The sequence below is a fragment of the Erythrolamprus reginae genome, chromosome 1 (genome assembly GCF_031021105.1).
Source record: "Erythrolamprus reginae isolate rEryReg1 chromosome 1, rEryReg1.hap1, whole genome shotgun sequence".
NCBI classification, from domain to species: Eukaryota; Metazoa; Chordata; class Lepidosauria; order Squamata; family Dipsadidae; genus Erythrolamprus; species Erythrolamprus reginae.
In genome coordinates, this window is record NC_091950.1 from 240252782 (window position 1) to 240324809 (window position 72028).

General features: G+C 39.5%; 1 protein-coding gene across 2 annotated transcripts; it reads right to left on the minus strand.

The window, feature by feature from the left end:
- Nucleotides 1-11683: 11683 nt before the first annotated feature.
- On the minus strand, nucleotides 11684-38136 carry BTBD3 (BTB domain containing 3). Of its 2 annotated transcripts, XM_070732633.1 has the most exons (5): nucleotides 37873-38136; nucleotides 21477-21798; nucleotides 20902-20992; nucleotides 20108-20226; nucleotides 11684-13919 (listed from the first exon to the last, which is right to left on the minus strand). In XM_070732633.1, exons 2-5 carry the CDS (start codon nucleotides 21617-21619, stop codon nucleotides 12887-12889), a joined length of 1386 nt encoding a protein of 461 aa, XP_070588734.1. In that variant the 5' UTR covers nucleotides 21620-21798; nucleotides 37873-38136; the 3' UTR covers nucleotides 11684-12886. The 2 variants fall into 2 exon arrangements, with proteins under 2 accessions (XP_070588734.1, XP_070588733.1); XM_070732632.1 differs by lacking the exon at nucleotides 37873-38136 and having other exon boundaries at nucleotides 21477-21856.
- Between the last annotated feature and the right edge of the window lie 33892 nt (nucleotides 38137-72028).

Below are 72028 nucleotides of genomic sequence, written 5' to 3' on the forward strand. Positions count from 1 at the left end.
AATTTGATTCCAAAAGGTATGCTGGAAACAAGGCTGAAGCTGGTTAGCAATTTCGTTTTGTTACTCTATATAATTCCTTTTCCACCTCACTGACATGCAATGCTCGATGGAAGAGATTGTTCCTAGCAGGAAGCATTACTCTCTTCCTTCTCTGGCACGATCGCCCTTGCTTTCCGACACCAAGGTGCCTTTGTACAAAGGTGAAATTTGTTTCCCTTAGCAAGTACTCCCCTACCTGAGCCCAGGCTGAAATAAATCAAAACAGGGGGCCTGATTGGCATAGCAACTTTCTCCTGCCTGTCAAATAAAGCATGATATACAGCCTCTCTGTTATCCTCTTCTTCTTTGGCCTCTTCCTCAACAGTAGTGATATCATTTGTCCAAGGGCTGAGGTGTCTGCAATTTATGTCAACATAAATGGCTCTGTTCTGGCATCAGATCTCCAGTCAGTGATAAGACTGGGGATGATCTCTAGGCAGTGATGAAGTGTCAGTGATAAGGCGGGTGACTAGTCCAGTCCTTTCACTTTTAATCTGGGATACTGTAAGGGCAATGATGTGCGTAGATTCCCTTGGCTGTGTTTCCCTCCCCATCAAGCATCACCCCTGATATGGGAACAAAATAGGCTTTCTTGGTGAAATGGGTTGGAATCACTATGGTAGCATGCTTAGCTGATGTGGTCTGGATTCTGGAGTCTGCTTTCCAGAGGGCAAAGAGATATTAGGATGTCTGGCTGCATAGCTAGAGGTATAACAAGCAGGAAGAGGGAGATTGTGATCCCGTTATATAGAGTGCTGGTGAGACCACATTCGGAATACTGTGTTCAGTTCTGGAGACCTCCCCTACAAAAAGATATTGACAAAATTGAACGGGTCCAAAGACGGGCTACAAGAATGGTGGAAGGTCTTAAGCATAAAACGTATCAGGAAAGACTTCATGAACTCAATCTGTATAGTCTGGAGGACAGAAGGAAAAGGGGGGACATGATCGAAACATTTAAATATGTTAAAGGGTTAAATAAGGTCCAGGAGGGAAGTGTTTTTAATAGGAAACTGAACACAAGAACAAGGGGACACAATTTGAAGTTAGTTGGGGGAAAGATCAAAAACAACATGAGAAAATATTATTTTACTGAAAGAGTAGTAGATCCTTGGAACAAAATTCCAGCAGACGTGGTTGGTAAATCCACAGTAACTGAATTTAAACATGCCTGGGATAAACATATATCCATCCTAAGATAAAATACAGGAAATAGTATAAGGGCAGACTAGATGGATCATGAGGTCTTTTTCTGCCGTCAGTCTTCTTTGTTTCTATGTTTCTATAGTGGAGTTTGGAAAGTTTGGCCCACAGAAAGAGGGTAAAATGGATTCTCCCTAGCCTTTTCAAAGTGTATCTGCAGTTATTCAAACAGTTGCTTTAGTCAGGCAAGATTCTGTCTATAGTGAAAAAACAAAGAGGAAAATACTCTTAAGTACCGTAATTCCATTAGCCTTCTTAGTCCTGACATCTGGAAGTTTAAACCATCTTTCAAATTTCCTGAGTAGCTGGTATCAGCATGGATTCTGCTTCCCGCTGCACACTTTCTCTGCTCCATTAACCTGTCAGGTGGACTATTTTTGGACATAATGTTTCAAATGATCACCACACCTTCTCCCCTCACCCCAAATCACTAGCATGGTGGAAAGGCTGTGTGGAACAGCAGGTGAGCTGACTTTTGCTTCATCCAGTGTCTTTCCACTAGGATGTTCCAATATCCTTGCCTACCAAGAATTCTCCTCTTGGGGCAGTGTCTTGTAATGAGAAATTTGATTATTAAAAAAATTGCTTTGGACAGGTGTGCAGACTTTATGGCAGCAGCCTGTTTGTCTGGTACAAAGGCTATGGACATCATAAGTCATCTAGATAGGTTTGCAGGGTAGAGTAGTGGGGAAGAACAACTGTGGTGCACATTGGCACCACTGATACTAAGTCCAGGATTTCTCAAAAAATGCTTTTCTGTTTATCAGAAAAGTCAGGTATGGGAGAAACAGGCTTGTCAATTCTTGGATGAGATGGTGGTATGAGGATGAGGATTCAAATTTATTAGAAACATTCCAGGACATGACAGCTCTGTAGACCTCCGGTGCTTAACAATAAAAAGGTTATAAAGCAGCTTTTATATTGAACTTGGTGTGACACTTGATCAGAAGTTTCAACTAGTACTTCCTATATGAATATTCCTCTGGTTTGGGAACACTCATCCCTTAAGGATAAACGGAAAAGAATTGGGACAGTGGGAAATGAATATATGCATAATGACCAGTGCAGGGCAGGAAAGTAATACTGGACCAGGGGAATAACAGGTGGGCTAGCAGAAGAAACTGTAGGAAAGGAATTATGTACTAGTGCCTGTTATGTTAATGCTGTGTATCTGAGCAAAAATGGGAATATTTATTAAGAATAGTGAAATTTTTCTAGTTACAAGCTACAGAAAGGATAGGGACAAGTCCACGGGGTCGCATTCTGTGTCACAGGAGGGATAGATCCAATCAAATAGTACGGCGAAACAAGGCAACTGATAAGATTGGAAGACAGAATGCAACAGTTGAGTATATTTAGCTTAGATGAAAGATCTTTAGGAAGCAACTTGAATTAATTAGTAAAGAAAATAGTAGTTTTCTCCATCTCCCCTAATAATAGAACACCCCAGGATTAATAATTGGCCACCCAGTGAAATTAACTAGTAGAAGATTTAGTACCAATAAGAGGAAATATTTTTTCATATGGCAAATAATCAGCCTGCGGGATATAATGCCCAAAAAGCAAATTCCTAGAGGAGAATTTTATTAATGACTGAGCTTGATGACTCAGAGCTTGGGGCTCTTTATAGTAGGAATGCTGATGCCACAAGGTAACAGCTGTTTTGATGTCCTATTTATGGGCTTCCTAAATGCAACTGGTAAGCCACTGTGGCCTCAGCCTCTTTGAATGGGGCTGTTGTTTTCGTCACTGGTGCTGTGCGTCATTCATATGATAAATGTTGTGTCAAGAATATTATTTTAATACAACCCATAGGAAGGTAAACTTAAATTGGCCTCAGAGCAGGTTGGTGATGGGAGAAAGGAAACATCACCAGGACATGTCTGTTAAAAAGGTTTAGTATGAATCTTTTGTGTTGCCAGATATCAGAATGTCAGGATGAGCCCCTTTCCCTTTTGGGGACATTTTTTCATAATGCAACTTTATGTTATTTGTCCTAGTGCCTCAATAAAACTTCCTCTGAAGAGATCTTAATGCATTCTGTTATTCCCTTGAGCATCTTACAAAAGCACTTCTAATCCCAGATGTTGACAATTTTGTAAATCATATTCTCCATTGCTTTGATTAGAAGAGCTATTTTCTGTACCATTGTTGGAAACAAGCAAATAGAGTAGCAATAAACCATGTTGTGTCTTAACATCCCCAAATCATTGAAATTTTATCAGAAAGTAGCAGAATTTTGATAACATAATTTTTGGATCAAAAGAGAAAAATGGAAATGCAAAGTATCTGGACTGTGAAATCCTTCAGCCTCCATCCTTAAATCCTATGATTTATTTTATTTATTTGTTTTATTATTAGAGTGGTAAGAGACCTTTCAGGTCATCTAGTCCAACCCTCTGCTGGTGCAGGAGACCCCACACCACACTAGTCCAATAGCAATCCAGTCTTTTCTTGAAAGTCTCTAGGGTTGGAGCGTTCACCACCTCTGCAGGCAAGCCATTCCACTGGTTGACCGCTCTCACCATCAGAAAGTTCCTCCTTATTTCCAGGTAGAATCTCTCCTTGGACAGCTTCCAACCATTGCTCCTTGTCTGACTCCCAGGTGCTTTGGAAAATAATGTGACCCACTCCTCCCTGTGGCAGCCTATCAAGTATTTGAAGACTGCTATCATGTCCCCCCTGGACCTCCTCGTTGCTAGACTATCCATGCAATCTTTCCTCGTATGTTTTAGTTTCTAGTCCCTTTATCATTCTGGTTGCTCTCTTCTGCACTTTTTCTAGAGTATCAATGTCTCTTTTGTAGTGTGGTGACCAAAATTGAATGCAGTCTAACTAGGGTATTATAGAGTGGTATTAGCACCTCCCTTGTCTTGGAGTGTAGTCCTGTGTTTATGCAGCTCAAGATTGTGTTGTCTTTAGCCGTCGCTGCACATTGTTGGCTCATGTTTAGTTTGTTATCCACTAAAACTCCATCATCTCTCTCACATTTACTGCTGTTGAGAGTTCATGTTTCATGTTCATCAAGAGTCCAAAATGTGGCAGTGGTAGTTTCCAGAGACGCTACCAAATAACTAGAAGTTCTTCAATGATCTGCTAATAATCAGGAGACTAAGTCACAAATCCCAACTTTTATAATAAAGGGTAAACAGTAAGGGGTAGACCTATTAGGCTTGTAAAAGGCAAACATAGTAAATTATTTTGGGAGGAGAGCAAGGACTGCAGTCGGTTTTGTGATGATGCAAAAGGGATTTGAAATTCTGCTTCTGGGCAGCACTTGGAATTTCTGGGGCTTGGTAAGGATTTCTTTTTAAAAAATACAATTCCTGCCCCAATCCCCATATTATCACCAGTTTTAAGTTTCATGCTTGCTTCCTGCCTCAAGAAACTGATATTCTGTGGAGGAGTTATAAACCGTCCAGGGTTTGCAGATTCCTCATTCTTAGTGTGATATGTTGAATTTAAATTTTCCCCAAGCATTTGCTCAGAAAGGGATTACAGTGATCCCTCGAGTTTCGCAATCTCGAGTATTGCGAAACGCTATATCGCGAGTTTTCAACCCGGAAGTAAACAACACCATCTGCGCATGCGTGCCTTTTTTTCTATGGCCACGCATGTGTAGATGGTGGAGTTTCCCGCCGGGCAGATAAGCTGCTGGGCGGCTTCGCTGGGTCTTCCCCCTCTTGCCCCAGTAAGACCCCAGCGGCAGCGCGAGCAACGGCGTGGGCGGGCGGGCGGCACGCGCGGGGACACCCCAGCTCCGCTTCCCAGCTGGGAAGCGGCCCCAGCAACGGCGTGGGCGGGCGGGTGGTGCGCGCGCACTTGGGGAAACCCCAGCTCCGCTTCCCAGCTGGGAAGCCGCCCCAGCAACGCGCGCGCGCTTGGGGACATCCCAGCTCTGCTTCCCAGCTGGGAAGCGGCCCCAGCAATGGGGTGGGCGGGTGGGCAGTGCGCACGCGCTTGGGGAAACCCCAGCTCCGCTTCCCAGCTGGGAAGCGGCCCCAGCAACGGGGTGGGCGGGCGGGCAGTGCGCGCGCGCTTGGGGAAACCCCAGCTCCGCTTCCCAGCTGGGAAGCGGCCCCAGCAACGGCGTGGGCGGGCGGGCAGCACGTGCGCGGGGAAAACCCAGGCGCGAGCAACGGGGTGGGCGGGCGAAGGGCGGGCGGCGGTGGAAGTAAAAACACCATCTGCGCATGCGCAGATGGTGTTTTTACTTCCGCACCGCTACTTCGCGAAAAATCGATCATCGCGAGGGGTCCTGGAACGGAACCCTCGCGATGATCGAGGGACCACTGTACATGCAAACCTGAAAATAAAAAAAACACCTTAATATCTGTTGCTCATTCAATGTCAAATATACCATGAATGAAATACTGTATCTTGAAAAAGATTAAAGATGTTGAAGCTTGTTTCTATGATACAAATATTGAAAGTGAACATTGCAAATTAAGAGTACATTTTAAAATGTTTCTTCCTTTCTCATGAGGTCAAACAATCTACACTTTGCTACTGTACTAAGAGGTGGACCAAACCATAGTTAGCAGATACAACCAGTTTGTCAGAAGCAAAATGCCACTGACTTTAAATTGTTGCTCTACTTAAAACAATCCAAGGATGTACCCCAAAGATATGCAAGTGAGAGCTATTTAGGTGTGTGTGTGTTGAAGGTTGACTCAGCCTTCCATCCTTTTGAGGTGGGTAAAATGATGACCCAGATTGTTGGGGGCAATATGCTGACTCTATAGAGGGTGTAAAGCACTGTGAAGCAGTATATAAGCTTAAATATTATCACTATTATCTTCCTCTGTTCCTACATATACTTTCTCTCCTTGGGCTGTTCATGATCTTGTTTAGAAAATTTGTAATGTACCACATAAGTAAACATTTTAGTATTTAGTATTTCTGAAATGTCCCATTGTGCACTGTGTGTGTATGTATGTATGTGTGTATATTAGCATCAATGATGATGTTCATCCACCATATTCAAAGAAGACCTTGACACCTAATAGGTTGTAGGCTGTACACGATGTGTCCGCAGGTGGTTGGTAAGGCCTATACGGGCACAAAATGTTCTGCCACATGTTGGGCAGACATATGTGGGCACCATTGCCACAGCATTTGCAGCTCTGGCTTTGCAGAGTGCTTGCTTCTCTTCTGCCATGATTGTTCTTCTGGTCTCAGATGTCTGGCAGCCTTGGTGGATCAGCATGCGCCATGTTGGTGAATCTTCTGCCAGGGTTTCCCAGGAGGTGGTGTTGATATTAAGGGACTTGAAGGAGGCTTTCAACGTGTCTTTGTATCACTTCCTTTGTCCCCCATGACAGGTCCCCCCCCCCCCGGTGTTGGGATCACACTCAAAGTGTTGTGATCACCCATCAAAAAGAAGGAATTCAAAACCAAACCATACGAAAAACTGGAGGGGGGGAGGAGTTTTCCCTATCCAAAATTCAATTTATTCATTTATAAATAGTCCTTATTTTACATAGCAAAGGGGAAATTTGCTAAGACAAGAACCAAAACCTTGATGGTAACATTTGAATTCTTTTTTAAAAAAGTTTCAGACGCATGCCAAAAACAATGTAAGAACCAGTTTCATTTTTTATTTTTCTCTCAAATGTGATTATACACATTCATGTGTCTACTAAAATTCTGCACTGTTACATTAAAAGATACAGTACGGTAACATTCGATTTGAGGTACTTTATAAACGTCCTTCATAAATAATGCCATCAGTTTCTATAAGACAAGCACTGTTCCAAACGCAACTGGATCCAATCGTGCCTGAAATAACGGAGTTTAAATTTTTCATTTTTAGAAAATAAAAACAACAGTGTGATAGATACTGTAGAAATTAGAATTATTAGTTTAAATTATATGTAGATCACCTCAAAATATATTACACTAGAAATCCAGTAATAACTTTCTTTCCCTGTTTAGTTCAGCTCTGCAAGATGACGTTCAAAATAATTTCAATGTTGTCTATATTTTTTTCTCCATCTCTGGCTCTTTATTGATAAATATATTGGATGGCTCCAGAAGACTAAAGCAATATACAGGTAGTCCATGATTTACAACCATTTGATTAATAATTATTTTAAAGTTACAACAGCACTGAAAAAAGTGACTTTTAATCGGTCCTGGTCCTTGTGACTGTGGTAGCATCCCTGCAGTCACATGACCAGAATTCAGGCACTTGGCAACCAGCATCTTTTTAAGTGTGTCCCAAGATCATGTGAACCCCAATTGTGGCCTTACCGGGGACTTCCCACAAGCAAAATCAATGGGGCGGGGGAGCCAAATTCATTTAATGGTTTTGCAATTCACTTAATAATCATGATTCGCTTAACCATCATGGCAAATGAGATCATATATTTGGCATGGCTCACCTAAGAACTACATTGCTTAAGGACAGAAATCCCAGCCCCAATAGTAATTGTAAGTTGAAGACTACCTGTATTATAAACACATTTATTTAGGATATGAACTTTCTATTAAGGGGCAAAGCCCTAAATTGGGGAAATTCTGTAAACCTGCTGAGTACAGTCTGATGCTGCAAATCTTCTCACTCTGTCCACTATCTACATTAAGGTAACATAGTTTGAGTTTACTGAATCCAAATGAGCTTAGATACTAAGAGTAGAGGGTCAAAATTAATATCCCTGGTCCACTGCTGCCAGCAAAACATCAGATGATGAAAACATAAAAAGGACCATCCAGTTCAATATAAATAAATTTTAAAAAACCCTTCTCTAGTTCAGAAATGTATTCTGCATTCAGAAGAATACTAAATTGAGTGAAGTACAGGTAACTATATTTGTTTTGTTTTATTTGGCAAGGAAAATAAGCTGTTTCCAAGTTGCTCCTTGGGAGGGAACAACAGACCAAAGGCTAGATAAATACAGCTAAAGGTCATATATCACCTTCATAATAACATTGCTATTTAAATAATTGAATCGTCTTTTAAATTTCACTGTATAGCTACGGAACTAAATTTGAAAGCTTCTTCATTTGTAACATGCAAAAAAATGTTCGCTTCCATCTGCTTTTTGAGAGTTCAAGAGCTAATACACACACACACATTCTGAGCTCATTCCAAGTAGCTTTTTCCTGATCAATATATTAGTACTCAGACTTTTCGTTCTAATTTGACACATACTTCAAGTAGTCATTCATCTTAACAGCCTCCCAAAGGAGATCTGCTTGGCCCTATTATGCCTTGCTATTAGACTAGTAGTGAAGTCAATTTTTATTCCAAGCTTTTACAAAATACTCTTTAAAGCTGTCATCAGCTGCATCTACTACCTTTTGATTTTTTTAATTCTGACTTTCTCAATATGCTCCTTTAGAATTTAGAAAGGCAGGTTATGTACACTGAAAATAACGAGCTAACATTAGGAGTCATTCCAGATTCAACTAAAAGGTGATATAACTGCAAAAAAAACAAAAAACCCACCACCACCTCATACAATACACACTCTATAGCTGACTGTTTAAAGTTGCAACTCAGCACACTTACCAAGAAATTATTCCTAATAAAATATCTGCCTGAACAGACATATGTAGGATTGCATACAGGGGCACTGAACAGCAGAAAAAGTATATACTGTATAAATATTTGGTGGTACAGACATGATCACATAGTACTGCAGTGATTTCTTATCCTATTCAAAGATCCTGTGGAATTCATTAATGTTTTTAGTTTTCATAGTTGCAGAGGAAAAAGTATAAATACCTTTCCAGTATTAATCCTTGAAAATAAGTCATTTCAAAACAAAAAGCAACATGAGAATTGGAAATCAAATTCAATACATTTAAAACTCTGAACCCATCTTGTTTCTCCCCCCTTCCCAATTTGGGCTACCACAACTTAACTATCTTACTAGGAGATCTCAGGCGTAATTATTTGATTTCATTGTGAAGTGGGACATGCATGTGGCTACCATTTTTGACAGGTGGTGAGACCAGCTGGTTTCACTGGCATTGCGTTTGTGGAAAAGAGGAAACAATACATTGAAATGCAGGGAAGAACTTAAAGATAATTTAGGATCACACTATTATATGAGAACTATTTATAAAGGTAAGTTAGGTATTTGCCCATATTTATTCTGGCAAACTGCCTACTTGTAACCCATTATGGAAAAAAATAAAGTAGGAAAAATTCAGTACATGGGTCCATGGCCCGAAAAAAGGAAGCTGAGCAATCTGGTGTCAGAGACAATTCATTTTTCTCTTCAGAAATGATTGTGATTGTATTAATTTGTTTCATTGTTCACAGTCCACAAATATTTACCATAAATACATATTTTCCAGAATAAAACTGAGACCTTTCAAACACCATGTGCTTCAGTGGGGTAAAGCTAAAAGTAGCAGTGTACATCTGCCATCTAGAGGCCGAAAGGGCACAGGGCAACTGATGTGACCTATGTCTGGAAACTGGATTCATTTCACCTTAAGCCTGCAGTGCTTCCCAACCTTGGCAACTTGAAGATATTTGGGCTTCAATTCCCAGAATTTCCCAGCCAGCAAATGCTGGCTGGGGAATTCTGTGAGTTGAAGTCCAGATATCTCCAAGTTGCCAAGGTTGGGAAACACTGCTTTAAGGTAATGCCATGCAGTCTTCCTTAAATCATGTCATTCATGGTGTTTTTACTTGGCATATCTGAAACATGTAAAATTAAATCAGGTTGGGGGGGGGGGGATAAACTAAGAGAAGAGCATTTTCTCCCAAACAAATTATCCAGATGCTTTTATCTAACACTTCCTACAAGGACCTTGGTCTACCCAATTATAGCCTCAAGTTGATGTTATGATGGAAGTTAGATTGAGAGTAGCTTTTTTCATTAAAAATTGGGAATATGGAGCAAATTTTATGACTGGAAAGAGCTTTTACCTCTGCTTAGTCTAGTCTAAATCCAGTGCTTGAATCATACTTAAAGTTGTAAGTATGTAATCCTTTACATTTCTTTGAAAAGCAACTCCATACCTCTGAGAAATGTGAATAAGTGGGAGACCCCGGAGTAGCATTTACTCTTAAGTACAGGTTCTGTGTTGTGGGTATATTTTTAATAGGGTACTCTGCTGAGAAACTATTACTGCTAAAAGTTCTCGTGTTCCAAGTATTATTTGGGGCACCACAGATATTTAGCAAAAACAGAAATCTGGATTTCAAGTTCCAAAATGTTTTAGGACTCCCAATGGTTATGCTTGCCAAAGAATTTTGGACATTGTGATTTGAATTCAATAAGAAACCACAAATTGGGAAAAGCTGATATAGGTTGGAGCCTGGAGGCATCCGCCAGGATATTTACTGGCATGGGACAGAGGAGCACAATGATGAGAGCAGTGTTGAATCATCATGCTGAAAGCCCCACATGTTGTTACCTATACAAAAGTAGGAGGAATTGTATGCCTCAGAATTAAAGCCGCTATTCTAACAGCTAGGACAATGTTGTGCTAAGGAGCAACTATAGTGAGATGCAGTTGTACTTCATTTTTAAAAATTGCATTGAAAACAGAAAACTGGGACAAATCTATTTCAGACTAATACTTAAGTTATGTTCTTGACTAAAATACATAGGGGTTGCTTTTTTGAAGCACATGATATTCACCTATACTTTTATCTCTCTCTCTCTCTTTTTTTTTAAAGCTACCTACCATCCTGAACCTTTTCTTGTTAGAAATGCAGATATTCCAACCAATTTAAAAAGAATCCAGAAAAGGAAAGCCTGACTGACAATTAAATAAATCTCCAAAAGCTAGATAAGAACTATTTGTCACAAATATTCCAGATTCTGCAGGGTTCCCAGTTTCGGGTTGCAAAAATCCCACTTGGCATTTTTTGTTTGCTACCGCATGGCATTTTGCAGCCCAAATTTGATAGCCTTATTGTAATCCGCACAAAACAAAGCAGTAATTTGGTAGTCAAAGAAAAAAAACCCAAGTAGATTCACAAGCAATCTTAATGGTCACATTTACACTTTAAATTAAACTAAAAAAATTAAGTATAGTTTGTTAAATAGTATCTGATAAGTTAAACAAATATTATTTTGTATGAGCCTGGCAAATTTCAAATCCTTTCAATAATTCTGCTTGCAACCTGTGTTAAATTAGAAATACCATGATTCCCTTTGTCACACTGGCTGGAGGTAGTGAAAACTATAGGATTATGGAGGGAATCAGATGGGGGGAAAAACCATCTAAACATTTGGGAGATGTTTCAAAATGTATAATTGATGTAAATGTATAATATTCATATTCTAACCAAACTGCATAATGTCCAGCCTACTTGTAATTCAAAAACAAAGCTTTCATATCTACTTGCTTCTACTGTTTAAATGTCCCTCTAGTTAATTTAATATGTGAAGCATTAAAATATTCAGCTTTGAGCTCTATGAGAAAAATGTCATTGTATGGTACACTGAACAAATAAATTCCATGGCAATTTCTAACAATTAAAATTCTTCAAACATCCATATTTTTACTAGTTGCAAAAAAACCCATGTATCTTTAAAATAGTACTTGGACAAATAAAACTCACAAAACTCCATCATTTGCTTTTTGCTACACCTTTTCTGACACTGGAAAAAATACAGATGAAGCATGAAAGGCAGCCAGAATAATGGCTATTAAACTTGATTAAATGAAATGTATTTAATCCCTTGAAAAGAAAAATAACTATCAAGAGAGATTTTGTAATAGCATAAATGCCATTATGTAATACTTCAGAATAGGCTCTCCTTGTATGAAAGGCTTTCCTTTCCCGTCCTGCATGTACTCTGGCAATAGCAGGAACTGCACTTATACATCTGGAAGGCTACCAACTAGGGAAGGCTTCCCAGAAGTAATCCTGGGCAAGCAAAAATGCATGAATGTATTTAAAACATCGACAGTTTCCTTGAAAAAGAGCTTTCTTTCTTTTAAAAAAGAAAAGGTTAAGGTTAATTAAAAAGCAACTGTCCCCAAAGACCTTGAATTTTTGCTGTTGTCTTCCATAACCTGAACTAAATACGAAATGCCAGTGTTTGCAAAGCAATTCAGGGCAAATCAAACTTTACATATTTTCCAATCAGTTGCTATGGCCTTCAAACGATTGGCATTTGAAGACCCCCTACAGTTCCCTGCAGAAAACCTCATGGTGATGCTGCAGCTAAACCAGGCTCGATTCTAAGTTTGTCTTGCATCCAAATGGCAAAAAACTAAAGACACTTTTAATTCTGAGGTGTTCAAGAAGCCTACAGCATGAAGGAGGAAAAATAAATAAATCATAAATCAAAATGACAGGAAATAGCAGCAAAGTAGAGACCAGACAAGTTATGTCCCTTGACACACACTGCATGGGGGGGGGGGGGGGGGGGATGACAACTTTCTTCACTAATAAGGCATTCCATCTGTGCTAAAGCTGAAAATCTTTAACACTTAATTTGCTAGCATTATCTTGGGGGCACGTAGTAGAAGAAATACATGTAGACAATAAAAAGTACAGCAAGAGTTAAAACTGTTCACTGCATTTAGGAGTGTCCTACTTGAACCGACCATATATATATATACTGTATACCTGCAGACAAGAAGCTAAGCATGAAATTGGCCTAAACCAGACACAATACATCATGGAATCACAGAGTGTTCTGTGAACCCACCTTTTCCTTCAAGCATAAAAAATAAGTTCTGGAATTTGCCCTCCCTGAACCCCAGTGCCATTGGTGCTGTCTGAAGAACACTGGAATTGCACAGTCACTTTGCCACATTGGACTTCTGTCATTCCTTCTTGCCCAAAATAGCTGAGTTCATTACCATCCAAAATCACACTGGCCGTATAAAAGGTATCTGGTTCGATTTGCACTGGATATTCAAACCACACAGGGAAAGTATTGCTAGATCCATCTGAGAAATACTTGCTTAAGTTTTGCCCAAGGATAACGCCTTGCCGCTTGAGTTCAATCTTAGCACTGTATTCTGCTGATCCGCAGCTGGAACCATAGAGTCCAAAGCCAGCAATGAAAACTCTCTTGTCAACAGCAAACTGGATGCTGTCGCACCGCCCCCTGTAGCGCCATTGGTTGCTGCGGTAGGCACATGACTGGAAGCGATGACAGCGCTGAGGGACCAGGCCTTTGCGGGCATTGCTCACAAACTGCAGCTCTGGTTTCTTGGCAGCTGTGTACCAAAGGAAGATATCGTTTGTTTCGCTGAGAGTCAGAAGACCAGACTGAGCAGCCCCATTGGCGAAGTCATCCAGGGCCATGGTGGGTATGCGAATGAGATAGAGCGCCTTCCCAAGCACTTTGCGCTTATTTTCAATGCTAGGAGGCAGCTCTTGCCGTTGACACTCCATTTCAGCCCAACTGAGGGCAGCTTCAAAAACCACAATCTCTTTGGCGTTCAGGGTCTCCCTTTCGAGAATGCTTTCAAGGGTTTGGAAGTCAATGTCACAGAAGCCTTCCGATTTCAGAGCCAGCTCGGCCTGTGCATCGATTACCTCCCAGCAACGCTCAGTCAGGTCCGGTTCCTCAAATAAGCAGCTCTGGGAAAGCAACACACAAGCGTTTTTTGCACTCAGGCTCGTCTCTAGGAAATTCACACAGGCCCGGGCGAGATGAGGAACAATGTACTTTTTGGCAGCATAAAGAGTTGCCAGAACCGTATCAGCAGCCAGGTCAATTTCATCACAATAAATGTATCTGTAATAAATAAATACACACGTCATTCTAATATTTTAGCAGATGGGAGGGGTGATAACATAAACTAAAAATAGAAAGAACATGTCTGTGTATTCCCTCAATTGCAATATTCAATAACAGTTTAGATTACTGATCAAATAACACCCTCCCAAAATTATCTCAGGGATCGCCTTCTGCTGCACGAATCCCAGCGACCAGTTAGGTCCCACAGAGTGGGTCTTCTCCGGGTCCCGTCAACTAAACAATGTCGCTTGGCGGGACCCAGGGGAAGAGCCTTCTTTGTGGCAGCCTCGGCCCTCTGGAACCAACTCCCCCCAGAGATTAGAATTGCCCCCACCCTCCTTGCCTTTCGTAAGCTGCTTAAAACCCACCTCTGCCGCCGGGCATGGGGGAATTGAGATACTCTTTCCCCTAGGCCTTTACAATTCTATGCATGGTATGTACGTATGGATGTTTGGTTTTTATATTAATGGGTTTTTAATCGTTTTTAGCATTGGACTATTATTATATGCTGTTTTATTACTGTTGTTAGCCGCCCCGAGTCTGTGGAGAGGGGCAGCATATAAATCCAATAAATAAATAAAAATTAATTAATAAATTAAAGAATGTCAAAACTTGTGTAGGATAATTTACAATCTATGCCGCAAATCACCAGAAGAAGGCAAACTTTAATGTTTTTTTTTTTTAATTCCACAATACTGTAATATATTGTTGGCTTGCATACATTTGAGTGATGATTCTTTTATATGGCTAAATTCATTTAGGCAGCAGCCATGACTTGTTTAAGCCATGACAAAATGAATTTAAATTAGTCTGACATTGTTTTCACAAATCCAAGTGTGAGTTAACAGGAGCTTCTCATTACATTCTTAGCCACAATCCCATCCTGCTTTCTTTGTACCTCACCCTCACATCGAGCTTAGGCAGAGAGGAATAAAACAAATACAATTAGAAAACGAAACTAATCTCCTGTACAATTCTGACTGAGCTAACCTAGTTTACTTGACAAGCCTACCTCCCTAGCTTTGAATGGTGGAAAATTTAAAGGGAATACCTAAAAATTTAAAGGGAAGCCACCATAGCAGCTATTATTTCTGGCAAAATAGTTTGACAGTGACCACAATGTTAAAATGTTAGAGTGTTGCATGCTTACATGGATGCACTAGCTAATAGGGGGGAAAAGAGAGGATTTATGGTGATTTGTGTGGGATGGTTCTTTTTAATAATATGTAAGATTTATACATTCTGATAGGAACAACATGTTTTAAGATGTTGTTCACAAATCTCCCCATGCACGGCTTCTTTTGTATGTCAGCCAATAAAGGTGGTTGTGAGCCAACCATTTGAAGACCATAGCAACTGACTGGAAAAAAGGATTCTCCCATTTAATATCACAAATCTTTTGCATCGATTTGGTGAACAATGCCATGATTCTATAACTTGCTCTGTGTAAATCTCCATATAATAGTCCATGGTCATAATAATATGCTATTTGACAACCCCTCCCCAAAAATGACAATATGGGTTTAAGAAAATTCCCTACTTATGTAACAATAAACAACTATTTAGATGGTTAAAAAAAAAGAACTTTTGCAGTGCTGAATTTCTTCCTTTGTTAAACTTAGTTACCAATTCCAATTGAAACCAATCCCTCTGCCATAAGTCTGGGCATGTGATACTCTTATATACACATATGTATGTATGGAAATATACCTGCTCAAATCTACATAACCTAAATAAAATAAAAAATAAAATTGTATTAAATGAACTATAGGTGGAATTGCCATCACTAAGAAATGTGGATGTAAAGTATATCAAGTGATTGTATCACTTAGTGACAATCCCAGTAGCCCCATTTGGTATTGCAACCCCAAGATGCGTGGGGGTTCATTAAGTGGGAAGCAGTGCTACAGGGAGTGGGAAAGCCCAGTAGAGGGAGAATATTGTGGCATCATGCAAGTGCAGGAAGAAAATGGGGTAGATGGTGTAGCAAAGTGCAGAAAGGTCATGGGATGGAAGGCTTAGTGCAGCAGAGTGCAGGAGGTAGGATGTGCAAGTATAAAAAGGCCATGGGGTGGAGGCCATGAGGTGCTGTAGCATGAATGCAGGAAAACCCAGGGAAATTACCAGAATGACTTTTCCTGCCAGCTTCCCCATTGACTTTGCTTGTGGGGAAGCCAGCAGGGAAGGTTGCAAATGGCGATAACCACGATTCCTGCAACGTTGTTATTGTGAGCTAGGCAGCCAAGTGACCAGATTGTAATCATGCGACTGCAGGAGTGCAGAAAATCGTTGAACTAATGGAAGTTAGCCAAGGACTACTTGTAAAAACTACTAATTAAGCTCAATCGCCCCTTAGTCTCAGACCATTACCCAATTGCTCCGAGACGAATACCATGTCGGGTGTGTGTCCATCCTCGTGAATCGGACCCTGAACTACTTGAGTCAGGTCCATGGCTGTCATGGTGGTACAAAGTCCATCAGAGAAACATTCCATTGCCGTTTGGTTTCTTAATTAATTTACCGCTGGACATCCCAAGGAGGGGAAGAAGAAAAAGGTTTGCTTTTATTTGAAAAAAAACCCTATTGAGGATAGCACACCGATGCACAGACCCCCTCTTTGCAACTTGCTAATAGTAAAAAAGCTGAACATACAGTTATGTCCAGTCCAAGTTACAAATCAAGACTTGATTTTTGCTCATGGGAGAGACTGATTTGGCATATTCGGCGGATCATGGTTAATAGAAACACAGAGTTAACTTTCTTATGAATGCAGCCATCATGACAGAAACAATCTAATAAAAACTGCAGCTTTAATTCCCTGCACAACCAATTAATAAACTAAAGCTCTGGCAGCTCCATAAATTTTCCACTATGGTAAATTACTGTGAAAGTTACACTGGGGGAGGGTGGTGGTGAGGAAGGGAATTAATAACAATGTTCAACCCCCAACAAGAGATACTTCAGCTACTCAGTCATATGGATTGTTCTGCCACAAGACAATACAAAGACTCCTGGGCTTAGGTGGCTTTAAAAAGAGTAAATAGGCATTCAATGCCTTTCTGCATTCTTAGTTGATTTAGTGGAAGCTTACTCTATTAATACTTCTGAACTCCAGGAGGAGTGGGAAGACAACAATAATTTCCCGAGTGACTGTCGAATTTGGCAAGACATTCAATTAATTTCTTCTTCTCCCCCATTAGGTGTTTAATCTAATAGAGTTCTTATAGCCGTTATCATAGTTTCAGAACACTCAAGGAACAGTGTTAGGTTGTTTCTATCCTAACCAGTTTTTCTTCCTTGTGAATTCAAGTGGTTCAGAGACCTTGTTCTATCACTGTCTACATTCACATTTATGAGAAATGCTCCAATTTGCCCTCTCAGGGGAAATAACTAAACTTGAAGTGAGGGAGGAGGGAGGGGGTATTCCCTAGTGAGCTGTGCTTCAAAATGTTTGCTGTAAAGTACACTTTTTTTCTGGTGCTTGTCATTTTCTGACTTCTAAATCTAGCCATGAGGCTAACAGGAACATGGCAATTTGTTTGGAAGATGTGAACAGAGAAAATATTCTTCCCTTGCAAAAGTTTTCATCTTAGCTTTGCACAATCTTATGTAATCCATGGCCATGTTGCACAGATTTAAATTGTATACAAGTTCTGCAGATTAGAATAGGAAATATGATTTAAAGAAAGCACTGAAGACAAATTTCTTGTGTCTCCAATCACACTTGGCCTATTCTATTCTATTCCATTCCATTCCATTCTTAATAGTTACAGAAAAAGATGGGAGAATCTGGTGTTGAAATTTGCTTGAGCGCTACTGGATTTCCTAATGGGAAAAAATGAAGACAACCATACAACCTTTTAAACATTATGTTGCTATCTGGAAGTGGGAAAAGCATCAAAGAAGAAATGCCAATTTCAGGTAAATTCTTATTAAAAAGAATTCCACTTGTATGCCTTGTTTTCCTGCTACCGGGCACTATTTATTTATTTCTAGGGCACTCCTAACCTCTACATTGAACACTGACGCTCTTGCAACCTATACCACCAACCTAAGGCTTTCCCAGAATACAAAGTCAATGAAGTAAAAGCCTGGTAAGAGGAAACATTCACTTGAGTAGAAAGTGGGGCTTTCAATTGAACATTCCTAAGCATGGATTATTATCTGCTAATCCACCAAATTAGAATTTGGTGAAGATGCCTCTTTGATAGCTTTTGCTGATGGAGAGAGCTCTGCTACTGGGAAATCTCCCACTACATCTGCAGAAGCAATCTACTATAGCAAGCATAAGACCATGAAATGAGGCATTCAGCATCTGTTTCTCCAAGACAGGCTTGATTCAGGCCCCTCATTTATGCCTGCAGAAAATGGAGAGTCCCTCTCTGATTTTTATTTATTTATTTATTCAATTTTTATGCCGCCCTTCTCCTTAGACTCAGGGCGGCTTACAACATGTTAGCAATAGCACTTTTTAACAGAGCTAGGCTATTGCCCCCACAATCCGGGTCCTCATTTTACCCACCTCGGAAGGATGGAAGGCTGAGTCAACCTTGAGCCGGTGATGAGATTTGAACCGCTGACCTTCAGATCTACAGTCAGCTTCAGTGGCCTGCAGTACAGCACTCTACCTGCTGCGCCACCCCGGCTCCTATATTACCTCCAATGTTGGAAAATAGCAATTAAAAAAAAAAAAGTTTGCCAAGCTGAAGCTTAGCAAAATTTCTCTTATACAAAATCAGTCTCAGGATGGCTGGGAATTTGGAAAGTTGTGGTTCTCTAATATATTTGCAGGCGCTCTGGTTTGGAAAAGCTGTTAACATGCAATTCAAATTCATGGAATTATGTTTTATTGGACAAAAAAACATGTAACTGCAGGTTTTTAGTACAGTACACATAAGAAATATAATCAAGAGCACTGCTGAAGATTCCAGAAAAATCCTGAAATCTACTATAGAAGTATGGTACTTTTATACATTGGAACATGCCAATCGTATCTCACCAAATACATTTCCTAATACTTGCAACATAGAGCATTATGGTGTTGTTGAAGTCAATCAAGCAGTACTTCAGTTTCAATGAAAATGTAACTATCAAAAAGTTTCCCTAAAGATATTTAGCTAAAGTTCATGTTTATTATCTAAATATATGGCAATGCTGGCAATCTTAGAAATTAAACTAGCACTTACATTTAAATTTTACAATCAGAATCAACTTTGGGAATTCTCAATGTGAAGCCACATGTCATGACACAATGACATCTTATTGCTGGTTATCCTACTTTGTATAAGTTCCTTTCAAGTTCCTCACACACTGTGTGGTAACTGATGAAGCACTTGATTTTAAGGAAGTTACAAAGTGCTTGTTTTGTTATCATCCAGACAATTTAATTAAGACATTAATAGCTAAGAAATAGCTATCCAAAGTTGGGGGAGGAACCAACTCCCACATTGTTAAGTCATAATACGATTTTTAAAAAATGAACCAGAGCACAAATCGATACACGTTTCCAAATAATAATAAATCTTTTCAGCTACACCTTCTAATTGAATTTATGGCAAGCACAGTAAGAAAGCAACTTGTTTTTCTTTACATCCCACTCATCACACAAGAGAAGCAAGCCAGATGGAGTGAAGAACCGCTAAAAAAAGAAAAACGCATGTTCTATCTTCAGTCCCATGTTAAAATGTCTCAAATATATTTGGAGAAACAAATTGTTATTAACATTTTAGATTTTATGCAGCTGATAGGAAAAAATACTATCATGATGAATTCATTTCACAGATTTATGTTATGACAATTGCACTGAAGAGGAATGGGAAAGCACTGTGGGCTTTACCAAAAGACATAATGCAAATATTTTTATCAAGATATACATTTGAAATTATTGATTTGAATTTTCTTTCCATGCTTTTAAGCTTATCGTATCTCTCCTTTAATGTATAATATATTAACAGTTTGCCCCAAAGTTATAAACAACATGCAAAATGTAGTGGGCAAGACAGGGAAAATATAACATTTGCAAATTAAAAAAATTTAAACTAACATAGGGACCCTTTTTTGGAGCAACGATGGAGTATTTCTTTTTATAACGATACACAACTTTTTAAAACACTGACATTTCTAGAGCAGAAAAACCAATTCACTTCTAATTTATTTCCAGCAACTGAAGGAAGATGCTTGCTTACTTTAGCATAGCAAGGAAAGCAGGAGGCTCCACATCTGGGATACGGATTTCATCTTTATCCTCAGCAAGCTCTCCGTAAAACATTGCATGGAACACAGAGCTTCCAACAGCTAAGACATACTGCGGGGTGTTTTTCAACAAAAAGAAAATATTAGCTTATGCTATTAATATATATAGAGATAAGTGTATACACACAAACACACACACACACTAACTAGAAGGCTTAGTTCTTCAATATATCTATTGCTTTCCTAAAAGAGCTTAAGAAATTCATGCTGAGAGCCAAGCAGCTGTGGCATTTTGGAACAGGCATCCGCATCTTGTGCCCTCCTTATCCGATGGACTACGATTGCACTCACCTCTAGCTACCATTATCAATTACTATTATTAGAACTGAAGTCCATCTTACAGCACTTAGAAGGTGCTTGGGCAAAGTAGGCTTATCAAGCCCCACTCTTGCAGCAACCTTGGCTAAGATTATATCTCAGACTATATCATAGGATTTTTGTAAGAATTAGAACTAATTGTGTGTGTGGGGGGGTAGCAATCTGGAGGAACATCGGGATAGTGTCACAAATCACACATACAATTCTGCAACAGATCTTCTACCAGAATTGCAAAAATGTGTTAACTAGAATGGAAATTATTACAACATTTCACAGGCAAAGTTATTTAACAGTATTTCTAACTATACCAGTTCCAGGATTCAAGCCATTTATATGAATTTAAAAGTAGGAATTGTAGATATTCCCCTCAAACTCCCACGTCAGACCTGCTACTGCAGTTCTTGCTTACTTTGTGTCCTGGTAATCGCTGGGTCCCACCTGGTGGCCCAACCACAAAATGAACATCTGCCATCAAGTCGTTGTTGAACATCACTGCATTTCTATAAACAGAAGCAATATATTAATTGGGAGTGTTTAGCATCAAGCTTTACCTCCCAACACGTGCAACTCATTTTCTTGGAAGCTCTTTAAAGGATTTCATTAAATATCTACGGTAACTGAGAAAATTAAAACAGAAAGCAATGATAAATTAAACACCTCAAGGTTCAGTGTTTTTAAAATAAGGATACCATTACAAAAAACTTTGAGCAAAACTTTCAGCAAAGTGAATGTGCCAAGCTGTACAAACATCTGAAAGTTAATACATAGAAAATACTTTTTTTCTTGTTCTGAGCGCAAACAACTATGAAGTTAAAATGGCTTGTATGAGAATATAATTTTCATTATCTAAAGACACTGTTGGAAAGGAGAAACATTTTCCCTTTTCTCAGTTTTAACGAACCATCCAGTGCTAATCAAACATTTAATTGCATGCTGCTCCAGGACATGTAAACTCCAGAAAGCAATAGAGCCAAACTTCCTTACCTTTCTCGGATGGTGGGATAAAGCCCTTGCCAGTTGGGAGCTGGAATAATATTGTTGTTATTGATATTTTGCTGGTGATACTGCTGGGCAGCAGTTGTGTTACTGTTAGCCGGTTTCTTTCGGGGGAAAATATCAGCAGCCATCTTTTTCTTCTTTTTAGTCTTCAAGGTAATGATTTCATAGCACACTGGAGGTAATTTGCTATTGCTGCTGCTGCTGCCGCTGCTTCCGACGCCAATGCTGCTACTGCTGCTACTGCTGCTGCTGCTGCTACTACTGTTTACCTTCTTCGAGCTTTTCTTGGACCTGTTCTTAACTGTCTCTGGAAGCATCAAGAAGAAGGTGAGACATTTCATGTTCTTTCCCTTGTCATCTACCATGAGTATCTCTGTCTGTGTAAGCACAGAGCCTTACTTGGTAAACAGAGGGGCGCAGGAGGTACAAATAAAAGAGCAGCAAAGCTGAGAGTGTATGCTTCTTTCTTTTTCCTTCTTTCCCCCCCCCCCCCCAGCAAAGACAAGGTGACCTTTTTGCAGGGTGCTGAATAAGAGATCGGCTTTTAAGTTTGATCCAGGGCTTGACTGGTTAAGCGTCTCCCCATTGTGATCCCCTTCTTCATTTGCTTGCCTGAGCTTTTCCCTCCACCTCTCTCTCTCTCTCTCCCCTCCACACCTCCAAAGATCTGGAGGCTGAATCACCTGAAACCGCTAAGCTTTGGCAAAGCAAATGGGAGAGGAAAGATGTGAGCTGCCTCTGCTCGTCGGCTGCCTCAACTTGTGTGCTGAAGGGATCTGCACACAGGAGGCATTAGAGCCCTGCAGATGGAGCCAGACGAGCAGCATCCTAGCCCAATCGCTGAAGTCACCAGTAACAATTGGACTAGCAGCACAGTGACACCTATTGTAGACGGTACAGTGCCCAAATATTAAAGAGCCAGCTATCGCAGCCGCACTTCGCATCGTTTTGAAAAGTAAGAAGCGACAGAGCACATGCAAATTGCATGTGCGCTTTTATGTAAGTGCTTGAACTAATGAATGTGACTTCATGCCTCGCATTGGAGCAGGGAGGAAAATAATTTCAGAGAAGAAACAGCACCATTCTGAGTGTGTGTGTGTTTGTTTAAAAAAAAACACTGAGAAAAATGTTTTCAAACAGATGCGATAAGCCAAATAATGCAGTGCTGATTTTTTTTCTCCCCTCCCCCCGCCTTTCCCTCCCATAATGAAAATGGTTAAATGGAATTGGTATCCATGTGAAAGCCAATTAATTTGCAGGATAAAATGGACTGATACAATTTCAGCGCTCTTTCTTCAAACATTTGTATTCCAGAGCCTTACCGAACAGAGATGAGGTCACCACATTAGTTTTTAACTCACTATGTTTTCTGCTAACAGTCTTTGACAGACATCTCAAATCACTAAGTACAGGCTAATTAGACAAAACTATGCCAAAGATAATTGCAAAGCTTCTATTGAAAAGGATCTTACAAGTGTAGGCCGAATACACATAAATCAAATTATTTATATATAAATTGTTTAGAGAAAAAAAAATTTCACATGCAAACAGACCATCGTTTTTGAACTAATATAATTACAGTTCCATTGGAATGTAATTGCAAAAGTGGTCCAGAACACAGAGAGTAGTAAGGAAATTATATAACTACTGAACAAATGACAGGATCTGCACAGATGGCCCACACTTTTAATCATTTCGCTTCCCTCAGATAATGGCAGATTAACACCGTAAGATTTGAACTGCGGAAAGAGCTGCTGTGAGCATTCAAGCCGAGGCAGAAGGACAGCATCTCCACATATAACAGGATGTCACACAATCAGACCAGAGGAAGAAGCCATTTGGTTAAGTTAAGGTCAGGTTCTGTTCCTGCAACCAATGAGTCCTAGACCCAGGAGTTAGATTCTCATTGCAGCATATGCTTCACCATATTTTAATTTCTCTACGTAAGGTATCATTGGAATGAAGAAAGCACACAAAGAGATAAAATGCTATTGCTAAATAATAAACTTTGGTGTATGGAATTTAAAAGTAAAAGAGGGGAAAAACTAGCTGGAGGAAGGGTATTTGAACAAGCAGCCTGTTGGCTTCCATAAGGGCTTAGCTGCTTTACTTTTAGCATCTTAATACTGCAGTACATATTTACATAAATACAATACCCTACGTTTCAAATATAAACCTGTACGGGTAGCTTGCGATTTACAACAGCTTAATTAGTGAGTTGTTACTCAGCACTGAAAAAAGTGACTTCTGGCTATTTTTCATACCTATGGCCATTACCACATCTCCATGATCATAATAATTAATAATAATAATTTATTGGATTTGTATGCCGCCCCCCTTCATAGACTCGGGGCGGCTAACAACAATGATAAAAACAGCATGTGACAATCCAATAATAAAACAACTAAAAACCCTTATTATAAAACCAAACATACACACAGACATACATGCAATCAAAATTTAGATGCTTGGCAACTGACTCTTATTTCTGACAGTTGCAGTGTCGAGAGATCATGTGATCACCTTTTGCGACCTTCTGACAAAAGTCAATGGGGATCTCGGATTCACTGAAAAACTATGCTGCTAACTTAACAACAGCAATGAATCACTTAACATCTGTGCAAGTAATGATGTAAATGGGTCAAAACTCACTTTAACAACTGTCTCACTTAGTAACAGAAATTTTGGGCTCAGTTGTGGTCATAAGTCGAGGACTACCTATACTGGACAATCCTATAAGCCATTCTGGCCAAGAGCTGTAACTGCCTAGTTAATATAATGATCTATTTGGATACACGATGGTCAACTCAATATCAAAATGGCATACAAATTAAATGGGGAAAGGACCATTTGTTTTTGCTAGTTATAATGTTAAGCAACAAGAGAAGATGTCTTGCCTATTACTGCTGTAGTGGTTTTTTTTAATATGCATTTCCTTAATCACTTCAAGAATTTAAATGAGAGAACAAAAGCAAGGACATAGTGCATCACTATATATAGATTGCAAATACAATTATCCATAATCCTACAGATTTACATAATATTGGAATGCAAACCTACCTTCCTGTGCAGAATATACTAAGTAATGGGTACCGTATATACTCGAGTATAAGCCGAGTTTTTTAGCCCCAAAAATGGGCTGAAAAACACAGCCTCGGCTTATACTCGGGTCATTGACAAAGTCACCACACGAGGGCGCCATTGCTTGAGCCAGAGCGAGGAGGCACCAGCTTTTGTCCCCTCTGGCACGCCGTAGTTCCTCTCCCTGCCTCAAGCAAATGAGGCAGCCATTTGCTCCAACCGAGAGAGGGAAAAAGCAATGGTGAGTAACTATTCTTTGCTCTATCTGCATTACCCTTAGTCGGATTAAAAAGGCCCCCTGCTGTCAGATTCTCCTCCCCCTCCTTTGAAAGGATTTAAACTGTTTAAAAAATGGTATTTTGTGGTAGTTGCTGTCCTTGCTTGGATAGGATCTAATAATGTGTTATGAGGCAGAGCTAGACAGGAATTCTTTTTCTATCTGTCTATTTTTCTATCTATCTATTTTTCTATCTATCTATTTTTCTATCTATCTATCTATCTGTATCTATTTCTATCTATCTATCTATCTATCTATCTATCTATTTTTCTGTCTGTCTGTCTGTCTATCTATCTTTCTATCTATATCTATCTGTCTATCTATCTATCATCTATCTATCTATCTGTATCTATTTCTATCTATCTATTTTTCTATCTTTCTATCTATCTATTTTTCTATCTATCTATTTTTCTTTCTATCTATCTATCTATCTATCTATCTGTATCTATTTCTATCTATCTATCTATCTATTTTTCTATCTGTCTGTGTGTCTGTCTATCTGTCTATCTATCTTTCTATCTATATCTATCTATCTATCTATCTATCTATCTATCTATCTATCTATCTATCTATCTATCTGGTTTTCTATGCTGATAACCTCACAGCAGCTAATGCTGAAGCTCTTCTTTGGATACACTTATTTATTTGTTTGTTTGTTTGTTTGTTTATTTAATTGGATTTGTATGCAATCCCTCTCCAAGGACTCAGGGTGGCTCACAGCATATATAAAAACAGAACAATAATGTAAATCCAATTAATGATGAGAAGGAATCCAGTTTTGAAGGATTTTAACTGTTAGGTTTTAGCTTTGTTCCTGATCGAGCTACTTTTTTTACTTTTTAATTTATTGTTAATATTGTTAATTTGTTTACCCTCTTTTAAATTTACAGAGCTAGTTTACTGGTTTTCTTTAAAATAAATATTCTAAAACATGTCTCAATGTAATTTTATTGTTTTCCATTTTTATAAGTTACCAGTAGCCACTGCATTTTCTAACCTCGGCTTATACTCGGGTCAATACGTTTTCCCAGTTTTTGTGGCAAAAATTGGTGCCTCGGCTTATACTCGGGTCGGCTTATACTCGAGTATATACGGTAATTGCGTGGGATATCTTGTTTTCATTAACGGACTCCTCTAAGTACACAGTTCAAGATTTTGGACACTATCCTTATAGTGTATTATTAAAAGATCAGTGTGATATGTGTGTGTGTGAGAGAGAGCAATAATGTCATTCCCACAAATAAGAAATAACTTCCACATATTAGCAATGGAAGCCCAAATTTCCATTGCTAAGCAAGATAGTTGTTGCGTGGGTTTTGCCCCATTTTACAACTTTACATGCCACAGTTGTTAAGTTGGCTCTGAATCCGGTTTCCCCATTGACTTTGCTTGTCAGGCAATCACATGCCCCTGGGACACTGCAACTGTCCTAAATACAGACAATCTTCAACATACGACCACAATAGAGCTCGACATTTATGTAGCTAAGTGAGAAATTTGTTAAGTGAGCTTTGTCCCATTTTACAACATTGACTTTGCTTCTCGCAAGGTCATAATAGAGGATCACGTGACCCCAAAACGCTGCAACCTTCATAAATGTGAGCCAGTTATCAAGCATCCAAATGTAAATCACATGACCATGGGCATGCTGCAATGGTCAAAAGGGTGAAAAATGGTCATAAATCACTTTCTTCAATGCCATTGGAACTTCAAATAGTCCCTAAATTTACCGTTGTAAGTTGAGGACTAAACTGTACGTGCTGATTGCCAAGTGCCTAAATTCTGATCCCATGACAAGGATGCTGCAATAGTCACACATGTGAAAAATTATTGTATGTCACTTTTTTTTTCAGTGTTGCTGTAACATCAAATGGTCCATAAACAAATAGTTGTTAGTTGAAGACTATCTGTACCACATTTAGAACAGAATATAGATTGGACATATTTTGTTACCAATCAATTATCACTATCCAATCCATAAATATAAAATGTTAAATCCAAATCTCATCACCGGCTCAAGATTGACTCAGCCTTCCATCCTTCCAAGGTGGGTAAAATGAGGACCCGGATTGTGGGGGAAATAGGCTTGTCTGTTAAAAAGTGCTATTGCTAACATGTTGTAAGCCACCCTGGGTCTAAGGAGAAGGGCGGCATAAAAAAATTGAATAACTAACTAACTAACTAAATTAATTAATTAATTAATTAATTAATTAAATCCTTTTGATAGATTGATTGATGGAATATTAAGAAAATGTACATCTGTCATGGTTATCATATTATTTTTGTGGGCTGTTGTTGTAAGGAAAATAGGAGGAGGAAGGGTATGCTCACCACCTTGAGTTATTAATAAAGTAAATAAAGGTCGGATTTAAAATATCTAATCAATAAATAAGATTACAAACAGCGAATGAAATGGCAACAGAGTCAGTCTCTCTTTTAAACTGAAATTTAATCCTGCTAAGATAAGACAATTCTCCCAGACCAGAGTAACCAATCTAGAAATAATAAGAGCATATTCCCCCTGGAGAACATGGATTTTTCAGTCGGGATACTCTTGGGTTCAGCTTTGACACTTAGGTGACACCCAATGTCAGAAACACTTCAGTCATCACACATATAGCGAGGGCAGATCTTGGTATGGTAGAACATGCACAAGCTACATATCAACGTTGTGCATACTACAGTTGATTCGTTTTAAAATTCAGCTCAATGTGTTTTATTGATTGGTGTGGGGTCCCAGGAAGGAACATGTCAGTATAATCTTTTTCCAGCCCCAATTGAAAGTACTAGTTATGACCTTTGAAACCTCACGCTTTAAAATGGACCTTGAAGGACCATTTTTCACATATGAACCCTGCCAAACATTAAGAGGATTTCAAAATGATTATAAGGCCACATGTCACCAAAAAAAAAAAAAAAAACTTTTTGTCAAAACTCTACAATTCCATATCTGAAAGTCTGTCCTTCCTTTTTTGAATTTCTGCCATCACAGGCTTATGATCTTTCTGTTCAGAATTTATTTTCCTTTGGAAGCAGAGAGTGAATGTTTTTTTTAATAGATTTGTTTTCCCATTAGTACTATATTTAAAATTCACTGTGTTTTATTGATCCCTCCTATGTTTTCAATCATTTTACTTCAACTACTTTCAGAACTTTCATCTTATATACATTCTTCTATATTAAAACAATGATATATTTCTAAAAGGCTTTGCATACTAATTGTAAAATAACTTTCTACTGACTTCTTTAATCAACAACTTTTGACGTGTTTCTACTCCTTATATGTTCCCAACCAGCATGAATGCTTTTTCTTCATTCTCCCAAAAATGCTTTTTTCAAAGCAAACTGGACTTTCTTTTTTTTCTTAGAAGATGTTTTGCTTCTCATCCAAGAAACTTCTTCATTTCTGACTATATGGTGGGGAATGGAAGGATTTATACTCTTTACAGACAGCTGGTCATTTGCATCAACTGTTTTTGTAAGTTATATAAATTATATAAAAGTTATATAAATCCTTCCATTTTCCACCATCCAGTCAGAGCTGAAACTTCTTGGATGAGAAGCTTTTAAAAAAAACAAGTTGCCTGTTGAAAAAGCACCTGAGACAGCCATGATTTGGATAACTGAGAATCTCCATCAATATTTTTCTGTTTCAGTCTGACATCTAAAATAACCTTTGTTTATATGATACGTTCCTTCTATTCTGACTATTCATCTAGCATTGTTCTATATTAATTCCCATACTATTCCCTTTCTTCTGAACAGTCCGTGCCTCCTTTAGAAATATCCACACTTGGAAAACTTGAGTAGCACAAATATGAAACTTTCAGAATCGAAACTGCTCATGGACTAATTAGCTTACAATCATCCTGTTCCACAAGACAGCACCAACTGGAATAGAATAATATTTTTTAAGTCTCATTATTATGCTGCATGATTGTACCAGAATAAGAATGCACTTATCTTTCCATTGTGTATTTGACAAAATTGCCAGAAAACACTTATAGTGCTAGTTATGCATAATTTGTTTCCTGACAATACAATTAAGGGGAAAGACAACTATTAATTTCAGAAACAAATACTGGAACAAAACAGATTTAGCATTATATAACTCAAGAATTGTTTTCATTAAAGTCCATAAACATTTTAAAGCAAAAGCCGTCATCGGCTTCACTTCAGGTTTGGTATGATCCAGCCAAGTTCATGGAATTAGCTTCTCAGTAGGATTGCACTGTTAGATAAAAGAGTCATTTTTTCATGCCACAAACCTTTATACTACACTGCAATCAACTGAATTTATCATATTCAAAATAATATCAATGTATTATTTTGGGAAAATATTGTTCAGAAATGCTACTTTTACACCTTAGCTGGTGCAAAATATCAATTAAATTTGAAAGGATCCTCATGACACTAAAGATACCCAAAATCCTTGACCTATGACCAAATAAGTTCAAAATTATGCTAGTCCTGAAAAAAGCGACTTACATCACTTTTAAATCCTCATTTAAGATGTGTCTTAAGCCTTTGCATTTATGACTATTGCAACATCATATGACTGCAATCTGGGTACTTTTCAACTGGCTGACACTTATGAACAGTTAGCATCCTGCAGCAATGTGATCCCCATTTGCAACCTTTCCAGCCAATTTCCAACATGCAAAGCTGGCAAGTGGTAAAAAGTTGTAGTTGCACGATGTCTCATTTAACAAATGTGACTTAGAGCTAGAATGACTTTATTCTCACTTTGAATGTACACTAATCAGCCTACATTAAAATGAAATTTTGTTGCATACAGCTCTCAAACGGCCATTACCTCCAATATACACTACATAAACACAACTAGATAGATTGATATGCATATACTTTTATACATTATGACACAAAGAACCAATAGTGTCTAATTCTGATATAATCATGTACATGGCAAGAAAAAATAATATTGAGAATTTACTAGACAGATGGCATAAGGAACAAAAGGTGATACAGAATCTGGTAGTCCTGCTATAGATACAGTACTTTGAAACCCTCTCCCAGAGGGGAGCGACAGAAACAGACTGTAAAGTGTGTGCATATGTGTGCGTGCGTGCGTGTGTGTGTGTAGGGGGGGGTGTTCTGTAACAATGGGTGATTCACTTAGAGATGGTAGCAAAAAGATTGTAAAATCAGATGCTTCACTTAATGACTGCTCAACAATGATTTTTTTTATCCCTACCAGAAGTTAAGGACCATTTGATTAAGTGTAATACAACGCACAGTATTGAAATTAAGCATGGGAAGTCTTATTCTGTTGTGAGCCTAAGTTCAATAAGAGTAAATGGTAGTAAATAACTGCATACAGCCCAAGCTAGTGGGAGCAATGAGTGGGATAATCTTTCAAAAATCCTCAAAATATTACCATGTATTGCCTTTATACATAGCCCCTGCCATTATTATTTTGATGAATAATATCAAAATGTTATGGTCATTTCCAACAGAATACTGCAATTTAACAGAATCTAGATCTGGATGAGAAAAAAGGAACTGTATATTTATTAAGCAGTTTCTTAATACAGAAATGTTTAGAAATTAATCACAAAATTGCCAGCGCTAATTTTAAGTTTCAGACAATACTTAGCCTGCATGCAGAATACACAACTAACCAGATTACTAAAGGGATATTATCAGGTATTACCATACTAAAATTAGGTCTACCATTTCAAAACTTAAACATTGGCTGAAAGCTTCCAACTATGACTCTTATTCTGGACTGTCATATTTTTAAATCCTTTGGATAAGCAAATATACCAATACTTCTAATGAGAAATCTTTCCGTGATAAGATGGATGTTGTCCCCTTGATGGAATTGTTTTCTACATTTAATGCATTACCTTTATGGATGTTTACTTTGTTTGTACACATTATATTATTTTAAATTGTGAGGCACGCAGTAATTTTGGAGCTTGTATGAATGGCAACTGTTCTTCCTTCAGGCTCCAGCAGAGGGAGAAGAATTGCACTATTTCATAATACTGTATACTAAAACTTTTTGATGGAAATTCTGCAAGCTGCACTCCAGGGTAATTGTAATCACAAATTTGGGGAAGCTGTCTCAGGGGAAGCCTTAAATTCAAATCATTTCTTGACACAAAACCCAGTTAAAGAAACAAAACAACCTGCCATGCACATGGGAACACCATTCTCTCATTATGCAAGGAAATAATTTATCTGATGAAGATAGAAGTTCCACTTTTATTTAAGATTTCAGTCCTAATATTGAGATTTAATAAGTAATTTAATTTAATGAGATTTAAGCACAACATGTTCTTTCTGCACCAACTCAGGAAGCTCAAATTGCCCAAGGAGTCTGTCTGTCTTCTCCACTTCTATAACTGGTTCGGTTCTGCAACCCAACAAGACAGACACAGACTTCAGAGGATAATCAGAAAAGTGCAGAAAAAACAATTACTGCCAACCTGCCTTCTATTGAGGACCTGTATACTGCACGAGTCAAAAAGAGGGCCATGAAAATATTTACAGACACCTCACATCCTGGACATAAATTGTTTCAATTCCTACCCCCAAAACGAGGCTATAGAGCACTGCACACCAAGACAATGAGACACAAGAACAGATTTTTCCCCCTGAATGCCATCACTCTGCAAAAAGAAAAGAAAAAGAAAAAAATTCCCTCATCACTGTCAAACTATTCATTAAGGCTGCATTACTATTGCTATTAGTCTTCTCATCATTCCTATCACCCATCTCCTTCCACTTATGATTGTGTGACAGTAACTTGTTGCTTGCATCCTTACGATTTACAGTATATTGACTATTTCCTAATGTGGCTTGATTGTTTATTTGTACTTTATGATTATCATTAAGTATTGTACCTTATGATTCTTGACAAATGTATCTTTTCTTTTATGTCTTTTATATACACTGAGACCATATGCACCAAGACAAATTCCTTGTGTGTCCATCACACTTGGCCAATAAAGAATTCTATTCTATTCTATTCTATTCTAGTATACATTTACTTTCAACCCACTGGACTTGACAGTATCTCCAGTACTGTACTATTTAAATTGCATAAACCAAAGGACTGTTCATTCACTGCACTTTTATATTATTAGCATTGCAATAGATGCAAAAACAAATGCTAACATTTTTCAGGAGGCATTTGGAAAACAGTAAAATATAAACTAAATATAGTGTATTTAGTATTTTCAACCAAATATTGTATTTGTGTAGTCAAATTAACTGAACCAGTTTGGTGTGGTACTTAAGGCATCAGGATAGAATATGGGAGACTATGAACTTAGTCATGCTTGAGGCCCAAATTTGAGTAAATTTGGGCAAATCACTCTTTCCCAGTATTAAGAAGATAAGGACAAACCACTGTTGAAATCTAGCACAAAAACTTTGGCCAATGTAATTTCTTCTGATTAGGCAAGTTTACAGTTATTAGACACATCTTTGTTGTTTTTCTTGGTGTTTTGAAGGTGATACAGCAAATTTGTCTTCCCTGTACACTAATGTGATTGCCCCTTTATTATCATAATTCTTAATATTTTTTGGAATATAGAGTAGAATAGAATAGAAGAGAATTCTTCATTGGCCAAGTGCGATTGGACACACAAGGAATTTGTCTTGGTGCATATGCTCTCAGCATACATAGAAGAAAAATATACATTTGTCAAGAATCATGTGGTACAACACTTAATGATTGTCACAGGGGTCAAATAAGCAATGAAGAAACAATCAATATTAATAAAAATCTCAGGATACAAGAAACAAGTTACAGTCATACAGTCCTAAGTGGGAGGAAAAGGATGATAGGAATGATGAGAAAAACTAGTAGAAATAGAAGTGCAGATTTAGTAAAAAGTCTGACAATGTTGAGGGAATTATTTGTTTAGTAGAGTGATGGCATTCAGGGAAAAAACTGTTCTTGTGTCGTTGTCTTAGTGTGCAATGTTCTGTAGCGATAATATCATTATCTTATATTCTGTGTGTCTTGAGCTCTAATATGCACTAAAAATACTAAGTCTGATAGTTGAGCTGGTTTGTTGAATTCTATTGTATGCATATTGTTATGTGCATGTATATGTTAATGTGTCTTATTATTCTAATGATAAAATTCAAGTCTAAGTCATCCCCTCCCTTTTTAAAGCCGTACACCCCTAGGTTAGAACAGCAAATAAATCCCCAAAAGAAATACACTTATGTCTGTTTACAAGCTGCAAAAAAAAATACAGTATTGCTTATTGTTGCTAGATAAGGTAGTGGCAATTCCTAGAGAAAAATTAAATAAATTTGAACAACAACAAAGATTGCCGCATAGAAATGGAAGATAGTATATCATCACGAACCCAATTGTTTTGTTTATCTTCAGGTTTGGGAGAGGTGTTAATTGAAAGGGATGTAAATGAGATTGCCACCTGCTCTATTAATTTACTAGATCAACACCTCAAAAGTTTTTTTAAAGAACCAATGATGTTTCCAATGACACATTCTAATTTAAATTGACTAATTTTAGTAGGTGACCACAGAGCTGTTTTCCCATTGTTTTTTATTATAATTTAATATTTTTTAAAATAAACATTGTTGCCCATTTTTATGCAAGTCAGCGTGTAGGAAGTAGTAAGTATAGATCTACAGTAGTAAATGTCAATCTACACATTCTTATTGTATTCAAGAAAAAAACTAAGGAAACAATGGGCACAGGATATATGGAGTTTACTACTTTCATTAAAAGTCCAAAAAAGACATTGCAATGTAAATTCCACCTCTTGTGTAATTTGCATGCAATGTATTATGATGCACATACAAAATTTATGATTAGGGGACTGGAGGCTAAAACATATGAAGAACGGTTACAGGAACTGGGTATATCATTTAATGAAAAGAAGGACCAGGGGAGACATGATAGCAGTGTTCCAATATCTCAGGGGTTGCCACAAAGAAGATGAAGTCAAACTATTCTCCAAAGCACCTGAGAATAGAACAAGAAGCAATGGATGGAAACAAAACAAGGAGAGAAGTACCTTAGAACTAAAGAAAAAATTCCTGACAGTTAGAACAATTAGCCGCTCCGAGTCCTCAGAGAGGGGCAGCATACAAATCTAATAAATAAATAAATTAACCAGTAGAACAGCTTGCCTCCAGAAGTTGTGAATATTCCAATACTGGAAGTTTTAAAAAAGATGTTGGATAGCCATTTGTCTGAAGTAATGTAGGATTTCCTGCCTAAACAGGGGGTTGGACTAGAAGACCTCCAAGTCCCCTTCAAACTCTGCTGCTGCTGTTGTTGTTGTTATTCAGTAGAAGCTAATGGTACTGCATAATACTGTACTGCTTTTATCACTTGTCCCGTTTTTGGGTCTCCCCAACATTTCCAAGAAGAAAAGCCAAAGTCAAGAAATATAAAGATCTCTGGAACAAATATAACAAAGAGTTTCAAAGAATTGTTAAAAAAGACAAAAACCCGGTATATACAATATCTGAAAAGATACTGAAGATGCAAATGAGACAAGAAAAAAAAAGGGGGGGGATCTTCAAACTGATAGATTGAAGGATGCCAATAGATAGGTAACAACTGATTGATTCTAAAAAGATAAAACGAAGATGATGGGGATACACTAAGATTCTGTACGTAAGAGATGTCAGCGTCCAAGATATCTCAAAATATATTCCTTGCTTACAATAAACTTTAGTATGGGAAGATACAACTCATTATCCTCATCTTAAATCTATACATAAGTCACAATATAGAAGAAACATTATAAAATAGACTAACTTTAGGTTAGCAAAGGAGAGAGATAAGTCTATATACTCTTTCTGATGACATATAATACATATTGCAGAAAGGATATGTGTGTGTGTGTGTGTGTTTGTGTGTGTGTGTGTGTGTGTGTGTGTGTCACATGTTTTTGCTGAATTTGAAAATTAAGGGAGACCAGAATAGATATATTTCAGCCTTGTTCTGGCCATATATATATAATTTCTGCAATATAATTTCTGCAATATATATATACTATATATTGCAGAAAGGAGAAAACACTGACCCTACAAAAGTTGCTGAATTACAATGCCCAGTACATGTGACAACACCAATATAATTCCATTCTGATTAGTGCTGCCAGATCTGGATTGCACCACACTGGGAAAAATATCACATGCCAGAAAAGAGATATAGAAAACTCAACTCTTAGTGATCCACCTGGGTTTTTGCAGCCCAGTGCTAGCAGGATTGACCTAGTTTTTCCCTAACATATTAATTTTCATGGCCTAGCCTTCACAACCTATACTGGAGCTGAAAATGATGAGTCAATTACTACTGCTCCTAATAATTATATCTATATACCAAATAACCAAATAGCAATATGAAAAAAGGGATTTTATGGTATCTTTCTCCTTAACATGCTGGCTTTTATGTGCGGAAAAGATGAAAGTAAGTCATTACTGACACATACGTTTTCCTTGCTTCGTGTGTATTCACTTTATGCGAAAAAACAGGTGCTAGTTTGAGATTTGTGCTGTCATACTGCAGTTACCGTATTTTTCGCTCCATAAGACGCAGTTTTTTTCCTCCCAAACTATGATGAAAAATCAGCCCCGTCTTATGGAGCGAAGATGCAGGCAGGGAAAGGGGGGGAGGCGCTGGAGCAGAGGGGGCACAGGGATGGGGACAGGGGGGGGGGAATCGTCTGAACGAGGTTCCGAGTTGGGGGTTCGGGGGGGGGTGCTGGAAAGCCCCCCAGGCCGGCTGCGATCTTTTAAAACAGCCGCGCCACTTCCCAGCTGACTCCTGAAGCCAAAAGCCAAAGGCGAACTTCCGCGCTTCAGGAGTCAGCTGAGAAGCGGCGCGGCTGTTTTAAAAGATCGCAGCCGGCCTGGGGGGCTTCCCAGCACCCCCCCAAACCCGCTTCCCAGCTGTTAAGTTATTCTGTTATTGTAATAAATATTTTAGCCCACTTTTTGGCTCAAAATATTTTTTTTCTATTTTCCTCCTCTAAAATCTAGGTGTGTCTTATCAGCAGGTGCGTCTTATAGAGCGAAAAATACGGTAATTTCCATCAAAGGTCTGGAAACATGTTAAAGTTTCTTTCAATCATAAGTGCTTGGAAATTGTGCAAACAAACTTCTTTATGCTCTCATATTTACTGTAGAGTTTGTAGTTATTCTAGTTGTGCATCCTACCTTCCACTAATAATGTACTTGCAATAGCCATTACTCTTGGTCAAAGTTGTCATTAACTACTGTCTAACCCCCTTACCCCAAATAAATAGGAATAAAGTTGGGCATATAAAATTGCATGAAACTGGTGAACGATTCTCATCCCTAGGGCAAGGGTTTAATTTGGGTGTATCTATTGTAGCCAATATCATAAAAATGCTAGTATATAAATGGTGGCCATTTCCTGGAGCAGTCCCTGCAGGTTTTTTGGCAAGATTTTTGGAAGTGGTTTGCAATGGACTCCTTTCTAGGGCTAAAAAAGAATGACTGGTCCAAGGTCACCAAAAGTAGGACAAGAACTCAGAGTCTCCCAGTTTCTGGCTCAGTGCCTTAAGCACTATATCCAACAGGCTTTCATACTAGAAATACAACTGTGAAAAAGATTGAGAAACTGCTTTTAATGAAAACAGAAAACGAGGCAAGGAAGTAAACATGTTTATCAGCCTAGCGCTTAAAATAGGGCTCTAAAAATGTACAAACACATGTCAATGCACTTGAATGACGCCATATCTTGGAACACCATTTTTCCCCATTACTTTTGTGTCTCGCTTTATGTGAAGTTTTGTGAGAAAGATACTGGAACATGCTGCAAGATGGCCCTGATGGTCTTGCTGATTATACGGCTAGTGCTCTTTGAACATACCATTTATTCATCAAGTTCAGTGTTGAAACTTTAGGCATTGAAAGTTACAATGGCACTAAATGGAGGTGGTCTTCATAACTGCAGCAGTCGCAGCATCCTTGCAGCTGCCAGCTTGCAACTGCAACAGCTGAAGCAGCCCATGATCATGGGATGACCATTTGCCATCTTCGCTGCCAACTTCTGAAAAGCAAAACTAATGGAGAAGCCAGCAGAAGGTTGCAAATAGCGACTTCTGGACACTGGTCTGCATAGGACTCACTTAATAATGGCTGATGGAAGGGCTGCACCATTGACAGGGTCACATCATGTTGCACTTTAAAAGTCCTGCCAGGCCTGATCACCACTGTTAATAGCAACAGCACTTAGACTCATATACCACTTCACAGGTGTTTTTTCAGCCCTCTCAAAGCGGTTTTACAGAGTCAGCCTATCGCCACCCCCCACCCCCCGCCCCCACAATCTGGGCCCTCATTTCAACAATATCTGAACGACAGGAGGCTGAGTCAACCTTGAGCAGATAAGGATCGAATTGCTGTCGGTGGGCAGAATTTAGCCTGCAACCCTGCATTCCAACCGCTGCTGCCAGCCAGAGCTCCAGCGTTAAATCGGGGAGACCTGCTATGCCCAGAAAGCATAGCCAGGGGCAGTGCATGCTGGGAACTGCAGGTTAATCCATCAGGATTGCAGGCTGCTTCCCATCCATTTCATTGTTTCCTTTAAAAATTTTTCCTCAATTTGGTCTTATTCAGATTCCCACCACTCATGCACCAAACAATCCCGCAGCAGCTTGTCCCAGTCCGGCAGAGGTGCCCACCTGCAGCCTCACTAAAGAGGAGCCTGGCCAAAGGAAAACTAGGCCCTTTGCTGGACCAAAAAGAAGGGGGGGGGAATCCCCGAAGGGAACGGAAGAAGGCCTCCTGCTCCCCAAAGGAACTGCCCTTCAGCCTCCACTCCCCCGTCCTCAGCCCTATCTGCCCCTCTCCGCCGAGGCTTCCCAGGACCCGCCATTTTCCGGCCGAGCCGAGGCCTCGCCTCCTCGCTCTTCTCCGCACACGACTGCAGCCGCCGCCGCCCGAGACTTCCCTGAAGCCAAGGCCGAGCGCGCGGCGGGAGGGGGGGGGGGAGACCGCGGCGCACGCCAGCCCGCCTCCGCAACCTACCATCTCGCTGGCCCCGCCGTCCTCCTCCTCCTCTTTTCCCGCAGACGGCGGCGGGTCCCTTCCCCGGGCGGAGGGAGGGGAGGGTTGGGGAAGGGGTGGCTGGCTGGCTGGGTTCGGCCGCGGGAGCGCGCCCGCCATCTGCACGTGCCCGCTCCCGTTGCTGGAAGTAGGGGGGGAAAGCGGGACGGAGCGCGGGGCTATTTTAACGAGGCGATTCGGGACATGGAAAACCTTGCGTTGCTAAAGCAGGGGTTTTGGGGGCAGGGTGGGAGGGTTTTGTCGCCGTGGCCGCTGATCTAACCTGAAGGTTGAGAGGGCGGGATGGGGGGGGGAGACCGGGGCTAAAGCACATCTCATGCCCGCCTTTCCTTTGCTCTCTAGCGGGCTTTTGGCGGCAAAGCAGGCGGTCTCAGTCCCTCAGGGTGCGGTTGTGTCTGTCCAACAGGCGCGATTTAGCTTCATCATCATAATCATTGCTGCTGCTGCTACTACTACTACTACTACTACTACTACTACTACTATTATTGTTATTTTTTATTTTTTATTGATTGGTTTTGTCCAATACACAATGAGGGTTTTTACTGGGTATACACATAGTAAAATACTCTGCTTACATGTTTCGCGCTGCCGGTTCTTTTGGGCGATTCCGTTTGGCAAAGAGGCTCGATGGCTATGGACACACCGCCTTGCGGTTCTGTAACCTCCGATCCTGAAGCAAGGTGGTCGTTGACTTAACAACGGTTCATTTAATGACCGTTCAAAGTTATTGAAAAGACACTGGAGGAAAAGAAAGTGACCGGTGGCCGTTTTTTTCACACTTAATCCCGGTTGTGTCATCCGCCATGGTCACAAACAGAAACTGGCAACTGGATTGTATGTATGGTGGATACAGTGTCCTGAGATCATGTGATCACCTTTTGTAACCCGACAAGCAAAATCAATGGGAAAGTTATGGTTGAAGCTGAAGTAGTCGCCGTTGCAGCATATGATCTTGTGGGCAATATTTAGATCTTATTTAAGGCGTCTTAGTTCTAAGCTTTCTAGGCCCAGGATTCAAAGTCTAGTCTCCTAGGGTATTCTATTTCGAGTGGAGAAGTGAAGGGCTCTTTTGGTGAAGTATCTTTGGACATTCAAGATCATATGCTGCAACATCCTGCCTGTCAACAACTACTTCAGCTTCAACCGCAATAACACAAAAGCACGCAACAGGTTCAAACTTAATATCAACCACTCCAAACTTGACTGTAAAAAATATGACTTTAGCAATCAAGTTGTTGAAGCATGGAACTCATTACCAGACTCCGTGGTGTCAACCCCCAACATTTTCCCCTTAGACTTTCCACGGTTGACTTCTCCAGATTCCTTAGAGGTCAGTAAGGGGCGAGCATAAGTGCACTAGTGTGCCTTCCATCCTCTGTCCAATTGTCTCTCCTATATTTTATATATCTTTTCTCCCATCCATATATCCTTCCTCTACTCTTCATTGATGTATTCTATTCTCATATCTCTTCTTCTATCCCTTCCCTGATATTTACTACTACACATTTTTATTCTCCTTAACTTTCAATTTGTATTGGACAAAATAAATAAATAAATAAATAAAAATAAAATTTTCAAGGGTATTAATGTTTGAGATGCGATATGGGTTACAAACAGATGAGCTATATTCGAGGATGGGTCTGTAAGCTCTGGTAAGTAGTGTGAGATTGCCAGAGCAGAAGCTACATAGGATTAGGTTTACAACTCTTGAAGCCTTCTTGGCTATGTTGTTGCAGTGGGCTTTGGCACTTAAATCTTTTGTTATTAGTATACCGAGGTCTTTAACCAAGTGGGGATTATCTGTGATAATTTGATTATTCAGTTGGTATTTGGAGTTCAGATTCTTTTTCCCAATGTGTAGGACAGAGCATTTGCTAGTTGAGATTTGGATGTGTTATTTGAGTGTTCCCTTTAATTTTTTGAGCAGTGTATTTATTTATCCACCGATGGATTAGCATGTGGTAGTACTGTAATATGCTTTTTCTTTAGTTGCAACTCTCCCCAAAGCTTTTGGAGCATACGTAGGGAAATGCTGAAAACAGAAGCGAATAAGGAAAACTCCCATTGTAAGTGAATGTTTGCTTGCATAATGGTGAATGCAACTCTGTGTTAAAAATACCATGTAGAATATAATCAGGTTTGGACACAGGTACTATTAAAGAATGAAATTTATTTATTTATTTTATTTATTAGATTTGTATGTCGCCCCTCTCCAAGACTTGGAGCGGCTCACAACAAGAATACAAAATACAAATCCAATGATTAAAACAACAGAACAGTTAAAAACCCTTGATTAAGAAACACTCATACTATCCAAACAAACTATACATAAAACAGAGCTGCCGAGGGGAATCAATTTCCCCATGCCTAGCGGCAAAGGTGGGTTTTTAGGAATAATGGAATAATGGAAATATCCATTATTTACCCAAAGGTGCTGTTCAAAAGGCAACTGGACTTTCTTGGGGGGGGGGGGGGGTTCCTTGAAAATGTTTTACTTGTTATCCAGGAAACATCTTCAGTTGTACCTGGAGAAGCTTCTTGGATGAGAAGCTAAATATTCTCAAGAAAAAAAAATCCAATTGCCTTTGGAATGCACCTTTGGGACAACCATGACCTGGATGGAAGAGAATATCTGTAGGCATCCATTATTTACAGACCACAGTTAAGATTATAATTGAAATCAAAGCAAAGTATGCATATAATATAAACACTAGTTTAAATACAACTTTGCCCTTTGTACCAGAAATGTCAGTGACTTTTAAAAATAAAGCACTACTTTTTTCTTGAGAAAATGTTGTCTTCAATTTCAGTATACAGTGATACCTCGTATTACAAACGCCTCATCATACAAACTTTTCGAGATACAAACCCGGGGTTTAAGATTTTTTTGCCTCTTCTTACAAACTATTTTCACCTTACAAACCCACCGCTGCCGCTGGGATGCCCCGCCTCCGGACTTCCGTTGCCAGCGAAGCACCCATTTTTGCGCTGCTGGGATTCCCCTGAGGCTCCCCTCCATGGAAAACCCCATCTCTGGACTTCGGTGTTTTTGTGATGCTGCAGGGAAATCCCAGCAGGGGAATCCCAGCAGTGCAAAAACAGGTGCTTTGCTGGCAATGGAAGTCCGGAGGTGGGGTTTCTCAGCGAGGGGAGCCTCAGTGAAATCGCAGCATCACAAAAACACAGAGCTCCAGAGGGGGTTTCCCATGGAGGGGAGCCTCAGGGGAATCCCAGCAGCGCAAAATCGGGTGCTTCGGCTGGCAAAAGGGGTGAATTTTGGGCTTGCACGCATTAATCGCTTTTCCATTGATTCCTATGGGAAACATTGTTTCATCTTACAAACTTTTCACCTTAAGAACCTCATCCCGGAACCAATTAAGTTTGTAAGACAAGGTATCACTGTATATGCTTTTGCTAAACAAAATTATTTATTTTTTTAATTTATTTCTGGGGAATCATGGTAGATATCAAGACATGTTTTTCAATAACCTGGATTCAGTTCCTGGTTTATTCACTTAAAAAATCCCACCATTTTTTAAAATTGCTGATGCTGTCTAAACACAAGGGAAATTAAAACATTCTGCTGGCAACTTACGTTGAAACACATGGCAAAATGATTGGCTTGTGGATTCATTTTGGAGAAGCATTTATTTCTACAATGAATAGCCCTCTCAATTTAAATTACAATTGGCAGTCATTCACCCATATTACATATACACATATAGTTACTATTGTAGAATCATAGTGTACTGTGTTGAATTAATAGGGGTTTTATTGTTTTATCTTGTCAGTTTTATTTAGAATCAAGTTACGTTAAATAGAAACCATAAAAACTATACCACATACTCACATTTTATAGCTATTAAGCGTCCTTACAAGACATGTTTTGAATTACAGAGTGAAAATGATAATTTAATTGAAGGCTGGCTAGCCAACCAAATATTCATTGTTTGAAGTGAATTTAAACTGCTTGCTTAAGATAACTACTGCAATTTTGTCTTATTTTCTTATTGAAATTTAAAGCATTATTTTAAAAGTCGAAATCACAGCAGGAGTATCTTGTTAATGGTAGATGCCAGATGAATTTCTTATTAAATCATAGGATATACATACATCTGAAATATTAAATGGTTACGTTTTTTATTAGGCTATATCATACACATAATTTTAACAGGATTGCTTCTTGAGCCTTTTTTCTCAGTGATCCCACATTCCTATGTACAGAATACCATATTTTTCAGAGTATAAGACACACCAGAGTATAAGCTGTACCTTTCTTTTGGGAGAGGAAAATAGGGGGGAAATCTATCTACCAGATATTCATCTGGACATGAGGTATTGAAAGGTCTGAAGCAGTAGTGGGTTTCAATTACTTTCGCTACCAGTTCGCTATTGGGAGTTCACGCATGCACGCGTGGCACTTCTGCACATGCACAGAGACATCCAGGCGCATGGGCAGGGGCTCCCGTCACCACCGCTGATGGTTCCCCTGATCCAGGGCGAACTGGTAGCAACCCACCATTGGAAGTGTGTACCCACACAAGCTACAAATTCCTCCTCCCCTTTCAAATCCAGATTGTTTACTGCTTCAAGAGAAGTAATTGAAGATTTGAAATCTTCATTTTTCGGCCCTTTTCAGATCAAGTTTTGGGCCACTTTCTGGGCTGTTTTTGGCCCCTTTTCAGCTCATTTTTGGGCCATTTTGGGATGTTTAATTATAGTAAATAAATAGAGAAGGAAAATGTACCTTATTGAGGCATTTGATTCAATTTCCCTCTCTATTTATTTACTATTACTAAACATCCAAAATGGCCTGAAAAACGGGCTTATAGTGGCCGAAAATGGGCCAAAACAGGCGGGGGCAGGGTCAGCCAGTGGTGGGATTAGCTGGTTTGCCAAACTGGACAGAATTAACAAGCGATTTGCCCAAACCAGTCTGAATTGGCTAAAGCTCACCTCTGAATGGAAGATTGAGTCAACCTTGAACCTAGTAAGATTTGAACTGTCAAATTGCAGGCTGTCGGCAGGCAGCAGAAGTAGCCTGCAGTGCTGTATTCTAACTCTGCCACTGCAGCTCCAGTGATAAATAAATATCTACATTTATTGGTGATTGGAAGCCTCTTACAAACGTTTTGCATAACTAAGGCAATCTTGACTCTTAGGTTGGACTGTCTTAGTCTATAATCATCTATATACATAGATATGATATATACACAGTATATTCCTACATGTACCTATACACGCTAATCATGATGATAGATTCAACAATGTACATAGTTGTTCTCCACATGCACAGGATTCTAAATTAAAGTATCTAATTTCATATGCATTAACAATGTTGCTAAGGCTTATGTTGTCATTTATGCTGGATGGCCACAATCACAACTCTCCCTTTTAGGAAAGTAAATGCCAGTATTTTAGAATCGCCTGGGCTTTGCTTTTGTGGGGGTGTGATAAAGAAGCTTGTCTGATTTATTCCTGCAGTATAAGGACACATCCTCATTAGTATTTTACAGCCTGCAAATGAGAGTTGCAGATAACCTGGACAGATCAATTCATGATTGCCTTGTCTCTGTCAGGCTGTAATCCTAAACTACTTATTAGGCAGAGACTGCAAGCATAACTGAACTAATTAGGATACATTTCCCAATATTTAAAACTGAGCTGTAACTTCTGAAGATAACTGTAGTATGTGGATGCTCAATGGTTTCTCTGACACCCTATCCATTTATGTTCAACACTATGAAGATCATTCCTTATATCTTATTGTAATGCCTACCAGAGCTAAATTTCTTAAGATATTGAGAATAAAGTGACATACCTCCAGCCTTCTCTTGATTTTCTTAAGCTCCTAGTCCTTTTCCAAGCTTAGTGTCCATCAAGATTATTGTTCTTCAAAGTGGTACAACTGCATCTATAAGGCCTTGCAGTGTCATATGGCAAGCCATCTTTTAAAGTATGTAGGCGATGACACAATTTGCATAGAAAAAGAGTGGGTTTGTGTTGTGACACTGCAATGCTATTTACATCTTTTGGGTAGCCCCATCTCCCAAGAAAACACTAATGGGTGGCCATCATCAGGGAAATATTCTCTAAATTTTTTGCAAGAGTGACCTGAATTATAGCAATTGATAAAGGAAGGAAGTAGAAACAGGATCCTGGAGGTTATGCTTACCAGAACAGCTGGTCCTCTTGCTAAACTGAGGTCAGGACTAAAGATTGATTACAGAGTTTTTAAAACCATAATTAGCAGTCATACTGCAATTGAGAGATGTGCCATCAGTGGCTTTATTGTTAAACAACAGAGAGCATTGGAAACTGAAAGCATTTTTGTTATATTTCACTTAGCTATAAAGGCTTTACATACAGAGATACCTGTATATGTCCCGAGACATTTACTCTCAGCAAGGACTGTATTTACCCCTAATTGCAGATGACCTTTCCCCTCAAAAAGATTAAGATAGATTTGTGTAAGTGGAGAGAGGCTTTCTTAGCTGGAGGTTTCCCTCAAGCACCTCAGGCATTTATGACCATACTTTAACAATTAATAAATACAGTAATAGTAATATTATGTGAAAAGAATCCTAGAATATTCTTTAAAAATAACATTGAACATTAAATCATTGCTTGTACAGGTTGTGACAGTTCAAATAGTTCATTTAGTGACTGTTCAAATAGCATTTAGTATTTACACTTATATACCACTTCATTGTGCTTTTATAGCCCTCTCTAAGAAGTTTACAAAATCAGCATATTTCCCCCAACAACCTGGGTCCTTATTTTATCCACCTCCGAAGGATGGAAGGCTGAGTCAACCTTGAGCTGGTGGTGAGATCTGAACTGCTGAACTACAGCTAGCAGTTAGCTGAAGTAGCCTACAGTGCTACACTCTAACCACTGTGCCAGCCCAGTTACAAAGGCACCAAAAAAGTGTCAACTTATCACAATTAAAGCATCCCCATATCACATTATCAGAATTCAGCAGCTCAGCAATTGACATGTGTTTATGATGGTTACAGTGTCCTGGGTCATATGATCTCCTTTTGCAACCTTCGGACATGCAAAGTCAATGGGAGAGCCAGATTCACTTAACAACCCTATTACTAACTTAATAATTGCAGTAAGTCACTTAACAACCCTGGCAAGAAATTTGCAAAACAGAGCAAATTTCACTTGGCAAATTTCATACTTAGCAACAGTAATTTTGGGATTGATTGTGATCGTATGTGAAGGATGACCTGTACTGCTTTTTGAAAGGTGAGATAAAAATATACATATAGTGCTGGCCAACATGCTATGATGAGAAAAGGGGATGTTCAATTTATTTACTTTTTTATTCTGAACATTACATACAACTGATCCGTTCAGTCTCTGATGCCCATATACTGCTGGTAGATAAAATAAAACAGCCTGCATCATAATGTTTGCAAATCTTTTCCTCTGTTTGCTAATCATTATTGAGGTATTGTCTGAGGCAGAACTTACAATTATTTAAGATGTCCTGAAGCTGACAGATGTTGCTAAATGCATCTGCAATATTATCATCATCCGTGTAGTCTACTGTGGAATACAATGGGAGCTTCTATGACATTGCCCTGAAAATCAAAGGTTTTTTTTCTTTCTTTATTTTTAAATAACCACTGTGGATATAGCCTGCCTGTCAAACTAAAGTAGTATGCCCTAATAATCATACATATCCCCACAATTTTCTGGTTTTTTTGTCACATATACAAAGTCAAATTAGTGCAAGGAAAAAATAAAGAGCCACTTTAAAGCAAAATATAGAAATTCATAGACAAAAGGTGAATGTGATTTACTATCTGCCCAGCAGCCTTTAATTAAAGTAGAATCTTCCTCCCTAGCTGGCAGAAGCCCAGATACACGAAGCACACAAGACAACTGTTTCAGAAGGTATTTGTATTTCTGTAGACAAAAGGCAAATGTTCAGCCAAGTATTTTCACCAATCTCATTTTCTATATCTCTCTGTAAATGTTAAAGAAACAGGTGTTTAATATTCAACTTTCATCCATCCTTTGGGCTGTGTTCATTAATTTATTATTTCTGTATTATCTTATAAAATCTGAAATATCAATCTGAAAATTATCCAGTATCTTTTCAAAGATTTCATCAGATAAATATTCATTTGTATCAGGCTATTGCTGTCTTGTAGTCTAGCCAAGACAGCGATTTCTTTTGGTTTCATTTAACTAATTTTCAACTTCTGTATGCTATGATTTGAGCAGCTCTGTAATTCGTCTCCCTCAAGATTACATTTTTGCTTCTTAATAATTAAAATATAATTTGCATTTCTTTTTCTAGCATTAATTATTTATTTTGTTTCTTTCTTGTAAGATTGATCTATCTCTTAAGAAGGAAAGGAAGGGCCTTGCTTCAATGTTTACTGTTTGATGTTTATTCAGCAGAAATACAGCACGTGGTACGAGGGTATCATTTCTCTCACACGGCAGAGCTAGGATGTAGATGCAAAATGACAGAATTGGAAGGGACCTCGGAGATCTTCTAGTCCAATCCCCTGCTCAGGCAGATAACCCTATAGCAATGATGGTGAACCTTTTTTTCCTCGGCTGCCGAAAGTGCATGCACACAAACTATGGAGTGCCCACACCCATAATTCAATGCCTGGGGAGGGCAAAAATGCCCCCCATCCCCCCCAAGGCCCTCCAGAAGCTGAAGATGTCCTCCCAGAGCCTCCATGTGAGTCAAAAATCAACTGGTTGGTCTGCACATGCATGTTGGAGCTGAGCTAGGGCAATGGCTCCTGTGCCAGCAGATATGGCTCCGTGGGTCACCCATGCCATAGGTTCACCATCACTGAACTATACCCTTCCAAGCATATGGTTGTCCAATTTATTTTTAAAAACTTCCAATGTTGGAACATCCACAACTTCTGGAGACAAGTCATTCCATTGATTAATTGTTCTAATTCTCAGAAAATTTTTCCCTTTTTCTAGATTACTTGTCTCCTTGATAAATTTCTATCCATTGTTTCTTGTCTGGTCTTCTGGAGCTATCTAGACTATCCTTTTCAGGCATCTAGAGAACTGTAACCACTCAGAATCAGGGAAGAAAATTGACGAACAGTAGATGCCTTCTATGTAAGTGCATCATTTGAGACATTTGAAATTACACAAATGGTTTTTTTTACAGCTACAAAAGAATCAACTGTAAGATTTGATTTCCCCCCTCCCCAAGAAAATATTCTACTATAAATGACTAAGAAAGCCTACAGACTGAGGAAGAGGTTGGCATTGATGGAAAAGAGCAGTTTTCTATTGAAATAGATCTTCATAATTAGAAGTCTCTAAATAGATTTCAAAGCAATGTCACTAAGTCTAGAAAGGTTACATTGGACCAGAGATATTCATCCAAAGTACCATCTTGTACGTTGTCATTAATAAATAGGTATTAGAAGAAGAATGTAGACTTGGCTGAATTCTAATTGAATCTGAGAAAGTTCAAAGATAATAGGCTGTTATCAAACTGCCAACTTTTTCTCAGATAAAAGTTTTGGTTCTAGGATTTTGTGATATTTTAGAATTTGTTTTGCTTCCTTCCAAAATGAGAAGATAAGATGACACTTTCTTGTGTCTCACCATTGATTTTTCCTAGTTATTATCTGACTCATGCTAAATAGCTAGCATTCCGTTAAAAAGAATAGAAAAATTACATTTTGTCATCTTGTATTGGATCCTTCTTCCAAAATAATCCAATCTGAAATGGAGTATTGGGTCTTTCATATTTCCACTTTCCAAGCATCCTGGAATTAAATAGAATGCATGTTTAATTTGATAGATTATTTCCCCCTTTTTTTGCTCAGGAGATGAAGACAGGCATACATAATGTTCCCACTATCTATTTTTTCCACTAACAACAATAGTTCTGTGAAGTAGTTTCAGTATAAGAGCGAGATGTGCTCAAAGTCACTTCAATGAGATTATGTGGCTAAGGATGGATTAGATTCTGCCTTTTCCTGATTTCCAGCACCTTAACCGCTATTCCATAATGCTATGCTATATTAAAAGGTAGGCAGGTTTGCCAGTCTTTACAAAATCAGCAAAGAACTCCATAGAATCTTTAAAAGAATAATGCACATAATACAAAGTTCCTTGGCTCAAGACACCCTCCAGTGGTTGCCACTTGCCAGTCTAGGAAAATAAAATTCTTGAGGCCACTGATTCAGTCAGACGTACAAACTTTGAAGTCCTGTGTGTTTTCAGTAGGAAGGCATGTGCTTCAAATCCACTGGTATCTCAAGATATTTTGATTATCATTGAAATAGTTAATTAACCTTAAAAAACCCAAACAAACAAGATTTCATAGGTTGAAAATCGACTTGGCACAATCTCATAAATGCTTAGAGGGCTGACTCAGAGATAGTAAGTTTCCTTTGAAAATGGATTGTAGGTGTACTAACCTTAAGTGATCCTTTAATGAGTTTTCCCCCCAAGGGCAAAATTTCCAGTTGGAAAAGAATTAGTGATGAGAGAAAGAAGAAAAAAACTGACGCACACCATATGGAACATTATTTTAGGCTTCCAGTGCTACTATTAAATAAGAGGATGGATGAAAGACCTGAACATTCTATTTGGCTTATAAAGTGATGGGAAATTACTCTTCTCGACATGAAAAGAAACAAAAGTTTTCTCTGCCTGAAGTTTAATAGCTGTAAGTGAAGGCTGGGTAAACCATTTAGCGCCAACTCAATCAGCAGGGGTTGTCAGTAAATGGCATTTTCTGAAGATTTGCACAGCAATGGTTGCATCTTTACACATGGAGCAAGATCTACAGGTGGAGAACATGTGCAAAGATATTGCCTGCCTCTTGGTAACCCAGCACAGGTGAACTGCAGACAGGCTACTGCCTGCCTGAACTGATTGATGAGAGGAAGTTCAACTTTTTAGTCACTGTAAACCAAGTGGGAGATTGAAAGAAGACTGGTGGCTAGGAATTTCTCCATTCTCTCCTGTCACTTCTCCAAGGCATCTTGAAGGGAAGGGGAGCGGAGGCCCACTCTTGTTTTTTAGCAAGATGTCACTTGATGGAGATAATGTCTACGGTAGGATTTATCACATCTTTTATTTTTATTTTATTTTATTTTATTTTATTTATTTTTTTTTTATTTTTTTTTATTTATTTATTTTGTTTTGTTTTGTTTTATTTTATTTTATTTTATTTTATTCTATTTTTATGCTGCCCATCTCCTTAGACTCAGGGCAGCTTACAACATGTTAGCAATAGCACTTTTTTAACAGAGCTAGGCTATTGCCCCCACAATCCAGGTCCTCATTTTACCCACCTCGGAAGGATGGAAGGGTGAGTCAACCTTGAGCCGGTGATGAGATTTGAACCGCTGACCTTCAGATCTACAAGTCAGCTTCAGTGGCCTGCAGTAAAGCGCTCTGCCTGCTGTGCCACCCCGGCTCATCTTTAAAAATATGGCTGCCTAACTTTTTATTTAGATGATTCATATTTTAGTATAGTAAACATTTTTGTCCATTTCTATGTATTTCAAATTTTTGAAGTATTCTTGACCTTTTTGACTGGATTTTCAGCATTCTACTTAGGCCTTCCTTCCTCAACGTGATGCCTTCCCAAACTGTTGGTTATAAATGCCAGAATTTTCAGTTGGCATTTTCATCTGTATTTTGGGGAATTTTAATCAAAAATTTTTGAAGACCATCATATTAAGTTAGACTACCTGTTGACTATAAACTACATTGTTTTCTATTCTCTATCCTGAAAAAGTTAGCTTTAGGCAAGAGTTCCCATTACATTACTTCATTATACCTCCGTATATGCTGTTTATTTTTACTAATTTTTTTTGAGATTTTTAATTTTTTATCTTGCCTTTTTTGTGTAATGTACAAAGTCAATAGAGAAGCAATAACAAAGCTAGAGATTATCAGGTTTTAGATTATTTTAATTGCTTCTTTGTTTGTAAAGCAGTGTATATACTCATGAAGTTCATTACTTCAGAATAATATTAACTGCATCTCTTTTTTCACTTGGAACGAACCAGTTTTTTTTTTAAAAAAAACTTTGGTTAATGACAGCGTTGGCATCCTAGAAAGGTAATTGACATTACAATGCAATCGTTCTCAATCTGGGGGTGGTGACCCCTTTGGAGGTCAAATGACCATTTCACAGGGGTTGCCTAAGACCATGGGAAAAGACAAATTTCCCATGGTGTTAGGAACTAAAGCTTCTCTTCTGGCGCTTTCGAACATATTTTTACAATCTGACCAATCGGGTTTAGAGTGGAGGTGTTCCTCTGACACTCCTGCTAATCAGATTAAAGCTCTGTTGGGAGAATTAGCGCTAGACTTATGATTGGGGGTCACCACAACATGAGGAACTGTATTAAGGGGTCGCAGCATTAGAAAGGTTGAGGACAACCGTTATAATGTCCTAAGCCTAATAGGAGAAAGAGACACAACAAAGCTTTACTGTAAAATACTGCTGTTACAAAACAGTTACTAAATAGAAATAACAGTATCTTCCAAAGAATGTAAGGATTATCTGTCTGAGTCAAATGCCTGACCTGTGACTCTGTTCTATACAGCTACTGTTCTTTTTCACTCTGTGTTGTTGAGGCATTGCAAATGCAACTTGCTGCCATGTCGAATTTACCCCCAAACACATGCATACCTTAAGTGGAGAAGCAAACATTGGATTCTTTCCCACAGGCTAAGGATGCTAGCAATTTGCATCAAATTGAGCAGACTGCAATAATGGCAAAGCAGGAATCAATGAAAAATTGTGAGGATCTACATCTACAACCAGACATATTGTGACATCCAGCAATCTGACACTGACATCTCTTCCAGCGATAATGGCAGCTCTTCTAGCACCATTAAATCCAGCAATAGCAGTGGTCTATTTTATAAATGATGGGTAGGTTTCAGCTGATATGCAGCTGATGGGATAATGTCCATCAATTTGCATGATGGCATAGACAGCTAGAATTAATTGTGCATGTTTTGTGAACTAAGTAGCTGATAGTTCAGCAGTTGAGCTAAGTAACTTGATTTCATTGTGGGAGGGGGAACTTTTGTTTCTGGGGGAATAAATTGTGAGAAGCAATACAGGCTCAAAGTAAATTTTGAGTGTGGATTGATCAAATGGAAGCAAAAAGAGGCAGGTACTTCAAAGTATATTTAGAAAATACCAAAATTAGAAAAAAAATTAAGGCGATATGAATTTTCCTGCAGCCAGAAAGATTTTCTGAGAACAGAAATATGTAAGCAGATTTGAACTTAAGGAAATTTTGATTTGCTCAAAATTTTCAATTTTGTTCTAGAAAAATGTCAGATTGGTTTATTTCTCATGATAATTAATACTTCCCACATTAATGGGGTCAAATACCTTCCATTTGTAGCCATCTGTCATTTACTCTTTGTTTTCTCTATATCTTCTAACAAGTAGAAAAAATATTTTTTTTGCAAACGATCGTTTGCAGTGTTTAATCTGCAGATTGCACTTTTCAAAAAGTTCAGGAAACTACACCACCTGCAAAATCCAAGTTTTTTTTTTAACTTGCTATTAAAAGAATTCAACAATTGTCAGCTGTTTACTGCAGGAGTCAGAATGTTAAAATGTTAGACAAGAGAAAAATCAACTTTGGACTTTTTGGATTTGAAGATTAGACTGAAATGGACTAGAGAAATATTGTAACTTTTAAAATATAAGATTATGAACATTAGATAATTAACTATATCTTTGATAAAATTAAGATAAGAATATTTTATGAAAATGGGTTTTAGTATGTTGGTTATTAATATTTTATGTTACTGCAGATTGGCATTATTTGTACAAATTTAGAGGTGGTTTTGTTATTATCCTGTATTTTTAAAAAGTTGGTTATTTTTGTTATAAATTTGTGAGATGTATAATTTTTATCACTTTTAATTTGTTTTAATAAATATGTTATTTTAAGAAAAAGTGTTAATTTTGTAAAAGGACTCATTGCTAAAATAGGAGAAGTTCCTAATCAGCCTCACAGTTATATTTATGGGGGACCCATCTGGCTTTTGGGCTGCTTCCTACCATGCAAAGTGTGGTGTGACAGGCCAGTAGAGGAAGAGGCTTCTGGTGGTTGACTTGTTGAGGCTCCAGACCTTAGCATGCCAAGCTGGAAGGGAGGTAGCCGAGCAGGCTGGCAAGAAGGGCTGTAGCCCTGAACCTCAACAGGTCGCCCGCTGCTGTCTCGGTACCTGCCAGAAACCTCTTCCTCTGGCAGCCTGGTATGTCAAACAAGCATTGGATGAGTGGGGTGAGTGAGCATTGATGAACAGGGCAAGCGAGCATCAGGTAGGCAGGACATGAGCAATGAAGAAAATTCCAAAAAAAATCCCTTTAAAAAGCCCAAAACAAGATGTTGACACATTCAGTATCTGCACATGCGCACAAGAAAAAAATCAGAAGGTTTTTTTAAAATTAAATATGGCGGCACCCAAGGGCAGGCACCGACCGAATTGGTTTTATGACATCGTTGTTCGGGCGAATTGGTCCAAACCAGAAGGAACCCACCTCTGCAATAGGCTCTTGACCAAAATTAGAACCTAATGTGATTTCTATCTCATTGTCATTTCTTCACAATTATTTTTATAATATTTGTATGGCTTTTTCTATTAAAACTCTCACAAAGCAGAACTAGCTGCTCTGGTTTTAACTTTCACCATTCATTCTTCTCTTGGACTATTTCTCTGTCCCCTTCTTGCTAAAGTGAAAGGTGAAACTTTTGGCCACTGTAGACTTGTCAAACGTATCTAAGAATATACATGAAATGACAATAATTGGAGCATTTTGTTACAATTTTGTAAATATGTTTTCATTGCTTTTTCTAAAACTTGTATTTTTAATGCCATGCAAAGATTATTGCAATTTCCAAATTCTCTATTCCTCCATAAATGTTGGACAATGGTTGGCAATACTTCGTAACTTGGGTATTCTTGTTCAATACATGTAGAATATAGTGTTTTTTTTTTAAAAAAATGTATACATGAAAGAGGGACTGTTTTAATTAAAATGTGTAGAGAAATATCAATGTGAAATTCTTTTTCTTTGATGTCCTAAAATCCATACTTAAAAACTAAAACTACCATGCTCTGCTAACCCGAATCTTATTAACATCTTGAAACCTTGAAAGCTGTCAAAGACACTGGTAACTATTAAAATCTGCTGATCCTGTTTAATTATTGGGTTGGTAATCTTAACATTAAATATGTGGGGCCAAACACAGGAGAAGAAAACAGGAAAAAAGGACATTTTCCCCCCAAGTCTGTGGTCCAATCAGAGGGATTATTACAACAGAAAATACACATTCTGAAAACAAGTACGTATTTTTCGCTCTATAAGACGCACCTACTGATAAGACGCACCTAGATTTTACAGGAGGAAAATAGAAAAAAAATATTTTGAGCCAAAAAGTAGGCTAAAATATTTATTACAATAACACTGCCCTAGGGGAATTGGGAAAATATACAAACAAGCCCCCCTCTCTCTTTCTTTCTATCTCTCCCTCTTTCTCTCTACCTTTCTTTCTCTTTCTCTCTCTCCCTTTCTCTGTCCCTCTTTCTTTCTCTCTGTTCTTCTCTTTCTTTCTCTCTGTCCCTCTTTCTTTCTCTCTGTCCCTCTCTTTCTTTCTCTCTGTCCCTCTTTCTTTCTCTCTGTCCCTCTTTCTTTCTCTCTGTCCCTCTTTCTTTCTCTCTGTCCCTCTCTTTCTTTCTCTCTGTCCCTCTTTCTTTCTCTCTGTCCCTCTTTCTTTCTCTCTCTTATCTCTCCTTCTCTCACTCACTCTCTGTATCTCTCTCTTTCTCTCTCTCCTTCTCTATCTCTCCCTCTTTCTCTCTCCCCCTTTCTATCTCTCCTCTCCCTTTCTCTGTCCCTCTCTTTCTTTCTCTCTGTTCTTCTCTTTCTTTCTCTCTGTCCCTCTTTCTCTCTCTCTGTCCCTCTCTTTCTTTCTCTCTGTCCCTCTTTCTTTCTCTCTGTCCCTCTCTTTCTTTCTCTCTGCCCCTCTTTCTTTCTCTCTGTCCCTCTCTTTCTTTCTCTCTGTCCCTCTCTTTCTTTCTCTCTGTCCCTCTCTTTCTTTCTCTCTGTCCCTCTTTCTTTCTCTCTCTTATCTCTCCTTCTCTCACTCACTCTCTTTGTATCTCTCTCTTTCTCTCTCTCCTTCTCTATCTCTCCCTCTTTCTCTCTCCCCCTTTCTATCTATCCTCTTCCTTTCTCTCTCTTTCTTTCTCTTTCTCTCTCCCTTATTTTTTCTGTTTTTCTGCTGTGGGCGGAGAGCGTGCGGCCCAGACCCTGAGCAGAAAGGGGCCTCCGTGGCTCCCGAGTGGCATCCGAAACCCGCTGGGCAATCTGCCAGGCGCTTTAGGGCCCCTCAAACCCCGACGACCTCGCCCCCAGGGCCCTCCGCCGCCCCCAGATCCTGGCCGGGACAGGGCAGCTTCCTCTGACAGGCGCCGCGCAGGGCCGAGGGGGCTTCAAAACTCAGGCGCCGTGCGGGGCCGAGGGGGCTCAGCAGGAGGCACAGCGGCGGGCGGAGAGAGGGAAGGGGGGGCAGCGGCGTCCGTCCTGGCCTTGGCGGGCCGCCCGACCCTCCCCACCTCCTGCAAACGCGGCGGGCGGTGGGGGGAGAGCGAGGAGCCGGCTCCGGCGGGCGCGGGGCTTGGCTGGCTGGCGGGGGGAGTGTTGCTGGTGGTGCGGAGGGAGACCCTCCTGCGGGAGGGAGGGGGCCAGGCAGCAGCTAGCCAGCCAGCCGGCGGGATGACGCTTCCGAGTTCGCAGCCAAACTTTGCACAGGCGGCGACCGGCTGCGAGCGACTGGCTGGGTTTTGGGTCTTCGAGACCTCCCCGCCTCCTGAAGCGATTCCCGTAGCCTTCCCAAAGGCTCGGAGCCGCCAACGCTCCTCCGGTGCCGCTCCGCCTCCTAAACCTGCGCGGTGGAGGCGTCCCCCGGCCCAGCACTTCCGGAGGCCGAAAGGCGCAGCTCTCTTTGGGGTTGGGAAGAGGAGAGGCGGCGACAGAGGCGGCGGTCTCCAGATGAGTATATCGCCGCCCCCCCTCTGCTCCAGCGCCCCCCCCCCCTGCCTGCATCTTCGCTCCATAAGACGCGGCTGATTTTTCATCCTACTTTGGGAGGAAAAAAACTGCGTCTTATGGAGCGAAAAATACGGTAATCGCTACACTATTTTATAGATTAGAATCTTGAGTTTGTATGTCTAACTAAACCAGGAGTATTTCAACTATGTTCACTGAATTAGTCACCAGAATTATTATTATTTTTTAAAAAATGGATTGAATATGATGCACGGGTGGGTCCCTCCTGATTCAGATCAGATCACCTGAATCGTTAAAGACCCGCTGGTGACATAATTTTGGCAGCATGGATCTGGTTCTGTCTGTAGGTCCGTACTCGCCTCCATCTTTTTTTCTGAATTTCCAGGTGATTTTCCTGAATTTGGATGGCTTCTCTTCATTCTGTGCTTTGAAAAAAGCCATCCCGCCTGCCCTCGGGTTATTACTGACTTTTCTTTCTTTGCCAGAAGCACAGCTGGTCAGCTCCTCAGCTATGTTTTGGGCAGAATCCACTTTCTGAGCATGCACGTGAAATGTTGCGATGTGAACCGGTGGCAAAGGTAAGTGGAAACTATCTCTGGAATGATGAGCCATCCCTACCCCAGTCCTTCTTCATCTGACTTCCCATTTGCTTTGCTTTCCTTCCTAGAGTTTGCCAAAATCCAATTGGGAGTTTACTAGGGCATGAGTAATTATGAGCATGGCCTTCCAAGATGAAAATTGGACCACAACAGTAGGAAGATCCCTATATTGGATCTGTTTCCCAAATATATCAACGTTCTTTGGCTATTTCTCTCTTCCCCTCCTTTATACTTCCCATCATGTTAGTTTTGTGTTGTCTTTTTTTTTTCTACTTGGAAAACAGATCCTGCTAGTCTGAGTCTAGTTCTGTATTTCCGAAGTTCAACCATGTCTGGCTACTTCCAAATAAACTAACTCTAACACATTCTTTTTCTTCTTCTTTGTGATTAAGTGAACATTAAAGTCTGAAAGAATCTGCTTTCTGCCACTGCATAAGAATTCATACAGTTTTGTGTTATCTAAAGGACAGGACTATCAAATGTATAGAAATTCCAAAACATGAATATATAATATTTTAAAACAGCATTAATGTGAAAAATGCTAGGCAAAATCAGGAATAAGAAAGTAAGGCGGGTATAAATTAAACTAAAATTCAGTTGCATCTAATGAAATGAATGTGGTTTTAATTTTTTAAGCTTAATTTTATTAATACTATTTGGCCTTAGTCTATATTCATTCATGGCACAGTAGCCCAACTCCTAATTTCAGTTTCAGAGGAAACCACTTATTTAAAACCGTACAAAAACAACCATAAAAAGAAGGCATAATTTTTAATTCACTAAGCATAAATTGGAAGCCCTCCCTGCGTACGGTCTTCCCTAACATAAATGTTAATATAATTTGCACTTAGAACATTTTCATTTTTTCAGTCATTCCCGAAATGCTGTCATCAGCAGACTACTCATAGATTTGCTGTGTTAAACAGTAACATGGAGCTCATTTAGCATATTCCTTCAAGCTGCACTTTTCGTTAGATGCACATTTCTGTACAATGCACTTTTTCTACAAAGTTGTTGTTTTAGGACATTTGAAAATGACTCTTGCTTTCCAAAACATGGAAATTGATGCCAAAGCATGTATGCCAAGCTTCAAAAGACTTTTGCTGTTGCAACTATTATCCTATCTCAGCTTGCCAACGAACTATGGGGAGAGGGAGGCAGAACATGGCCCAGACATCAAATGTTGGTGTGAGAACAAGAACATGTCAGCATGTGTTTCAAGAAGCCACAAAAAACTTTCCCACAACAATATCCAGAGTCTGCATTGGATGTGACCTGAACTAATTGGCAGGTGGTAGAATATGAACTTTAACCATATGTGTTAGCATGGGAAAAATCTGCATCTGGTTTTGCCTTCAAATGTGCTGAAATGATGTACTCAATAAGGTTTTGCATAAAGAGATTGGAGTGTCTCGATCATGCTTGCTTTGGGTGGGTTCGTCAGTCAGAACCTTAACAATGTACTTATTTAATGAACAAATATTATAATCAGTGATGGGTCCGCGCCTAAATGGTGGGGAACGTGGTTCCGGTGGGGCATGTAGCGCGTAGCCTAGCTGCGGGGGTGGTGCTGGGTGTGCACGCCCCACCAGCACTTCCCTGGACTTACATCTGCTCTGCCCCACTGCGAGTGCTGCCTTCCCCTGCCGTTCGCCCCTCGCAAAGTCTCCCACACCTCCCGAGCTGCAACCATTTGCCCCAAGAGCGAGAGGCAGTGGACAGCAGCAAGCGGGCATTTACTTGTTTGCCCATTTCCAGGTTTTTTCGCTTCTGTGCATGCGCAGAAGCAAAACACCCTGGAAATCGCACGCACGTGCGCACACGAGGGGGGAAACGGAGGCCGTGCTCCTGGCCTGTTCCAGTGGGGCCGCGAATGGTAGCCCACTCCTGATTATAATCCAGAAAACGGGCTGTCAAACAATTGCTAAGTTTAGAATCATTAACTCATAATGTAAAAGAAAAAAGAAATTGGGCATGGATGAAATGGAGATAGTGTCAGTCTCCACACTGGTTGCTTGGTTTGGCTGCCATGGAAATAGGGGTGGTTAAGTTAGAGGCAAGGAGAGAGAGCGCTGATTAACTGGCTTTATTAACAGAAAGTACTAGCAACGGAAAACAGTAACTGAACAACTCTTATATAGAGCAGGTTAATGAGGAGCAGCCAATAGAATTCAAAGAACCTTTAACAGTGAACAACCAATGATAACTAGAACCCTCAACCAATCAACAGGTAGCCCAGACACAACAGTGGGGTGGGGTTGGGGGTGGGGGTGAGATATTTGGGTGTGGGATAGGGAAGCATGCTGGAGATGTTTCTACTTGTATTTGAGGTTAGGGAGGAAAGTTATCATCACACTGCTAGGCTACATGGACATGTTTACAGCCTACTCAAGGTCAATGGCTGTGATGGACCAGATGTGGAAGCCAAATGGCTGGTGCATCCACCTGATATCATGGGACATGGGAATTGGGTGAATTGCCCAGGGGGACTCTGAGGGAGGGTTTGGGGATTTTTTGTATATGCATTTGTGTGCCTTTTGCTTCAGAAGTTGCTTTCCTTTTGTCGCCATCAGTTCTTTTCTAATAAAAGTACTCATTTCTATCAATATGGAGCTGGGGGCTTTCTTTCCTGGACTTTGAATGCCAGCGTGCCTGACAGACAGAAACATTGAGGTGGAGGGACATCCTTCCATATATAACTTCCACATCTGGACTCCGGGTGACTAAACCAACACTCTATGTATTGCAGTTCATTGACATATTTACTTAACATAAAATATTATGTTAGAAATGGAAGTAATCCTCCATCTCTAAATTAGTTGAGCTAATACACCCATTCATCTCCACAGAGTTGGTGAAACAGACCAGACATTTATCTGATCATATATATGCCTATGCTTTGGAGCTCTAATATTAGAGTCCAGTTTAAGACAACCTGGTCTTCATTATTGTTATTTTACAGACTACAAGGAAGGAAGGAGGCTTTGTCCCCATGGATCATTTTCATATGCACCACCACAGACGCCGAGGATATATTCAATCTGAAATTTCTTCCCCATTGACATATATTTGAAATCACTCCCTCTTGGGAACTGTCTTGTCTGTATAGAAAATTCATAGCATAACAGCTTCTACTTGGATTATTCAAGAGAACTTTTAGAGGATGGCAGACCCATTATAACAAGCAGTTAGAAATCAATTATAGTTTTGGTTTCCCTGTTACCCTGTTGGTAACAAGACTTGTCAACTTTTAGATACAGAGTGAAAAGAGATCTGAATATGATGCTACAGAATTACTTGTGAAACAACAGTATCCATGTCTTCCCAGTATCTTTGTGGGTTAAGTTCCTTGTTTGTTAGCGAAGATGTTCCTGTTTTATTTTTGTGTCTGCTACAGTACCCCCAACTCGACATTTTGCTCCACTGATCTGGATTAAAAATACTGCCATCAGGGTTGTTATGTTCATTTCATGGGCCTGGTAGAGGATGTTTTATTTATAAAACATTTATTTATTTGTAAGCTGCCTTCTGAAAAAAAACCCAACATGCTGATTTATAATATTTTGTCCTGTTTAGAATAGCTCCAGATAATGGCCAGGAGATCCCTTTGGATCATCTGGGAGAACTTGTACAGGGGACTTTGTAGTACTGTAACTGTAACTTCTCTCTCACTAGTTTGTATCTCAAAGCTACTAACTGTATCACCTGTTGTTCTGCTGTTTGAAACAGGTGGCATTGTATACTGTTTCTCAGGGTTCAATCTGGTCTCCGGTGCTTTCTAATAACTACGTGAAGCCACTGGGGAGAGCATCAGGAGACCTGAGAAGAAATCTGATAACAATATGCTGATGACATCCAAATCTGTTTCTCTGTAATATCACCACGTAATAAGTGGGCTCTCTTACATGCCTGCCAGGAGTTACAGTGAGTTAAATGAGAGACAATGAATTTAATATAAACCCAACATGGAAATTCTTGTGAAGGTGTATATATGTGCCTGTCACATTTCACAACGGTAGTGTGATTCAGAGCATGGTTATATCTCTGAAGGGATGTCACAGAGCAGAAGGATCAGCATTGTTCTCATTAGCACATGGAAGGACTAGAAACAATGGAATGAAACTGCAAGGGAGTAGATTTAGATTAGATATCAGAAAAAAACGTTCTAATGGTAAGGGTGATAAACCAGTGGAACAGTTTGCCACAGGAGGTGGTGAGCTCGTCTTCACTGGAGATCTTCAAACAGAGACTGGACAGTCATCATTCTGGGATGGTTTGCTGAATCCTGCATTGAGCAGGAGGTTGGACCCGATGACCCTGGAGGTCCCTCCCAACTCTATGAATATATGATTTTATGATTCTCTATCCGGGGGGGGGGGGGTCAAACTCGCATCATCATGGCAGCATCATGTGATGTATCAGGACTTCCCTCCCCCTTTGTTAAACTGGGCAGGGGCATGGCCAGTGTGTGATGCATCTGGTCCACAGGCCTGGAGTTTGACGGCCCTGGGTTATATTCTCCCACATTCAAGGAGCCTGATTTTCCTGAGCCTCCATTCAGTGGAGATTTTCTGTTGTAAATTCTGATCCTTGAGAACAGAGGTATCCAACTTTGTGGACCTCAACTGGCAGAATTCTCCAGTTGGTCCACAAGTCTTAAAGTTACCAATGTTGAACATCCTGGCTCTTCTTTAGCAACTTATTTTCACGGCTCTTTTTTTAGCAATTTACTTTCATGGTTCCCTCCTCTGTCAACTTACTTCTGCGGTGGGTTGCTTCTGGTTCAGGCCAATTCATAGACCTGGTAGAGGCTCTGCCCACCCACCCAGGACACTTCTGTACATGTGCAGAAGCACATATGCAAACCAGTGGCAAAGTAATTTAGAATGCACCACTGAGTTACTTGCTTTCAACACCAGCTTCTTTTAAGCCTGTATTCTCAGGAAATGCATGGAAATTCTCTCTTCCTTCACCTACCATCACTCTTGGGAATGAATAAGGGAGTTTAGAAATGAGAAACAAGGTTGAAACTCTGGAAGAACTAATAGAGATCATAGAGATACCCAGTAATGGGCAGCCAAAATTTTTACTGCCACACTGTGGGTGTGGCTTATTTTGTGGGTGTGGCTTAATGGTCATATGACAGTAATGGGCAGCCAAAATTTTTACTGCCACACTGTGGATGTGGCTTATTTTGTGGGTGTGGCTTAATGGTCATATGACTGGGTAGGAGTGGCTTGCCGACCATGTGACCAGGTGGGAATGGCTTGAAGGATCATCATAGTTCAAGTGAACTGTTAAGACCTCAACTTACAAACTTACCAGTGTCACTTGCTGGAGTAACAATTTGCTTTGCATTTCCCGCGTTCTCCTTCCTGAGTCATCCCCTCCCCGCCTCAGGCTAGATAGCTAGGCGAATGGGTGCTGCCAAAAGCATAAATGCTGCCAGCGCCACTTCCACCCACGCCTTCTGCTTGCACCTCAGATGGGAGGTGGCCGCGTGAGGCTGGAGGAGAGCCAGGCAGGAGAGAGGGAAGCTCGTCCAAGGCCAGGAAGGAGGAAAGAGGAAAAAAGCAAGGAGCGCAGATGCAGCAGCAATACCATGGAAGAAAAGGAGAGCCAAGCCGAGACCAGTAATCCAGGAAGTGACAACCACCGATCAGCTGGAGCTGTGCACACATCTTCATTTCCACCGGTGGAACTGTGTTCCACCCCTTCCTACCTGCTGCCCACCCCTAAAGATACCTGCTCTGAAGATTTTATATTGGCTGCCATTTTGTTTCCAGATGAGATATGAAGTGCTGGGTATTAGTTTTAAAGTTTTGGTTTTTTGAAAAAAAATGTCTCAGGAAGGTATTTACGAACAGTTGCTCTAGTCTAATTTAAACTTTCAGGTTTAAGCCATCTTTTAGAATAATCCACTGCAGGGTTTGGGGTAGGGGCTCTCTCTTTTGTTTGCTTCTGAAAGGTTTAACATACATCCCTACAGATAGGGTTTTATCCATTGATTACTGGTAATTAATAGCATTTCTCCGCCCCTCCCCATTTCCACCTTAACTTGATTTTAGGCTACAGGATTTTCTGTGTCTGTGTGTGAGAGAGGGGGGGGGGAGGGAGGGAGAGGGAAGGAGAGGAATATGTATGTATGTATGTATGTATGTATGTATGTATGTATGTATGTATGTATGTACGGAGGGGCCTTTGTAATTAGTGGAAAATGCCTAATAAAAGAAACCATTTTTATTTATATAATTTTGCTTCACTACAGGTCTTGGTCTGAAATAAGCAATATTCTGCACCCTCAAGCAGAGATTAATTTGTCTGTCTGGAGCAAAAGTTCATAGTTATAATGATCAAAGTGGCCAATTAACTTAAGAATATAAAAAGGGACATTTTTAACACTGATATTTTGTGGAATGAATTGAATGTATGATTTGTTCCTTATTCAAATTACATAAGTATGAGCAATAGCCTAGAGCAATATAGAACTTTTTTCATATACCCCCTCCTCTCAATTTCAAAATGGATAGTAAAAAGATTTTACATTTTGCATTTTATATTTTATAATGCTCATTTTAGTACATAGTCACCTTCTTCCAGAATAACAGTATTTCATTTTATTCCTTTTAAAATGACCCATTTCCCTGCAAAATTGAGATGTTGCACTATATGATGCACTATAAACCTACTAGCTAAATACCTGTGCTTTGCTATGAAACTACGTGATGGTACTTGATAAACTGACACTTAAAGCTTGAGAAGTAATGAGTAGTTTAAAAAGGAGCTGTATTATTTTGTTAGAGACCAGAATATCTCCGGGACCGCCTTCTGCCGCACGAATCCCAGCGACCAGTTAGGTCCCACAGAGTTGGCCTTCTCCGGGTCCCGTCAACTAAACAATGTCGTTTGGCGGGACCCAAGCGAAGAGCCTTCTCTGTGGCGGCCCCGACCCTCTGGAACCAACTCCCCCCAGAGATCAGAATTGCCCCCACCCTCCTCGCCTTTTGTAAGCTTCTTAAGATCCACCTCTGTCATCAGGCATGGGGGAATTGAGATATTCCCTTCCCACTAGGCCTATACAATTTATGCATGGTATGTTTGTGTGTATGTTCGGTTTTTTAAATAAGGGTCTTTTAATTATTTTAAATATTAGATTTGTTATATGTTGTTTCATTATTGTTGTTAGCCGCCCCGAGTCTACGGAGAGGGGCGGCATATAAATAAATAAATGAATGAATGAGTGAATGAATGAATGAATGAATAAATAAATAAACAAACAAACAAACAAACAAACAAACAAATAAATGGTAAGCTAAGTTTCTGTTACAGATGAAGGCATTATTTACATAGCATAGACTTTCAATGCATCCCTCTGATGAATTGCTCAGGACCTCCCTGTAAAGAATTCCTGGTTTTGCTCTCTGGCTGGAGGATGACCAGGCTGTCAGGTGAACTGACTCTGAAGCATGCCACATAGAATAGGCCATGGGAGAAACAGGTAGCTTCCCTTACTTGTGTTTTCCTAATCGCACCTGTGCATGTTTTCCTGCTTTTTTTTTGCTTCTTTCCCCTTTAACTGGTGTTACAGTAGAAGGAACAGATTTGTCTGAACTTAGGAGGAAAATAAGTGTGGGGGGAATCTGTCTCTGTCTACCAGCATCCATTGGCATTCATCTGGCTAGTGTCCTGTTAGTGTGTGAGAGAGTTGAAACTCAAACAATATTTGCTGTGTGAGCAAGAAGGAGGCAGGAAGGAGTCTCTGTGTGGCTTAGTTCAAATATTCTGTAGTAAAGCTGCTTCCCACTGTGAAAGCAAAAACAAAACAGAAACTCCTCTGCTTGTTTTTGCATTTGGATCAGATTTCTTTTGCAGGTGGTATGGGGAGGGGAGTAGAACTCCTTGGCATCAGAGCTTGTTAATAATAATATAAGAAATACTCATGCTCACCTAGAAGGCAAGAGGATCATACATTGCAAATTTCAGGTTTGTAGGCTTTAAGGTTCTGGAGATTTTGTTATTAATGTATGAGTGGTTTTCGCTTTTATATGCACTGCTCAAAAAAATAAAGGGAACACTTAAACAACACAATATAACTCCAAGTAAATCAAACTTCTGTGAAATTAAACTGTCCACTTAGGAAGCAACACTGACTGATAATCAATTTCACATGCTGTTGTGCACATTCAACTTTGTACAGAACAAAGTATTCAATGAGAATATTTCATTCATTCAGATCTAGGATGTGTTCTTTGAGTGTTCCTTTATATTTTTTTTGAGCAGTGTACAGTATATAGATTTGGATTACTTCTCAGAATATAGTCCACTTTGGAAACACGGTTAGGATATAAAACTTAGTAACAAAATAAATAAAAATATGAACTTAGATTTTTTGGTTATATTGAAAATTAATCCTCATAAAAGGGAAATTCCCATTTTTATGTATTATTTGTATTTTATAATAGAAAAAAGCCTATGGATATTAAAGGCTGAACCTTATTAAGTTATGTTGTTCTCTTTGTATGGTTTGTCTTTTAATAAGCCTTCCCAGGGAATTGATTTAGTTCTATTGATTTGTTTATTGGGTAGGTAGTTCAATTTCATGAATGTCTGATTTAATTCCATCAGATGAGCATCTGTCAAGTTGGTCAGAATGCAATTTACAGCCTGGCTATAAATAATAGATTTGATAGTGAGGTCTGGCTGTAAACTGGCAATCTGCCTGGCAATCTGAACGTTTCCTATATAACATGCTGTTTATTTGCCTATAAGCAGACAAAATTACAACAATTTGTTTAGTGACAGTTACAATGGAACGGAAAAAGCGATTTATGACTGTTTTTCACCCTTATGACAATTGCAGCATCTTCATGGTCACGTGGACATAATTCAGATGTTTCACACCTGACTCATATTTATGATGGTTCCATTTCCCAGGGTTTTGCCAACTTCTGACAAGCAAAGTCGATGGGGAAGCCAAATTCATTTAACAACATGTTACTATCTTCACCACCACTGTAGTGATTCACTCAACAACCCTGGCTCGTGAAGGAGGGGGAGTTTTTAAATAGCATTTTTTGAATGCCAACCCCATATTGAAACAGCTGGTGCCCTCACAGTTAGCCTTCAAGAAACTATTAAAGACAAAACTCTTCTGGAGGATTTTGGTGAGTAAACACCCATCAAGTTGCCCATTGGTTCACTGTAGATTTGTGGTTTTATGTTCTAAATACTAGGAGGGTTTTTTAAAAATAATTTTGTAATAGATAAACACAGTCATTCAATCAATCTTAAACTTTGAGTTGTTTGGCTAAGTTCACTCCATACATTCACCCATAGGTCTTGGTTTACAGAGCCCACCAGCTGGTTTCATTTAACACATTAAGCAAAAATTGAAGAATACTGAGACTGTCAGCTTCTTTAAAAGTGCTTTATTCCCGGTAGCAGGACTTGTGACTTCAGCTCTTGGTGCGACTGACTGAAACATTGTCAGCTTGCCTCTTTTATACTCTCACTTTCCCGCTTAAACACAACTGTCACTTTTTTGAATTTCCCGGTCAATTTCTAAACCAATCACAATTCACGTTTCTGATTCAACCATTTACATTAACTTAATACATATTCAACAAAAACCAAATCACAATTTGGCTCGGCTTAGTTGTATATGTGCTTACTTTAGATAAAAACTAAACAGAGACAGTTTCCTAGGTAGAAGTCAGGAATCTACTGGTGTTAAGAAATCCTGGCAAGCAAAAGTTATATTGTTTGTGAGGCCACCGCAGTTGAGTAACTCCAATCATTGTCAGCAGTGAAGGGCTACCAAAATTTTTACTACCATACTGTGTGTGTGGCTTATGCAGGACACGCTGCATTTTCTTTCAACATCTTTCAGTGCAAATTGGGTACTCAAGGGTGGAGTTCCATTTTCACTACCCCACTTTGTTCCCCACTGTCCGGGCAGTAGCCCACCCCTGATCATCAGACATCTTCCTCTCCCTCTTCCTATGAGGAAATAGGAAGTGGTTAAATAATTTCTCATTGTGGAATGCTGAAATGGAAGTAACTGAAACAAGCCTAGTACTGTACTTAACAATTCACTTAAATATTCTATTCAATGAACTCTAGTGATCTTCTTACCAAAGCTTTATAATAATTTGTTATGAATTTGCATGGGTTTCTTTTCATTTTTTCTCCAAAAATGCCTTGTACACAGATATCTTGGGAATCCTTTAAAAGCAGCCTCACCCCACCTCACCTCCAGCCTCTTAAGAAACCATTAATTGTGTGATGCAAGGGTTATTATTATTATTATTATTATTATTAATTGGATTTGTATGCCATCCCTCTCCGCAGACTCGGGGCGGCTAACAACAGTAACAAAACAGTATAATCCAATACTAAAAACAGTTAAAACCCATTATATAAAAACCAATCATATATACAGACATATCATGCATAAAATTTTAAAGGCCTAGGGGGAAAGTGTATCTCAGTTCCCCCATGCCTGGCGGCAGAGGTGGGTTTTAAGTAGCTTACGAAAGGCAAGGAGGGTGGGGGCAATTCTAATCTCTGGGGGGAGTTGGTTCCAGAGGGCCCGGGCCACCACAGAGAAGGCTCTTCCCCTGGGTCTCACCAAGCGACATTGGTTGATGGGACCCAGAGAAGACCCACTCTGTGGGACCTAACTGGTCACTGGGATTCGTGCAGCAGAAGGCGGTCCCTGAGGTAATCTGGTCCGGTGCCATGAAGGGCTTTATAGGTCATAACCAACACTTTGAATTGTGACCGGAAACTGATCGGCAACCAATGCAGATTGCGGAGTGTTGGTGTAACATGGGCATATTTGGGAAAGCACATGATTGCTCTCGCAGCTGCATTCTGCACGATCTGAAGTTTCCGAACACTTTTCAAAGGTAGCCCAACTCCTGGTCCATGTATAGGCACCAGTTTATGGCATTCCAGAAACTGGTCTATACAAACAAGTGAAACCCCTTCTGAGGGATGCAGGAAGCATGTGAAACCATGCCCCCTCTGGTTCATGGAGAAACCTCTCTCCACAGAACCAGTCTCTGGTGCCCCAAAGGTTGGCGGTCACTGGTCCAATGAACTGGTTGGGAGAAGAGCTATGGGCAGCCTTCTGAGGGTTGCTCCTTTCAAATGAATCCTTAATTGTTGTTTTTCTGTATGACCTTCTTGGTGGGCTAAATTAGTTCTGATCAAAGTAACACCATGCAGCCATTTCAAAATCGGGTCAATAGCTTCATGACTTTTGCTTTTTTTTTCTCCTCAGAGAATATTCAGTATCTCTAATTGTTCCTATGCAGTTAAACTTTCATGTATCAGCTTGTTATGTCAGCACCATCTTTTCCTGGCTAATTTAGTTATTATTTTTCTGAGGCACAGGACAAATAAGGAAATTTGAGAGAAGTGTTTGGTTCAAAAGCCAACTTCTTAGCTAGGCAATAAGCACGAAACAGTTTATCATTATAAATTCATAACTATTTTGGAATAAGTGGGGTTTTTTTTTCCTCAGCAAAGAAGCATCATTTTTCCTCAAGCAATTGCTAGTAAATAATACATAGGTTAGCCTAATTAGTGTAGAGTTTATTCAGATTGTCAGCCAAGTTATGGTTTTAATAGCACAAATGTTAAATTCTTTTTAATTTTATAGAGACTAGCTAAAAAGTAATCAATATAATTGTTGCAGGAGTGGTGGTGGGGAGTGCTGGAAACTCAAAATAAACCCAACTCTGTCCTATAGGAAGTGAAAGTGTAGGGAAAAACTGTTTATTTTAAAGTTATAAAAGTTTTTATACCCGTTTTAAAAGGAATTTCATCTTTACAGAGCTGGGGTAGGTGTGGCCACCAGTTTGACACCCAGGGTATAAGGTCTCCTGTTTGGACAAGGAATTGAACTAGAAGACCTCCAAGTTCCCTTCCAAACTCTCTTATTCTGTAATATGAGTTCCTTTTTTTTTCCATCAGAAAACACATAAAAGGCATTTCTCATTTGTATGTAGCTCTCTCTAACCCAATAGCAGCAAAGGAACAACCTCTTTCAAAGAACCACAGGGAAAGAGAGAAGATCCTTTTAAATTCCAGCCAGAAGTACCATATAGCATGTTACTGTTTACAAAGGAAGAGGGTGCAGATACAAAAGTTTCTTCTATCAAATATGGAAAAGGCTCTTATTTCTTTTTTTGCCTACCCTAGTTGTAAAACTTTATTTTTGAAAAGCTTTGATCCACTGCAAACATAACTGATTGGTGCAATACCCTTGTGGTTACAGCATAGATATCAGAGGTAGGATTCACTTATATTGCCTACCAGCGCATTTGCATACACTTCATCTGTACATACGCACTGCCTTTTGCACATGTGCAGTGCTCATGCATTATGTTGGAGAGGGTGGGCGGAGTCTCCTGCAGTTGCTGCTACCAGTTTGCGCAATCTGGAGAGAACTGGCTGAATACCATCACTGCAGAGGTAGGTTCCTTCCAGTTCGCACCGGTTTTATAGAACCAGTAGTAAAGCGGTGGTGATGTCATGGAGCCAGTTCTGTTGGTGCCAGTATGTGGAAGCTGCCATCTTGTTTTTGAAAAAAAAGATTGGGGAATTTTTTTTCGGGGGGGGGGTGTTTGCTGGTGTTTGCTTCTGTGCATGCGGTGGCCTAGAGGTGGAGCTCTTGCCTCACAATCAGGTAGAGGCAGATGTAGGGTCTCCTGCTTGGGCAGGGAGTTGGACTAGATGACCTGCAAGGTCCCTTCCAACTCTGTTAATCTAAATCCCCTGATCAAAGAAGATTCACAAGTTTGCAACAAACAACACTGCTCTAATGTTGTTTGCTGCGTTCCGAGGGAACATAATTTTTGACAATTTGAACATATTAATTTTAAATTTAAGCCACTATCTATATTTGTAAGAACTGGCTTTGTATAGGAATAGAATAAAATAGAATAGAATAGAATGGAGTGGAGTGGAATGGAATAGAATAGAATAGAATAGAATAGAATTTTATTGGCCAAGTGTGATTGGACACACAAGAATTTGTCTTTGGTGCATATGAATTGAATAAATAAATATGCTCTCAGTGTACATAAATGAAAAGATACATTGGTCAAGATATCATAAGGTACAATAATGATTGTCATAGGACACAAATAAGCAATCAGGAAACAATCAATATTTTGTAAGGATACATGCAAAAATGTTACATGGGAGGAGATTGATGGGAGGAGATCGGTGATAGGAACATTGAGAAGATTAATAATAATAGTAATGCAGCCTTAGTGAATAGTTAAAGGATCAGGTTAGAAACTGGGGCAGCTCTAGTGCTATGTTAGGCACAATGCCACCACCATCCCTGGCCGCAATAGCAAACCACTTCTGAAATCTTGCTAGGAAAATGAAGCTACTTGTCCAGGCAATCATCAGGAGGCAACAATGATTCAAACACATAGAAGCATACATTCAGTGTTTATAGAGGGTTGGGGGTTTTTTTTACGAGCAGTTACATAGCATTTTGTTATGTCCTTATTCTTCACCCTTGACTAGTTTTACTGCTTCTAAAGGGTCCCAGAGAGACCCAATGCAGCCAATTATAGCAGAAGCATTTTTTCCCTAGGCTTATATGAAAGATTGAAAAATGTAGGGTTGTTTTAATAACTAGCCAAGAGATACTATGCTCACATCTGAATTGGTCCAGATTTGCTCTTTGGGAGCATTTTTGAAATATGCATAGTCTTGATACATGATGCTATTACCATGGCTGGATGCTTAGATATGTTCATTTGCAGTTGAAATGCTAATTTTAGATCATGGTGTAAGTTTAGGACTACAGTGTTCACAGACTCCATGCTTATAATCAATTCTACAACTTCCACAACTTTATTCAAAAAATGAATTGCGGGAATCTGTCAGCATCCTCTGAGGAAATGCTATTAGGAGGATACAGTCAACAGCTGCTAAGACAGGAAGCTATTGTTTCATCACACACAATTGCATTGTTCTCATCTCAGGTTAACTTAGAACGAAACCAAGTGAGACCAAGAAAAATTATTGAATAATATAGATCATCCAATAGTCTAATAATAGATGTCTGCTTCCACCACCAAATACTGGTTTATTCTGAGAACTACAGAATATCCTCTGCAGTATATAAAGGCTGGGCTAAGAAACAACATGAATAGCCTTGGCTCTTTGGACTTGACTCTTTGGACAGATTTTGATCAAGTTCAGTATGACAACTGTGACTTGATGTTAAATTATAGATATGGAAGGAGTTATTTATGTCACTGAATCCAGCCCTTAGATCAGGGATTGGAATCCAGAAGGACAAATTCCTGATAAATAGTCATTCTCTGCTTCAACACATTCAGCCTTTGCAAGGGAAGGGCTCAAAAATGTCAAGATGTTGGTTGCAGTAGTACATTCAAAATCTCACCTTTTGAGTACAGTATATGGTATCTAAGATTAAGACACATGAAAGTGCCCAGAATTATTCAGGCCAAAGGAATGTTTGAAGAAGATTTTAAAGTTATGATTTAAAAAACAGATTAGGCTAACAAAAACATTTTTCTCATGTCTACTAGACCAGGATCTCCCATCTTGGCAACTTTAAGACTTGTGGACTTCAACTCCCAGAGTTCCTCAGCTGTCTGAGGAACTCTGGGAGTCGAAGTCCACAAGTCTTAAAGTTGCCAAGGTTAGAGACTCCCTCCATTGGACTCTTCCACAAATGTTTTAAAAAGGCCAGTTTTTGTCCTATTAATGCTGGAGATGTAATAATGGAGCCAAGTGGTATATCTTCAGGGGGAAAGCGTTTCATAGCAGGGTGACTGAGAAGTTCTGCTGCCTAGCCTCCTTCTCATGTACAGTTCATAAGGAAGCCTTCACTAGATGTTTGGGCTGGATGGGCAGATTTATTCCAGAGGTGCTTTTCTCCTAACAACAACTGGGCTTTCTTGATTTTCTTGAATCTGTTTCACTTCTCATCCAAGAACTTCTTCAGTTCTAATTAATTGGTGGGGAAAGGAAAACATGTATACTCTTTTCAGTCAGCAGTCATTAACACTCAAAGAGTTGTTGAAACCACCTGGGGATTAGCCTGTGTCCTCAAATCACCTGAATGAGAATGCAAACAAGTGTGGAACCTCATTGGGGCTGCTACAAATAAAAGAAAATCCAGTTGATATTTGGAGAAGAATATTGTTCGGACAACGATGGCATAGATGACTGAGATCTCCATAGACAGAGGCAGATTCCTAATGTGACAAGGCAATGCCTAATGTGCCCTGGAACTATACCATACTGTATAAGGCTTTAAAGGAAATGACCAGATCTTTCAACTGGACATGGGCCCCATATAATAATAATAATAATAATAATAATAATAATAATAATAATAATAATGATGATAATGATGGTGATGGTGATGGTGATGTAAGCCCAGCCTTTATCATTCTTCAGTATTCCTCAAAGTTAATATACAAGGTTCAGACAGTTCATTAAGTTTCTTGACCACCCTAAGATAGAAACAAATAAATAAAAGATGAGTCTTCCAAACTTTCCCTTCCTTTTGAGTTTATAACACTGCTATTTTCCTGTACACTCCACATTTTCACATGTATATAATGTGCACAAGACCCAATTTATATTGGAACGCGGTGGGGAAATATGACATGTGCAGATGTCCAAACCTTTTCTCAGCACTGAGCACTGCTTTGCAGATTCAAGGTTATTTGAAGTGCCAGCATCATCTTGACAGAAATGGAAGTTGTCAAGAAGCATTAAGAGTAGGAAAGTTGAGGATAAGCACTTTCTTTAATAACAGCATTAGGTTGTCATTCAGACCACAGTGGGAATACAGAATACTCTTGCTTTTGAATTACCAGGATGTCAGTAGCTTGCTTACCACATGCTGCTTTGACTGAAGGAGAAGGGGGGAAAACACTAATCGAAGCATGTCTTTCTGTTAAAAGTGAAGAGCCCTTTTAAAGCAATAGACACCTGAGAAAGTCATTTGTGCAACCAATTCTGGCACTTCTGTTTTGGTGCTATCTATGTTAATAAGAGCATCAATGCATCTTACATAGATGGTAGGTATTTGCTCTTCCTACCAAACAATCTGATGTCTGCTTGACTTTTGACAAGTGTTTTATTTTTGAATAAATCTCAATCCCTGAGGAAGAGCCTGGGGAAGTTTGAAAGTTTTGTGATTTCCCCCCCCAAAATATGCTATGCCAACAAGATTTTGAAGAGCCAGGGTGGCACAGCAGGTAGAGTGCTGCACTGCAGGCCACTAAAGCTGACTGCTACATCTGCAGGTCAACGGTTCAAAACTCATCACCGGCTCAAGGTTGACTCAGCCATCCATCCTTCCGAGGTGGGTAAAATGAGGACCCGGATTGTGGGGGCAATATGCTGGCTCTGTTAAAAA

Coding starts and splice junctions, on each gene's coding strand:
- BTBD3 (XM_070732632.1), bottom strand. CDS start 21,856: ATGGTAGATGACAAGGGAAAGAACATGAAATGTCTCACCTTCTTCTTG. Junction 20,993..21,476: donor TATCCCACCATCCGAGAAAG/GTAAGGAAGTTT, acceptor TTCTGTTTATAG/AAATGCAGTGATGTTCAACA. Junction 20,227..20,901: donor AGCGATTACCAGGACACAAA/GTAAGCAAGAAC, acceptor AACACCCCGCAG/TATGTCTTAGCTGTTGGAAG.